General features: G+C 42.8%; 2 protein-coding genes across 5 annotated transcripts; one reads left to right on the top strand and one right to left on the bottom strand.

Annotated features, from left to right (window-relative positions):
* Nucleotides 1–21,243: 21,243 nt before the first annotated feature.
* On the top strand, nucleotides 21,244–33,171 carry nkap (NFKB activating protein). 3 transcript variants are annotated; one of them, XM_067997246.1, is made up of 10 exons: nucleotides 21,244–21,345; nucleotides 23,307–23,717; nucleotides 23,977–24,057; nucleotides 24,486–24,571; nucleotides 26,617–26,736; nucleotides 27,422–27,464; nucleotides 29,598–29,707; nucleotides 29,990–30,068; nucleotides 30,874–31,023; nucleotides 32,578–33,171. In XM_067997246.1, the coding sequence occupies exons 2-10, from the start codon at nucleotides 23,356–23,358 to the stop codon at nucleotides 32,750–32,752; spliced, it is 1,206 nt and encodes a 401-aa protein (XP_067853347.1). In that variant the 5' UTR covers nucleotides 21,244–21,345; nucleotides 23,307–23,355; the 3' UTR covers nucleotides 32,753–33,171. The 3 variants fall into 3 exon arrangements, with proteins under 3 accessions (XP_067853347.1, XP_067853348.1, XP_067853346.1); XM_067997247.1 differs by having other exon boundaries at nucleotides 21,268–21,354; XM_067997245.1 differs by having other exon boundaries at nucleotides 21,281–21,508.
* A 6,767-nt stretch (nucleotides 33,172–39,938) lies between these two features.
* akap14 (A-kinase anchoring protein 14) lies at nucleotides 39,939–55,346 on the bottom strand. Of its 2 annotated transcripts, none has more exons than XM_067996699.1 (6): nucleotides 55,148–55,346; nucleotides 54,934–55,064; nucleotides 46,395–46,489; nucleotides 44,706–44,885; nucleotides 43,655–43,707; nucleotides 39,939–40,745 (listed from the first exon to the last, which is right to left on the bottom strand). In XM_067996699.1, the coding sequence occupies exons 2-6, from the start codon at nucleotides 55,040–55,042 to the stop codon at nucleotides 40,661–40,663; spliced, it is 522 nt and encodes a 173-aa protein (XP_067852800.1). In that variant the 5' UTR covers nucleotides 55,043–55,064; nucleotides 55,148–55,346; the 3' UTR covers nucleotides 39,939–40,660. The 2 variants fall into 2 exon arrangements, with proteins under 2 accessions (XP_067852800.1, XP_067852799.1); XM_067996698.1 differs by having other exon boundaries at nucleotides 54,934–55,047; nucleotides 55,148–55,344.
* Nucleotides 55,347–72,089: the final 16,743 nt, after the last annotated feature.

The following is a 72,089-nucleotide window of genomic DNA, read 5'->3' on the forward strand; positions in this document are numbered from 1 at the left end:
GGATGGAGATACATCTACAGGAGGCTGTTGGAGCAAGAAGGAAAAGTTCCAAGGTGGTTCATTCATGCTGCAAAGTATTGCAGGGTCCTGGAGGTAGTGCTTCTTCTGTTGATAGTGATAGTGCTCATGTTGCGAGAGTTAATTTGACAGCTAGCAGGTGGAAAAGCATAACTTGGCCCTCACAGAGACCTAATCTGCTGATCCACCTCTTATACCAGGTTCTGTAACCAGCTGAGGCGAGTCCTCCTGAGAGTTCCCCAGTGTGCCGTATTCAAGAGAAGGCTGACAGTGTGAGGCTGTCACATTTCAGGATTTTTGTCTATTTGGCCTAGGAGGGATTTTGGATTGATTTATTTAAGATGATGCTATTAGGTTAAATTCAGCTCACAAGGAATTGAATCCATACAACACTCCTTACTTCTGGGAATGCAGCTTAGTTCCAATCAAAGCATCTGCCCAGAATGGTGTTCCTCCACATCATTCCACCACACTAATCTGTGGAATAACAGACTGAAAGTCAAGGATAATTTTGCCACATCCACAATATGGACCACTGCTTCTTGCTATGGCAACTTGCATTTGACCTTGAAAATCCCCCTCAGTTGTTTTAGTGATTGTCTGGAGCTGTGTGGCCCTTTCGTGAACTAGTACCACCCAATGAGTCTGGTTATATGCCACCCTACTTAGACCCATGCTGGTAAATTTGTGGTCCAGTGCATCTCTCTGCTTGAACTCTCATTCAGGATGCTAGGAATTCATCTCTTGCACATTGGATTTCCCATTCCCGGAGAGGGCCTGAAGTACAACTGCCAAGTCTGCCCTTGATATATGGGTTCATCAAGTCTTGCATCTTAGGATTTGTTTTTGACAATCTATCCCACAACATGTGGAAGTGTAGCTCTTATTGATTCCACCAAATCACCGACAGTCTGGTTCAGGGAGTTAGTCATGCAGTGTGCTATAGTGCCTAGTATATTGTTTGGGGAAGACTGCAAAATTTGCCTCCATTTCCTCAAATCTTCCTCCTTATTAAGCCGAGCCGAGCGGAGGGAGCGTCCGATAAAAGGCGGGATTTCAGAGCGCTGAGAGGAGCCGAGCCGAGCGGAGGGAGCGTCCGATAAAAGGCGGGATTTCAGAGCGCTGAGAACAGCTGAGAGGAGCCGAGCCGAGCGGAGGGAGCGTCCGATAAAAGGCGGGATTTCAGAGCGCTGAGAGGAGCCGAGCCGAGCGGAGGGAGCGTCCGATAAAAGGCGGGATTTCAGAGCGCTGAGAGGAGCGGAGCCGAGCGGAGCTGCGACCGAGTTCGAAGTGACGTCAGGAATCAGATCGGGACGCGACACAGGGGAGGCACCTGATTGGTGAGTAGGTTCAGGTGAGTATTTCTCCTTATCTACAGTAACTGAAGTAAAAGGAAAGGGAAGGTCTGCAGGTCTTATAGGAAGTAGCGTTTATTTTTAGTGAATCAAGGTCCCTAGTGTAGTTAACATTCTCTAAATTGAGAACAATTTAAAGGAGTAAACTCCTTAAAGGGAGTGGTAAGTAGTTTTTCTTTCCTTTTTTTTTCTCTTGACATTGTAGTTGTTCTTAAGCTAATTTAAGGGTTAAGTCATGGCAGGAGATCCCAGCGCCGTGTCATGTTCCTCTTGTGGGATGTGGGAATTCAGGGCTCCTTCCTGTATCCCTGATTCCTTCACCTGCGGGAAGTGTGTCCAGCTGCAGCTATTGTTTGACCGCTTGACGGCTCTGGAGCTGCGGATGGACTCACTTTGGAGCATCCGCGATGCTGAGAAAGTCGTGGATAGCACGTTCAGTGAGTTGGTCACACCGCAGATAAAAATTACTGAGGGAGATAGTGAATGGGTGACCAACAGACAGAGGAAGAGTAGGAAGGCAGTGCAGGGGTCCCCTGCGGTCATCTCCCTCCAAAACAGGTATACCGTTTTGGATACTGTTGGCGGAGATGGCTCACCAGGGGAAGGTGGCAGTGGCCAGGTTCATGGCACCGTGGCTGGCTCTGCTGCACAGGAGGGCAGGAAAAAGAGTGGCAGAGCTATAGTGATAGGGGACTCGATTGTAAGGGGAATAGACAGGCGTTTCTGCGGACGCAACCGAGACTCCAGGATGGTATGTTGCCTCCCTGGTGCAAGGGTCAAGGATGTCTCGGAGCGACTGCAGGACATTCTGGAGGGGGAGGGTGAACAGCCAGTTGTCGTGGTGCATATAGGCACCAACGATATAGGTAAAAAACAGGATGAGGTCCTACAAGCTGAATTTAGGGAGTTAGGAGTTAAACTAAAGAGTAGGACCTCAAAGGTAGTAATCTCAGGATTGCTACCAGTGCCACGGGTTAGTCAGAGTAGGAATGACAGGATAGCTAAGAAGAATACGTGGCTTGAGAGATGGTGCAAGCTGGAGGGATTCAAATTCCTGGGCCATTGGAACCGGTTCTGGGGGAGGTGGGACCAGTACAAATTGGACGGTCTGCATCTGGGCAGGACTGGAACCAATGTCCTAGGGGGAGTGTTTGCCAGTGCTGTTGGGGAGGGTTTAAACTAATGTGGCAGGGGGATGGGAACCGATGCAGGAAGTCAGTGGGAAATAAAGTGGTGACAGAAACAAAAGGCAGTAAGGGAGAGTGTACAGAACATGACCGGACAGATGGTCTGAGAAAGCAGGGCAAAGACCAAGGGAAGTCTAGATTAAACTGCATTTATTTCAATGCAAGAAGTCTGATGGGCAAGGCAGATGAACTCAGGGCATGGATGGGTACATGGGACTGGGATGTTATAGCTATTACTGAAACATGGCTAAGGGAGGGGCAGGACTGGCAGCTCAATGTTCCAGGGTACAGATGCTATAGGAAAGATAGAGCAGGAGGTAAGAGAGGAGGGGGAGTTGCGTTCTTGATTAGGGAGAACATCACGGCAGTAGTAAGAGGGGATATATCCGAGGGTTCGCCCACTGAGTCCATATGGGTAGAACTGAAAAATAAGAAGGGAGAGATCACTTTGATAGGATTGTACTACAGACCCCCAAATAGTCAACGGGAAATTGAGGAGCAAATATGTAAGGAGATTACAGACAGCTGCAAGAAAAATAGGGTGGTAATAGTAGGGGACTTTAACTTTCCCAACATTGACTGGGACAGCCATAGCATTAGGGGCTTGGATGGAGAGAAATTTGTTGAGTGTATTCAGGAGGAATTTCTCATTCAGTATGTGGATGGCCCGACTAGAGAGGGGGCAAAACTTGACCTCCTCTTGGGAAATAAGGAAGGGCAGGTGACAGAAGTGTTAGTGAGGGATCACTTTGGGACCAGTGATCATAATTCCATTAGTTTTAAGATAGCTATGGAGAAGGATAGGTCTGGCCCAAAAGTTAAAATTCTAAATTGGGGAAAGGCCAATTTTGATGGTATTAGACAGGAACTTTCAGAAGTTGATTGGGAGAGTCTGTTGGCAGGCAAAGGGACGTCTGGTAAGTGGGAGGCTTTCAAAAGTGTGTTAACCAGGGTTCAGGGTAAGCACATTCCTTATAAAGTGAAGGGCAAGGCTGGTAGAAGTAGGGAACCTTGGATGACTCGGGAGATTGAGGCACTAGTCAAAAATAAGAAGGAGGCATATGACATGCATAGGCAGCTGGGATCAAGTGGATCCCTTGAAGAGTATAGAGATTGCCGGAGTAGAGTTAAGAGAGAAATCAGGAGGGCAAAAAGGGGATATGAGATTGCTTTGGCAGATCAGGCAAAGGTGAATCTAAAGAGCTTCTACAAATACATAAAGGGCAAAAGGGTAACTAGGGAGAGAGTAGGGCCTCTTAAGGATCAACAAGGTCATCTATGTGCGGAACCACAAGAGATGGGTGAGATCCTGAATGAATATTTCACATCGGTATTTACGGTTGAGAAAGGCATGGATGTTAGGGAACTTGGGGAAATAAATAGTGATGTCTTGAGGAGTGTACATATTACAGAGAGGGAGGTGCTGGAAGTCTTAACGCGCATCAAGGTAGATAAATCTCCGGGACCTGATGAAATGTATCCCAGGACGTTATGGGAGGTTAGGGAGGAAATTGCGGGTCCCCTAGCAGAGATATTTGAATCATCCACCGCTACAGGTGAGGTGCCTGAAGATTGGAGGGTAGCAAATGTTGTGCCTTTGTTTAAGAAGGGCGGCAGGGAAAAGCCTGGGAACTACAGACCAGTGAGCCTGACATCTGTAGTGGGTAAGTTGTTAGAGGGTATTCTGAGGGACAGAATCTACAGGCATTTGGAGAGGCAGGGACTAATTAGGAACAGTCAGCATGGTTTTGTGAGAGGAAAATCATGTCTCACGAATTTGATTGCGTTTTTTGAAGGGGTAACCAAGAAGATAGATGAGGGCTGTGCAGTAGACGTGGTCTACATGGACTTCAGCAAAGCATTTGACAAGGTACCGCATGGTAGGTTGTTACATAAGGTTAAATCTCATGGGATCCAAGGTGAGGTAGCCAATTGGATACAAAATTGGCTTGACGACAGAAGACAGAGGGTGGTTGTCGAGGGTTGTTTTTCAAACTGGATGCCTGTGTCCAGCGGTGTGCCTCAGGGATCGGTGCTGGGTCCGCTGTTATTTGTTATTTATATTAATGATTTGGATGAGAATTTAGGAGGCATGGTTAGTAAGTTTGCAGATGACACCAAGATTGGTGGCATTGTGGACAGTGAAGAAGGTTATCTAGGATTGCAACGGGATCTTGATCAATTGGGCCAGTGGGCCGATGAATGGCAGATGGAGTTTAATTTAGATAAATGTGAGGTGATGCATTTTGGTAGATCGAATCGGGCCAGGACCTACTCCGTTAATGGTAGGGCGTTGGGGAGAGTTATAGAACAAAGAGATCTAGGAGTACAGGTTCATAGCTCCTTGAAAGTGGAGTCACAGGTGGATAGGGTGGTGAAGAAGGCATTCAGCATGCTTGGTTTCATTGGTCAGAACATTGAATGCAGGAGTTGGGATGTCTTGTTGAAGTTGTACAGGGCATTGGTGAGGCCACACTTGGAGTACTGTGTACAGTTCTGGTCACCCTATTATAGAAAGGATATTATTAAACTAGAAAGAGTGCAGAAAAGATTTACTAGGATGCTACCGGGACTTGATGGTTTGACTTACAGGGAGAGGTTAGACAGACTGGGACTTTATTCCCTGGAGAGTAGGAGGTTAAGGGGTGATCTTATAGAAGTCTATAAAATAATGAGGGGCATAGATAAGGTCGATAGTCAAAATCTTTTCCCAAAGGTAGGGGAGTCTATAACGAGGGGGCACATATTTAAGGTGAGAGGGGAGAGATACAAAAGGATCCAGAGGGGCAATTTTTTCACTCAAAGGGTGGTGAGTGTCTGGAACGAGCTGCCAGAGGCAGTAGTAGAGGCGGGTACAATTTTGTCTTTTAAAAAGCATTTGGACAGTTACATGGGGAAGATGGGTATCGAGGGATATGGGCCAAGTGCAGGCAATTGGGACTAGCTTAGTGGTATAAACTGGGCGACATGGACATGTTGGGCCGAAGGGCCTGTTTCCATGTTGTAACTTCTATGATTCTATGATTCTATGATTAAGAGTCTGAGGATGTCTCAAGGAAGGAGACAGGTAATAGGGACCATACATGTGCAAGGAGAGAGAACAGGTTGGGATTACAAAGTCAGGCTTTTTTTTTTAAACAGATACTTTCTTGGATTATGGTTTAGGCAGGCCTTCAATATCACTGAGAGGCCTTGTTTTGGCGATCTCTGAAGGAGCATAGTCCAAAACATATCCAGTATCAAATGGCACTTGGATTCTTTTAGCAATACTGTCATGGACGGTGCCAGGACGTGAGTTGTGGGATCCTCATCTGAGGGTGGTCTCATGTTATTTATTGATAGTTATCTCCTTAGAGGGTGAGGAGTAATGTGCCCTTGATTTACATAGAATTTGGCATTAATTGGTGCCGACGATATCTCAGTGTCACTGAACTCTTGCCAATAAGGAGCACAAAATGATCAATGAGATCAACAAAATCTTACCATTGTATGTCCTCAGCCTTAACTAAAATCACTGACTCCTTAGCACTGTGCAGTGTTTTAGTGCGCACAACGACACCCAACTGGGAAAGACTTGATTTCTGAGGGTTTAATGTGCTTGTCTATCTCATTCTAAACAATACAGGAGATACAGTGCATCCATTCTTTACAAGTGTATTTTGTAAACCTGAAACAGACGCTCAAATGACAAGCTTCCTATACAATGATCTTGAGGGTTGTGATCGTGAATGGACTATTGTATTTTGCACTGTATTTAAAGCCTTTAACAAATTTAATGGGGACATCTTGACCAAAATATGCTTTTGTTTTGATGCAATGTATGGCATGGGTCCGTGCCAAGGGACATACTCGATAACCACAGCACAGTCGAAGCTCCTTGTATGCCAGTGCTCTAATTTGTTTTTTCTTACTTTCTGTGCTCTCCTACATGGTCATCCAAGGAGCATAGGATTGATTAGTTGATGGTGTTCCTATACAACCTGATGAGCACTGATTTTCTTTCTTTTGTTTAATTAGTCTTGAAAGGACAATCTAGTGTGATATTTTCTGGAGTTTCATTGCTTGATGCTGACACCCGAAGCTCTTGGACAACATGAGAAAGAATCAAAAACGAAGGAGCAAAGAGCGTTTAGCTGGTGACAAATGAACTGCTGCAATAGCGCAGGTCCTGCAGCTTGATATCATATGAGAGTAAGAATATGGCACCACCTATCTGCAGCGTAATGATGACATTTTCATGTGTATGCTCAGCACCTGATTTCCCCAGAGCCCAGGGTACTCCCAGTATATGGAGAATATAGCATGAAGAAAATTGTTGGTGGCATTACTGACATTACCAGTTTTTCAATGTATGAATTATTTTGATACCACACATCATGGTGTCGATTTTAGGATGGCCGAGCGTGTGCATTAGGGGCGGGGGGCTCGTAAAATCAGGGAATTCCGTAGCGGGTCCGGAGCCTGGCTCCAACCCGCCCACTTCCAGGTTCCCCAGTGATGCTTTCGAGTGCGCGCGCAGCTCCCACATGCGGGACTCCCACCGGCTATTAAATCCGGCAGGATTACAATTTAAATACTTACTTACCTAGTTGAGGTACTTGACAGACCTCATTGACAGGAGATTATGGCAGGGGTGCAATTTTCATGGATCCTCAGCGTGTTTCCCGTGCTGTGGGAAACACTCCCTGTTGGAGCAGATGTGTTTCAGTCAGCAGCCAGTGGGAGATGCAAAGGATTATTTGACAGTTGGGGGGAATACCTCATTTATTGCAGCAGGGCACTCTGTCACTTCAGACAAAGTTTTGGCTGCAACACCTTTATCTTTCCACTCAAAATTATTAATTTATACCCTAAACTCTGCAGTGCAAACACATTTACCTACTTTGCGGACCCCCTCAAACTCACACCGTCAGGATGGGGGACATCATGGCTGCATTCATCACTTCATCAGAGGACGAGCAACATCACCAGCCTCGCCAGGCACGCCGTCCACCTCCGCCACGTGGAGCTCCACAACACAGTGCTGCGCCACAGGCACCTGCACAAAATAGTCGTGCAACTACACATTCACCCACTGTAGGGTGACCCAATGGGTGGCATCAAGTGTGGGTGTTCATGGAGAACCTCATGAAAGGGACTTATTGCACAAGCCAGTCAAGGATGGCCAAGACGTGGCAGTAGTGGTGATAATATAATATTTAATGTGAGTTGAACTAAAATCAAATCTAAATAAAAAACATGACAAACTGTCAAACACCCTTGTGCATCCCCTTTGTGCTCAGGAAACCTTTGCCTTACGCTTCCTACTACTCATACGTGATGCATTCCCTGTGGCTGCAGCAGAGGTGGTGACAGGTTGGGTGAGGGTGACCGTGAAAGAGATGCATCAGAGGCTGAGTATCAGACAGAGCCATGAGATTGTATGAGGATTGGGTTGAGTGGTAGTGGAGGGATGAGTACAGGGGAGGTGAGTAAGTGCAGGTAAGTTGAAGATGAGGTTTGAGTGGGTGTGAGGAGTGATATGATAGAGTAGTGTTGGCAGTACAGAAGGAGTTGTGGGGTGGGGGCGGTGATGTAGAAGACGGAGTGTAGGAGAATGAGTAAGTGTGCTCACTTTGGCTGACCTAGTTAGGTCACTGAAGCGCCTCCTGCACTGTATCCAGGTGTGGGATATGTTGCTGGTGCTGCTGACCTCCTCTGCCACCTCGAGCCAGGCCTTCTTGGTGGCCACCTCCTCCCGTCCGCCGGGTAGAAGATCTCCCTCCTCCTCCTCACCCCATCCAGTAAGACCTGGAGTGAGGTATCATTAAACCTGGGAGCAGCCTTTCCCCTGGGCTGCTCCATGCTGTAATTTTGGCTGTTTGCTGCAGGAGCAGCATTGGAGGACTGCCCCTTTAAATAGGGCTCCTCCAGCTGACAGCCTGTGATGCGGGTGCGCAGTCCGCCCACTGCGCAGGTTTCCAACGGGAAACCCGGAAGCCAAGGTAAGTGGCTTCAATGTATGCGCGATCGTGTGCGGAACCCAACAATTTTACTGGGCGGGTTACCCACGCGCCCAGTCGACCCCCCGCTGCCAACCCGCCTCCCTGGTAATATCGGGGCCCATGTGCAAATGTTAGACAACATGGATTTGCTTTTTCAACTTGCAGATCTCCATTAAACAGATTTGCAATAATCTTCAATGTCTCTTCCTCCTCTTCCAATTCTGTAGATTTTTGAATATTTGTGTTTAAATGATATAATCTGGAAAACTGGTTTGGAAGAATAATAGCCCATGTGTGAGGAAACTACAGTTCACATCGGGAGAGGTACAATCTTTAACACGGGGCTGGGTGGAGGGGGACTTCAGCAATCTTCTCATTTCCACTGTGCATACTAATTTAGCTTTCCCACACCATTGACCTACAACAAGCTACTTCCTTGATTCTGTTTTAGCCCCAATGACCTCAGCCAACTGCTGATGACCTCAAACACAACACAAGAAACAGAAATTGACATGGAATGTTGACCTTAATCTCAATTCTTAACTTTAAAACAGGCACTGACAGTGTACCTTAGATTTTTACTTTTGTGATAAGTCCAGAAATGTTTTTATATTGTTCCAACTGTCTCCTCTCCTGAAGGAAGAGTGTTATTGTGGCAGTAACATGGATGCTGGCAACTCATACCAAAGTGCCCATACTTCACACGAGCCTCGATAGCAAGCAGCAGCAGTTTATTCAAACACTGGGGTCAACCATGCCAAATCCTGTCCTAAACAACGACACACTCACAGCTTCCTACAAGGGTCTCTGGACAGCAAATTCGGAGCAAAAACCTGGTTGTTCCCCCCCCCCCCCCCCCGCCTTTGCAGGCCAGAAGTGATAAGGCCAATTATAGTGGCCTTAAGGTTTACTTACTCAGCACAGAACTGGGATTGAACCAGATATCTTTCTTGTTTCTGTGGTTCAGTATCACACTATGGGAGCAAATCCAGAATTTTCAGCTTTCTTCATTGTGGCCACCGAAAATGCAATTTCCAGAATAAACTTAAATTAGACAACATAGTTAATAGGGACAGTGTGTCTGAATGGCTCTTTAAACCATGCAAAGTGATACATCTGCACCCATTAAAAAATATGTAATTTGTTCTTTTATTTTAGAGGACTGCTATAATTTGCAAATCCACAAAAGCAAAGCAGACTGTGTTCGACAGGCTCCAGATGACTGCAGTGATAGCCAAACTTTAATTAATAACACTACTGTGCACTTGATGTTCCACAGTGGAAAATTATCCAATCGAAGCCCAGATTTTTAAGGAGAGGCTCAAGCCACTAAGTGTAAACATCAATGAAGGCATTAAAAAACATTTCAATGGATGAATGTAATCATGTTATTGTGAATTTTTGTTTAGTTTTGTGTCAACCCTTGTTTACGATATTAGAAATGTCAGTTTAACTCTTCCATTTCCGCTGTAGTGTCATATCAGAGTCAGGGGAATTCTACAGGTGCAAAATATTCATGGATTCTGCAGAATTTCACATTTGTGAGTTTCTGTGGAATTCTTTGAAAACTTAAGAGAGTTGGAAATTCTAATTTAAAAATTGTACCAGGCCAGATTTACCATTTTAGGATTACACATGTCCAATTTTATCAAGTCAGCCTCCCTCCAAACTAACTTGATGAGACAGTTCTAAGGAAGAATTCTTCTCCGAAGAATAACTTGTCTTTTCTTTCCACATGACCCACTGTGTATTCCACGCACTTTGTTTTACTTTTTTGACACTGACATGTGAAAAATAAAATTCAACAACAGCAACAGAAGAATCATGGCAGAGATAAAAGATAGAGCTATTAGCACAATTTTTAAAAATTGAAGCATTCATTTATTAGTCCCACCCTCACCCAAATGAGACCATGATTCTGAACTGAAACAATGGCCCCAATATTACCAGGGAGGCGGGATGGCAGCGGGGGTGCGACTGGGCGAGTGGGTAACCCGTGAATCCGTGCATTCCCCACGCGATCGCGGGCAAATTGAAGCCACTTAACGTGGCTTCCGGGTTTCCCGTCGGAAACCTGAGCACCCGCATCACAGGCTATCAGCTAGAGGAGCTCTACTTAAAGGGGCAGTCCTCCAATGCTGCTCCTGCAGCAAAGAACCAAAATTATAGAATGGAGCAGCCCAGGGGAAAGGCTGCTCCCAGATTTACTGATGCCTCGCTCCAGGTCTTACTGGATGGGGTGAGGAGGAGGAGGGATATTTTCTACCCGGCGGACGGGAGGAAGTGGCCTGTCTCTGCCACCAAGAAGGCCTGGCTCGAGGTGGCAGAGGAGGTCACCAGCAGCAGCAGCAACGTCTCCCGCACCTGGATATAGTGCAGGAAGTGCTTCAATGATCTAACTAGGTCAGCCAAAGTGAGTACACTTACTCATTCTCCTACACTCCGTCTTCCACATCACCGCCCCCACCCCACAACTCATTCTGTACATACCAACACTATTCTATCACATCACTCCTCACACCCACTCAAACATGATCCTCACCTTACCTGCACTTACTCACCTCCCCAGTACTCACCCCACCACTACCACTCAACCCAATCCTCATACAATGTCATGGCTCTGTCTAGGAACATAGGAACATAGGAACAGAAGTAGGCCATTCAGCCCCTCGTGCCTGCTCTGCCATTTGATAAGATCATGGCTGATCTGTGCTCTAACTCCATATACCTGCCTTTGGCCCATATCCCTTAATACCTTTGGTTGCCAAAAAGCTATCTATCTCACATTTAAATTTAGCAATTGAGCTGGTATCAATTGCCGTTGCAGAAGAGAGTTCCAAACTTCTACCACCCTTTGTGTGTAGAGATGTTTTCTAATCTCACTCCTGAAAGGTCTGGCTCTAATTTTTAGACTGTGCCCCCTACTCCGAGAATCCCCAACCAGCGGAAATAGTTTCTCTCTGTCCACCCTATCTGTTCCCCTTAATATCTTATAAACTTCGATCAGATCACCCCTTACCCTTTGAAACTCCAGAGAATACAACCCCAATTTGTGTAATCTCTCCTCGTAACTTAACCCTTGAAGTCCGGGTATCATTCTAGTAAACCTACGCTGCACTCCCTCCAAAGCCAATATGTCCTTCCGAAAGTGCGGTGCCCAGAACTGCTCACAGTACTCCAGGTGTGGACTAACCAGGGTTTTGTATAGCTGCAGCATAACTTCTGCCCCCTTGTACTCCAGTCCTCTAGATATAAAGGCCAGCATTCCATTAGCCTTCTTGATTATTTTCTGCACCTGTTCATGACACTTCAATGATCTATGTACCTGTACCCCAAGGTCCCTTTGGACATCCACTGTTTTTACCATTTAGAAAGTACCCTGTTCTATCCTTTTTTGATCGAAAGTGGATGACCTCACATTTGTCTACATTGAATTCTATTTGCCACAGTTTTGCCCATTCACCTAATCTATCAATATCGCTTTGTAATTCTATGTTTTCATCTACACTGCTTACAATGCCACCAATCTTTGTGTCATCAGCAAACTTAGATATGAGACTTTCTATGCCTTCATCTAAGTTGTTAATAAATATTGTGAATAATTGAGGCCCCAAGACAGATCCCTGCGGGACTCCACTAGTCACATCCTGCCAATGTGAGTACCTACCCATTATCCCCACTCTCTGTCGCCTTTCGCTCAGCCAACTTCCTAACCAAGTCCGTACTTTTCCCTCGATTCCATGGGCTTCTATCTTAGCTAACAGTCTCTTATTTGGGACCTTATCAAATGCCTTCTGGAAGTCCATATAAATAACATCCATTGACATTCCCCTGACCACTACTTTAGTCACCTCTTCAAAAAATTCAATCAGGTTTGTCAGGCACGACCTACCTGTCACAAATCCATGCTGGCTCTCTCTGATTAACTGAAAATTCTCGAGGTGTTCAGTCACCCTATCCTTAATTATAGACTCCAGCATTTTCCCCACAACAGATGTTAGGCTAACTGGTCTATAATTCCCCAGTTTCCCCCTCTCTCCTTTCTTAAAAAGCGGAGTGACATGTGCAATTTTCTAATCTAGAGGGACAGTTCCTGAATCTAGAGAACTTTGAAAGATTATAGTTAGGGCATCTGCAATGTGCTCACCGACTTCCTTTAAAACCTTGGGATGGAAACCATCTGGTCCTGGGGATTTGTCACTCTTCAGTGCTATTATTTTCTTCATTACTGTTGCTTTACTTAAGTTAATTTTATCGAGTCCCTGTCCCCGATTCAATATTAGTTTTCTTGGGATTTTCAGCATGCTATCCTCTTTTTCTACTGTAAATACTGACGCAAAATAATTGTTCAACATGTCCGCCATTTCCCCATTGTCAATGACAATATCCCCACTTTCAGTTTTTAAGGGGCCAACACTGCTCCTGACCACCCTCTTTTTCCTAATATAACTATAAAAGTTCTTTGTATTGGTTTTGATATCCCTTGCGAGTTTCTTTTCATACTCTCTTTTTGTAGCTCTTACTATCTGTTTTGTGACCCTTTGTTGATCTTTGTATCTTTCCCATTCACCAGGATCTGTGCCATTTTTTGTCTTTTTGTATGCCCTTTCCCAGTGTCTTATACTGTCCCTTACCTCTTTAGTTGTCCATGGCTGTTTTTTGTGGCAAGTAGAGTTCTTGCCCCTCAGGGTATAAACCGATTCTGTATCACGTTAAATGTTTCTTTAAACATTTCCCACTGATCATCAGTCGTTTTACCCATTAACAGATTTGCCTAGTTTACTGTGGACAGTCTCTGTCTCATCCCATTGAAGTCAGCCTTACCCAAATCTTGAATCTTAGCAGCTGATTCACTTTTTTCCCTTTCAAACACTACATTGAACTCAATCATGTTATGATCGCTATTGATAGATGTTCGCGTACAGTTAACTAAATCTGGTTAACTCATACTCACCCTCTGATGCATCTCTTTCATGGTCAGCCTCACCCAAACCAATGCATTCAGCGGTTGGCCATATCACCATCCCTCACTCACACCTCTCTACTTTCTCCCCGTGTAGGAGAAGAGAGCCCAGAATGCACAGGAGAGGGCGAAGACCGGAGGGGGGGCTGCAACATCACTCGAGTGCCTGTCCATCGGGGACGCAGAGACTGCCACCCGACAAACGGCTGGCGACAGAACTGTAACATTCAGCACTCACAATAGCAAAAGATGTTAACATGCCTTGCCATCTTCAGCACCTCAACATCTGTCATCATGCTTAATATTGCCTTCTGTTCTCTTACAGGGCCTTCAGCGACCGCTGTGATGGTGGCGGGCGATTCCTCAAAGGACCTTCCGGCCTCTGAGGAGGCACCGTCACATCTGAGCGAGCCATCCACCAGCACAGATACACACACCTCGGTGGGTCCCCATCCTCACTTAGTTGGGGTCGCACATGGTGAGTCACCACACACATGTGAACACGAGCAGACACGACTGGTACGGGCAGCTGTGAAGAGTCCACGTCGGTGGGAGCACTCTTCTCCAGGCTCTGCTCAGCTGGACACAGAAGCTAAACCCTGGGGGCCATCCTTTAAAAGGAGAATGATCGAGGGGCAGCAGCACATTTGCGAGGTGCTGGAACAGGTGCCACGCGCACTCTCCACAATTGCGCAGAGGGTGGAGGAGTCCAACTCCTGCATGAGTGGAATGGTGGCACAGGTACAGGAGGGAATCTCTGAGATACTGACACAGGGACGTGAGGGCATCTCTGAGATAGTGTCGTGGGTAAGTGGGGAATGTTTGCATAGAACATAAAAAATAGGAGCAAGAGTAGGCCGTTCGGCCCTTCACGCCTGCGCTGCCATTGAAAATCATCATGGCTGATTGTCTAACTCAGTACCCTGTTCCCGCTTTTTCCCCATATCACTTGATCCCTTTAGCATTAAGAAAAATATCTATCTCCTTCTTGAATACATCTAATGACTTGGCCTCCACTGCCTTCTGTGGTAGAGAATTCCACAGGTTCACCATCCTCTGAGTGAAGAAATTTCTCCTCATCTCGGTTCTAAATGGCATATCCTGCATTCTGAGACTGTGACCCCTGGTTCTGGACTCCCCAGCCATCGGGAACATCCTCCCTACATCTAGTCTGACTAGTCCTGTTAGAATTTTATATGTTTCGATGAGATCACCTCTCACTCTTCTAAGCTCTAGTGAATATAGGCCTAGTCGACCCAATCTCTCCTCATACGTCAGTCCTGCCATCCCAGGAATATATTCCTGAATTATTTGTTCACAGGATGTGGACGACACTGGCAAGGCTGCATTGATTGCCTGTCTTTAGTTACCTTGAGGGCATTAAGAGTGAACCACATAGTGTGGACTATGGTCACATGTAGACCAAACCAGGTAGCAGGGAAGTTCCCTTCCCTGAAGGACATTAGTGAATCAGTTGGGGTTTTTAATGACAATTTGATAGCTTTCAAGGTAATTTAGGATATACTTCCTTTCACTGTTCTTCCCCCCCCCCCCCCCCCGCCCAACCCAACCTCCCCCTAGAGGTACTATTTCATATTTATCTGCATTGAACTCCATCTGTTGCGTTTGTCCACTTCTCTAACCTGGCTAACCCAAATGATCTTGAAGTCTCCTGCATTCTTCCTCAGTTTAACATTACCCCTATCAGTATTACCATTCTTCCTTTGCCTATGTTCTATTATATTAAAAAAAACTTACAATTATGTGCATTTCCTGCCTATATAACTAGGCTTCCTGTTATATTTTTTAATGCACTTTGTCAACCTTTTCCCCATTATAAATTGCTATATCCACATTTATAATGGGTTTTGCGTAAGTAAACTTGCCACTCTGGTTGTGCAATTTGGCTACCAGGTTCCCATAAATTGCTCAAAATGTTTTGTGAATTATTTTTTCATCTACCATTTTTTTTCCTCAGTAACTGAAATTTCTAATATCGTAAACAAGGGTTGATACAAAACTAAACAAAAATTCACAACAGCGTGATTACATTTATCCATTGAAATGTTTTTAATGCCTTCATTGATGTTTACACTTAGTGGCTTGAGCCTCTCCTAAAAACCTGGGCTTTGATTGGATAATTTTACTTCACAACAGGTGAGAGAGAGCAAAAAAAACAGCTGAGCTTTCAGAATTTTCCAGAATGCAATCTAAGGATCGACAAGGGTTGAAGAGCAGAAGGTGTGTCCCCTGTTCCTGTGAGGATTTTCCAAAAGACTAGAGGTTGAACTCTCAAAGCTTTCATTTCAGGGAGGTGAACAATTTATATTGATACATTACAGTTTTGCTTTTCTATAATGAGCTACTCACAGAAGAAACAGAGGCAGCATGTATGAACAGTAACAAATGTTATGAGAGACAGCAGTAGAATCAGCAACAAATATTACTGTGGACATTGCACTGATGGTTAGAGAAGAAAGCAGAGATTGTTTAGAGAGAAGTTGTTTTTAAGTCAATCATCACTTATGGATGTATATATTCAATTAAAAACTCCCTCCTGAACAATTTTTGATGCATAGTTTCATAGTATCATACTACGTTGCAGCACAGAAGGAGGCCATTCAGCCCATTGTGCCTGTGCCAATTAGTTCCACTCCCCTGCTCTTTCGCCATAGCCCTGTAAATTTTTTTCCTTCAAATATTTATCCAATTCCCTTTTGAAAGTTTTTGAATCTGCTTCCACCGCCTATTCAGGCAGTGCTTTCCAGATCATAACAACTCTCTGTGTAAAAAAATGTTTCCTCATGTCGCCTCTGGTTCTTTTGCCAATCACCTTGAATCTGTGTCCTCTGGTTACCAACCCTACTACCACTGGGAACAGTTTCTTCTTATTTACTCTATCAAAACCATTCATGATTTTGAACACCTCTATCAAATCTCCCCTTAACCTTCTCTGCTCTAAGGAGAACAACCCCAGCTTCTCCAGTCTCTCCACATAACTGAAGTCCCTCATCCCTGGCACCATTCTAGTAAATCTCTTCTGCACCCTCTCTAAGACCTTAACATCCTTCTAAAGTGTAGTGCCCAGAATTGAACACAATACTCCAGCTGAGTCCTAATCAGTGTTTTATAAAGGTTTAGCATAACTTTCTTGCATTTGTACTCTATGCCTCTATTAATGAAGCCCAGGATCCCATATGCTATTTTAACAGCCTTCTCAGCTAGTCCAGCCAACTTCAAAAATTTGTGTATACATCCCAGGTCTCTCTGTTCCTGTACCCACTTTAAAATTGTACCATTTAGTTTATATTGCCTCTCCTCATTCTTCCTACCAAATTGTATCACTTCACACTTCTCTGCGTTAAATTTCACCTGCCATGTGTCTGCCCATTTCACCAGTCTATGTCCTCCTGAAGTCTGTTACTATCCTCCACATTGTTTACCACTTTTCCGAGTTCCGTGTCATCTGCAAACTTTAAAATTATACCCTGTATACCCAAGTCCAGGTCATTAATTTATATCAGAGAGAGCAGTGGTCCTAATACTGACCCCTGGGGAACACCACTCTATACTTCCCTCCAGTCTGAAAAACAACCATTCACAACTACACTCTGCTTTCTGCCTCTTAGCCAATTTTGTATCCATGCTGCTACTGTCCCTTTAATCCCATGGGCTTTAATTTTGCTTACAAATCTATTATGTGGTACTTTATCAAATGCCTTTTGAAAGTCCATATACACAACATCAACCGCACTACTCTCATCAACCCTCTCCGTTACTTCGTCAAAGAACTCAATCAAGTTAGTCAAACACAATTTTCCTTTAACAAATCTGTGTTGACTTTTATTTATTAGCCCATATTTTTCCAAGTGCCAATTAATTATGTCCCAGATTATTGTCTCTTAAAAATTTCCCCACCACCGATGTTAGGCTGACTGGCCTGTAATTGCCGGGTTTATCCCTCTCCCCTTTTTTGAACAGAGGTGTAACATTTGCAAACTTCCACTCCTCTAGCACCGCCCCCATGTCTAAGGAGGATTCGAAGATTGTGGCCAGAGCCTCTGCAATTTCTACCCTTACTTCCCTCGGTAACCTAGGATGCATCCCATCTGGACCGGGTGACTTTCTACTTTGAGTACTGCCAACCTTTTAAGTGCCTCTTCTTTATTTTTATCCTATCCAATATTGCTACTACCTCCTCCTTTACTGCTACATTGGCAGCATCCTCTTCCCTAGTGAAGACCGATGCGAAGTATTCATTTAGTACCTCTGCCTCCACAAGATCTCCTTTTGTCCCTAATCGACTCCATCCTTCCTTTGACTACCCTTTTACTATTTATATGTATCAATTTTTTATGTAAGCATTTGGAAACTGCATAAACTACAAACTTTTAGCATTTTACAGGGTAATTTTTGTTTGTTTATGGAAATTTATGTTTATTGAAAGACTTTATAAGTTAGCAAACTCACTAATACGTGTGCTGCTAGCACAGGCCGGGGTGCAGATCAGGGAATTGCACACATCCATCCCATAATTTTCTGCCTATTAAGGGGAGTGAGCCTCGGCATAGTGGCAGCATTCCCACCTAAGAGTCAGAAGGTTATGTGCTCGAGTCCCACTCCAAACAGCGTCAGCAAGCGGAGATGAGAGTTCCTGTCTTTGAATACTGGGTTGACATCCAGCGGGTTACTCACACTGGGCGGAAGTGGATTGGCCCCACCATTGTAGCCCCCGGCGGGCAGGAGACCAGTGATCTGGCCTCTGGAAAGCTGGGTGTTTGCATCCGGTAAGAGTGGATGAACTGGCCACATAAAAAGAGGTCTTTGTTATGGAAATAACCCAGAGCATGATCTGCTGGATGTAAAAGCACTGGAAGAAATGGGTTGTGTATAAACAGGATTTCCGCCGCACTTCTGGTGAAGGAAGGCCGGCGGAGCGGGAGCGGCTCTGAGGATTTCCCCGCCAATTATCACTCAAAAGCGAAACAACATCTGGTGGGAATGTTAACCACAGAAGGTCATTCTGAATAATTCTGACTTTAACCATATTAACAATGGCGTTTTGACGCTAGTGTAGGACACTGCTCAAATTGACACCGTGGTGAAGGTGCGCAAACTAATCTTTATTACTGGACATAACAATGCAGCCGTTGCCTTTTCAGTTGTATGTAGAAATGAGTGGCTAAGCTGGAAATAAGTTCCTCTCCAGTAATACTGGTGGTACGACCAGATCAGGGATCTCAACTGGACAACTGTGAGTTCAAACCCAGATAGAAATTGTCAGATTTGGCCATTCCGGCTAATCTTATTAATTAATAAGTCCAAGAGTTTAGTGTCAGTAATTTTAATACTTTATTAAAAAAATACAAGACTTAGTCTCTGCCTTATCTTATAATGATATATCAATTATAGTAAACATGCAAGTCCCATGCGTTCACAGTAACTTACATTAGGGCAGCTTGCTGGATGGAACCTCAAATGCCTGAGGGTGGTATCTAGTGTCCGAAGTCCAAGCTGCACCCCTTCACCAGGATTCTGTCACCTGACAGACCCCTGACTTCATGCATGGTTACAGCTTGAAACCAGAGCTGCAACTAGGCCCCTTTCTTATCTGTGCGTCACAAGGTCATATACCTTACTGTACAACTGAGTTCATCCCTTTTCTAACCAGTACTGTTCAAGACTTTGTCTCCTATCTGTACTGTGTCAGCACTTTCTTCATTATACGTCTGTATCCATAGCAGGCTCTCTTAACTATTTTAAAATTAAGTCATGTGATACAATTTTCATCTAAGAGCCTATTGTCTACAAGAATACAGTCAATTACTACACCACCTGTCTTATCTTGCTCAGGCTCTCTGTCTTTGCACAGAAATATCTCTGGCTTTCAAATCCTCTCTTTCTGTCTGTCGCCTGTCAACACATTCACTATAGCCCTTTACACTAATTAACCCATGATGCATTCTGCTCATGTCAAGTTATCATAACTTAGTAATTTTCTTTCTATTACCCCTAAAACCTACATAACTGAGATTCACACTTCCTTCCTCTCATTTTGGACGTTTTGGTAATTCTTGTCAGACCACTAATTGATGCAACACTGCTGCTGTGAAGCATCAGAATGCTCTATTTTACACTCCACACATGCAAATTTCCTGATGTTATTAAAAAAAAGTCCACTAAACTGCAATACAGACACATGCGGTAAGTCGTTATAGCATCTACAACTGTAATGCAAATACATAACACTTGGTGGCGCTGTATTTGCGCTTGTTTTACACTGGCTTTTACGTTCCAGCGTAGGCAAATGAGCTCCGTAGGAAATTTCAGCGTAAGATCCAGTCAGTAACATCAGCGCAGAAACAGGCATAAATTTTGGTGCAATTTCTGTATGTGATCCAGAATCTGTAACTTGTTGGCCAATGGAGCACATCTGCACCAAACTAGTACCTACTGGCATGAAAAATGGGGCAAGGGAGAAGAATTGGAAGCAGGGGCAGGTAATTCACAAAAGTAACACCGGCTAATGAAACAGGAATAGGAGTAGGCCATTCAGCCCCTCGAGCCTGTTCCGCCATTCAATCATAACATGGCTGATCCGTATCTCAACTCCATTTATCTACTTTTGATCCATATCCCTTCATACCCTAACCTAACAAAAATCTAGCAATCTCAATCTTGAAAGCTCCAATTGACCCAGCATCCACAGCCTTTTGGGGGAAGAGAATTCCAGATTTCCACTGCCATCTGTGTGAAAAAGTGTTTCCTGATTTCCCTCCTAGATGGCCTAGCTTTAATTTTAAGATTGCACCCCCTTGTTGTGAATTCCCCCACCAAAGGAAATAGTTTATCTGTATCAACTCTATTGAATCTCTTTATCATTTTAAACACCTCAATTATATCACCCCTTCAATCTTCTAAACTCAAGGGAATACAAACCAAGTTTATGCAACCTGTCCTCATAAGTTAACCCTGGTAGCATTCCATTAACCCTTTAAGTCCCGATATTATTGAGGACATGTAATAATAAATCCCAAATGCATTTTATTGGGTGACCATTGAAAGGATATACAAAAAAGGGCACTATTGAGTGACTATTGAAAGGATGTACAAAAAAATTGGGCAGTATTGGGTGACCATTGAAAGGATGTACAGAGTGGGCAGTATTGGGTGACCATTGAAAGGATGTACAAAAAAATTGGGCAGTATTGGGTGACCATTGAAAGGATGTACAAAAAAGTGGGCAGTATTGGGTGACCATTGAAAGGATGTACAAAAAAAGTGGGCAGTATTGGGTGACCATTGAAAGGATGTACAAAAAAAGTGGGCAATATCAGGTGAGCATTGAAAGGATGTACAAAAAAAGTGGGCAATATCGGGTGAGCATTGAAAGGATGTACAAAAAAAGTGGGCAGTATTGGGTGAGCATTGAAAGGATGTACAAAAAAAGTGGGCAATATCAGGTGAGCATTGAAAGGATGTACAAAAAAAGTGGGCAGTATTGGGTGAGCATTGAAAGGATGTACAAAAAAAAGGACAAAAAACAGTCTGAGCCTGTGAGGAGAGATGGTCAGCTTGCCCCTAGTTGACACTCTGCTTCCTCCACCTCTTCTACAGCACATGAACCACCACTCTCCAAGGAAGCACGTGCCACAGTGGTTAAATAGCTTTCTGCGCATGCGTTTGACTGTTACGCGATTAACTCCGAAAGGAGAGAGAGGAGGGGGGCGGGAACATCCGGGTATGGTGTGGTTGACCTGTGACCTTTCCAACCGCTTCCTGTGCGACTGTAAATAGCTGTTGGGTCGATTGGCGTCGGTGCAATTTTGATCCTAAAGGTTTCTTTTGTGTGTTTTTTTTTTATATAAAATTTTTAAAAAGTTAGTTCCGAATAAAGTCACCGTAAAATCGGACACCGTTTTTGGCAGGAAAAAACTAATTAAGTGGCGCACTGAGGGGATTTGAAGTGGCGGTTTTTTTTCTTGCTCCCGTTTGAAGCCTGTAAGTGAAGGACGCGCAGGTTTAAAGCCCTCCGGCAGGTGGCTGTGGCCGTGCGGCCCTCTGCTGTCTCACTGCCCGCTCTCTCTCTGTTGATTGTCCCTCAGCCCGGTGCTTCTACCCCGTTGTCCCCTCCCCTGTTACTTCGCATTCTTCCCCCTAAATAAGTCAGTTAACTCTGGTCACACACACAAAAAAAACAAACACATGGGGGGGAGGGGTATTTAAAATCTCTATACTTTGAACCTGATTTTTGTTTTTGTAGTTTGTTTGCTGGTTGTTAAGCATTTGGTGCTGGTTGGAAAACTACCTTTTGGAAAAAAGGGGGGGAAGGGGCGGAACGAGAACTGCCCTCATAGGGCTTGAGGTTCACACCAGCAAACTGTGACCATTGTGTCTTTGCCACTTTCTGCTCTCGTCCTGAACTGGAAATTTTCATCAACTTTGCTTCTAACTTCCACCCTTCCCTTCCCTTTGTTGCACCATCATCGCTTTTGTCATTTAATCACTCCTGCCCTATCGCCCTTTTTCACGCTCTGCACGCCTTCCCTCCCCGTTTCCCTGGCTCTGTACTTGTTTAAAAGCTGTTCATCTCCTAACATCTTCCAGTTCTGATGGAAGGTCGTCGACCTGAAACGTTAACTCTGTTTCTTACTTCACAGATGCTGCCTCACCTGCTGAGTGTTTTCCATTTTTATTTGTGTGTTCTAGATTGTTATCGTCCTTCATGGAGAGAGTGCTGTTTAAAGTTGCACACATTTTTGCAGCATCTGCTGCCTTTTTTAAAATGGTTGTAAAAGGCACTATATAAATGCAAGTCCTTTCTTTCCTTTAGATGCTATTGAAAATCTATTCTGATAATTATCCCAACATACTAGTATGGAAACTTGAATCTGGCAACAAGTGAAATTGTGCAGCTGAAGTGTCCTCAGTTAACACTGTTCTAAGTTGACAGACCTGGTTGAGGTCAAGAAGGACTCCACCAGTTTACGTAGCTTTTTTATAATTTAAAAAAAATAGTTTTGGGCAGATGTGTAACCTGGCACAGTCCTTAATTTTGTTGATTTAACTCCTGCGTATTGTGCACTCTTAAGTCTACCAATGTACTTGCCATTTTAACAAATGTACCCAACAGAAATAAATAAAGGTTCCAAATGGTTAGCGACCAACTGAGCCCTACAAGTCAGGAAAGTTCCAGGTTTGACTCTCAATCCGTGCCAAGTTAACTGATCTCGGGTGGGGAGGTGTGCTGCACATTGCCTCAGTACCTGTGGATTAGATAGAAAATTAGCCAGGGATCTTGCTCCTGATGATTATCCATGACTTCAGTTGGAAGTGCCTATGTCTGGACATAGATCCCTTTTCTGTGAAATGTACTTGATGAAAGGGTTCCTTCAACAGATGTCATCCAGGCAAGACATTCCTCATCAACTGCCCAAAAAGGATGTATACAGGAGCCCTGTAAATGAAAATAATTTATCAGTTACCAGAGGCACCATCACTTTGGATTATGCCTGCATTCCTTTAAATGAATCTAAATGTTTGTATTTAATAGTGTATCTATTTATTTAAGGTTTTCCTAAGTTACACAAGTAATACAGTGCAGATAAATTAACAAGTTAATAATGTATTTTTGCATTGACAATGATTGTTACAATATAAAGTAACTTGTATTTGTAAGTAATATTTTATTACCCAAGAACTTAAAGAAAACAATAAAATCCCAAATTATGGTAATTTATGGTAATCGAACATTTTAAGTTATTAACTTACACTATTCTTGGAATGTTTTATTTTCCAGGTAATATTGAAAATAAATGAGCAACACTCGTTCAACCTGATGATAAATAATGCCTCCAGTGCGTCGATCAAGGAGCGGCAGTCCGTCAGTCAGCCCTAAGAGAAGACGACGTAGCAACAGCAGCAGTGATAGCAGATCCCAGAGTCCTCCAGTAAAATGTACCAGATATCATTCAGGACACCGCAAATCTCCGTCAATCGACAAAAAGCTAAGGAGATCCAGATCGAAGTCAAGAGAAAGGTCCAGCGCACACAAGCATCAGAATGGTGTACACCACAGCCGTTCTAGGTCAAAGTCAAGAGATCAAAATTCTTATTCGCACCATGGGCACTACAACAAGCTGCATATGGAACATTATGGAAAAGAGCAAGAAGATCTACTCCGACAGAGACATGATGCCTTTATTGCCAGGTCTGGCCCTAACAAATTAAATATATAGTGCCCCAATGTATAGGTTTGTCTAGAAAACTTATGCGTTCTATTAGTTTAATTCATTTTGCTTAATCAGTATCTGCAGACTAGTGCAAATCTCAAATCTGTTCTACTTCCAATTGTGGCCAGTTCTGGCGATTGTTATTGCTTTATTCCTCTGGTTTGTTTCTAAGAAATGTTGAAATGATAAATTCAGTCATTTAACAAATACTGACTGTTTTGTGCATGTTTCTTGCAGGCGCCTAAAGGAACGAGAGCGAATTGGAGAACTTGGAGCACCTGAAGTTTGGGGGCTGTCCCCAAAGGTCCCAGAACTAGAGTAAGTGGCCTTGCCACTATCACTGGTTGAAATTACATTTACTCTTTACAATTTGTAGGTCGACTGGTTAATTTTTGTTATCTGCAGTTTGTTTTATCAATGTTGAATTTAATTAATTTTGTTTAAATATTTGGGTTTTTGTTAAAACCTGACCTGAAGTCAGGAGCTGTTATTGGTTCAAAAGCACAAAAAATTGAACTTAAAATAGTTCCAAGAAAATTGCTTAAAACAAATACAGCTGGAATGTTGTTCAATAGCTGCATGGCACATGCACATTATTTCTTCATTTAAATTTTTCATGGGCAAATAAACTACTTGAAAAATTCCCATTAATTTATGATCAGGTTTGAGTGCGTTACAGTGTCTATAGATAACAAAAATAAGATTTCTTTTCGAAGAAAGTGTAATTTTGCTTTCTTGTTTCTTAGTTCTGATGAACATACTCCGGTTGAGGGTGAGCAAGCCGAGGGTGAGCATGCCGAGAAGAGCAGCAGTTCTGATTCCAGTGGAGAAGGTAACTTTATAAACAAATGCATTTTAGGGAAACCTACAGTGGGCTCTCATCGAGGATAGTGGAAATTGACAGATAATTGAGAAACTCACATTTTGTATTCGAGACAGACTGGGCTGTTCGCAAACCCCTCAGCTGACAGAGAATCTCTAACAAAAGGGAAAATCTCAAAAAGCTCAAACCAGAATCTCAAAGAGTGGACTTGATTCTTAATGTCACAGCTTCCAAGAACATGTATCAACATGCTTGAATACATCAATTTATTTTTAAGTTGATTGTTGTCCTTTGCATACCAACCCAGTGGCAGCAAGCATTTGATGAGACCATTTCAGCTGTTCAGCTCGGTAAACTCCAGGTGCATTTTTAAATGAGCGGGTAATCTGCCTTAATATCGATGGTTATTCACCAGAGTGCTGGCAGTCCTGATTCCTGGTCTCTCAACTACCACCAGTTACCATCATATGAACTATTCCCAGATCTTAAGAGTGCCATTATGTTACTGTCTGCTGGTAGGTTCATACCTGGAATGAGCTGGTATTTTTTTTTCTTTCTTGTCTAGAAGTACCTCATGCATAGCCTATCGGAAATCCAAACTCGCTGCGTGGGGAATTGGGAACGCACTTTTTGTGACACAGGGTATTAAGTGTCATAACAAAGCGTCTGGGACAATGTTTGAAAATGCCTTCATGTGACTGAATTGATTAAAATGAATCATGCATGAACTTGATAAATTTTACAATATTTAAAGTTGGGGCCTATTTTTAAAATTAAGACCTATCTAAATAAGAGCCTGGAACCCCAAACCTAAATTTATTGAATAGATTAAATTTTTTGTGAAATGCCATGAGTTTTATTTGTGAAGGCTGATAACTTATATTACACCACTATCGTGACACGATTGTAGAGATTTCAAACATTCCCACAGGTTCCACAAACACCTCCACATGCTGGTCCATAAACTCCCACTCTTTCCTCTCCCCCCACCCCCCGGAGGAGAACCATTCATCATTTCTGTTCCATGATTGCTGGCAGTGTCGTCTTTTTGGGTTTCAGTTTGAAGAACAAGATAATTGACGTGATTCCTGCATGTGGACCCAGCACTTAATTGCTCCTGCCTGTGATGATGTAGGCATTGAAGTATTTCTGGAAGCCAGTGAGTTGGTGCTGGCGGCAGCATCGTGATCCACCATTCTCACTAACACAAACTTCAGACTGCCATAGATTTTTTTTTTAATGTTATGATTTGGAATTTATATCCTAGTTGAATCTGCAATGTTGCTTTGTCACTCTTCTCTAAATATCGATACAAATTGTTTCTACCGTAATCTTGTCTCTCTTTCCCTCCCATCTTTTTCCGTGCCATCAGCCAAGCCAAAAAGAGTTGACTCCTTGTTGGGGTCCAGTTCCTTGGGCACCAGGCACCCTTCAGTACCTAGCCCAAGTGATCATTATTCATATGTGAGCCTTGACAGTGAATGTCAGCTGCTTGATCACTGGGGCATCACAATTTACCAAAGCCTGATCTTGTCCTCATTTGATAGCCACATGCGTACGCTTCCACTAGGATAACAATCAGGAGTGAGAAACTTACTGATTTTTCACTCCCTAAATTAGGGGCAGTGAGGTTTCTACTACCTCCATGACTGAAATCAATTAACCGGAGACTAGAGATCAAGCCTCGGACCTTGTCTGTTTGGCTCAGCTGCTCGCTGGATTAGAACATAAGATATAGGAGAAGGAATAGGCCATATGGCCCCTCGAGCCTGCTCCGCCGTTCAGTAAGATCATGGCTGATCTTCGACTTCAACTCCGCTTTCCCGCCCTATGCCCATATCCCTTGATTCCATTAGTGTCCAAAAATCTATCGCTCTCAGTCTATCAAACTCATTGATTCATCAGGAGGGCCAACCTATGATCTTTTTACCAATCAGTGATGCAGAGTTTGTGGGGTTTCGTTGTTTGTTCTACAAAGCAAAGCCATCATTCAGCACAAGTAAATAAAGTATGAATAATGTAATATCCCATGATTTGAAATGTTTTATATGTAGAGGAGAAAAAGAAGAAAAAGAAAAAAAGGAAGAAGAATAAAAAGAAAAAATCAAAGAAGAAAAAACATAAGCATTCAGAAGAAAGTGAATCGGAATCTGACAGTGGAAGTGACTTAAGTGGTAAGATGTTACTACTGAAAGGAATAAGAAATGCATGCTTTCTCATCTAAGGATTCAGAAACAACTTTTCTCATAGTTTCAATATTCTTGGTTTCCTTTGGAAGCTCTTTACAATAGTGTCTACACTTTAAAAGTAAGTTATTGGATATGAAGCACTTTGGGACATCCTGGGAACATAAGGTGCTATATAAATGCAAGTTAATTTGTTCTTTCTACTATAACAATGCATATAAAGATTTAATTGAGTACACAACAGATACTTTTATCTTAAATTGAAATCGGTGACTTAGTCAGGGCAGGATGATCAAGAAAGCAATAGAAAATTACGTTGGTAATAAAATGCTGCAAAAACTTGGCCTCAAAGCTGCCTTTACTAGGTAGATTTTATGTCCCTTTTCACGTGGCAAGGGAATTCAAAGTTGTATGGTCCTGTCTGTTCGAATGGCAGGCAGGCATTAAGCAGCTCAACAATTTCTTCATTGATCTAAGCAATATATTATTTAATATTAAACGGTTAACCTTGTTGGATGAAAATAGAACTGGATTTATTTATTCTGATGTAATAGGCGATGAGTTATCATTTCAAGACTCTCGGCCCCATAGTCTATATTTTGTCATTTGTATACTTTCGAGTGTTTTATATTAATTTTGTACTGGATTTAGTTCTTATTTTTAATGTTTTCAGATCAAGACAAAAAGAAAAAGAAGAAGAAGAAATCCCACAAAAAGTAACACATTTATTTTGTATCTGAATCTTGCTTTTATCTGCTTAATCTAATACAAATTGACCTGTTTGGCATTTACTTTACTGTTGATTTATAATACCCCTTACTGCATTTCTCTTTTGCTATTGCACAGTCTGAAGTAAAATAACTCCTGTTGCAGTTTAAAAATTGAAGAAGCAGGAAGAACTGAAAATGAGTTTACATATTAGTGAGAACTGCATATTAATATAAGACAGAGACAAAGTTTATAAATCTTTAAAAGTCCAAATAATTTTTGTGGTGATCAACAACCTGAGAATTTCTTTGAATTTGCATCCACGAGAGCTATTTGTATGACTGTTTTCATTAAAAGATGGAAAGATGATGAGCAATGCAAGTGACTTGATATAGCAACCTTGTTTCTTTAAAAGTTTGGCATTAACCTCAGTTGCAAATTGGAAATGAATACCTCTCCTAAGTTTAATAAGTAATTAAATGTTACAGAATCACCACGCAACTTCTTAACTTGTATCTGTATCACATCCTTTTCATATTTCTCTTCTCTCCAATCTATGTTTAAAATTTATTTTCTCCCTTTTGTTAGGTTTCCCTGTGACAGGCACTATTTCCCAGCCAGGATCTGACCACCTGCTAGGCCACATTTCCAGATCTATTTGTGAAGAGTGGAAGTGACAGATGTTTTTTCAGCTCTCTCCATGTAGCCTCGCAGAGATTGTAATCTTGCTGTACAGCGATTCATGAGAGTCCTCCCACATCATACTACTCCATTGAATCATAATTTTACTTGCCTATTACATTTCTTCAGTATTTTCTTAGTGATTCATTTTGGATCAATTGCTTGGAAAGTACAGTATCCAAAAAAGTTAAATAACCTCAGGCCTGCGAATGGAAAAGCTAACTAAATGGGTGAGAACTGGAATTGGCAATGTTGGTATTCTAAGTTATTTTACGTTGGTCTTTGACCCCTATCTCCCGTAGTAGCTGGTGGCCGCACTAAAATAAACCTGGATTTTTTTTTAGACCACCAGCCAAGAAGGTTGTTTTTTTTTTAAACTGGGTCTTCCTGGTTTCCAGCAATTTTTCTGGAGCCAGTAAATGCCCTGCTCCAGTGGCGTGCAATAGAAACATAGAAAATAGGAGCAGGATTAGGCCATTTGGCCCTTCGAGTCTGCTCTGCCGTTCAATATGGTCATGGCTGATCCTCTATCTCAATACCATATTCCCGCTCTCTCCCCATACCCCTTGATGCCTTTTTTATTCGTTCATGGGATGTGGACATTGCTGGCAAGGCCAGCATTTATTGCCCATCCCTAATTGCCCTTGAGAAGGTGGTGGTGGTGATCCGCCTTCATGAACCACTGCAGTCCGTGTGGTGAAGGTTCTCCCACAGTGCTGTTAGGTAGGGAGTTCCAGGATTTTGACCCAGTGACGATGAAGGAACGGCGATATATTTCCAAGTCGGGATAGTGTGTAACTTGGAGGGGAACTTGTAAATGTGACATCACTACTCTGTACATGAGAACAAGCTAAATGTCACAGCCAATTTGCACGTACACCGAACAGCAGGCTCACACGGGGTTACAGGCAATAGAGCTGCACATTAGAAAGCTAAAGCAGCACAGTTAGATCACTGTCCCAAGAGTGGCACAGTTAGGGGTATCTCCTGGACTGCATTAGAAGAGCATATGATCAGCTCCTGTCCCAGTTTTGTGTTTGAATTCACCTGCTCCTAACTTTTTTTTAACAATTTTCTGACTGGCTTCTTTTCAGGGAAGGATAAATGGAACTAGGCTCTATTTGTATCAAATCGTGAAATGGCATTCATGATTGGTGAGATGAATCCTATTGCTTGCCTGTTGTGTGCTCCCAGCTGAAGAAAGCGGTCAGGAAGGATAACCAGTGTGTGTGAAAACAATGCTACAAATTCAGTGGTTCAATATTAACTTTTACTGGATTAACCCATTTCTAGTAATGTAAAATGAATTCTGGTAATCAAAACTGTAGATACAGGTTACTTTATGCTTTCCCCCACCCCTCCCAGGCCCAGTCTTTTTAATTTGAGAGAATTTTATCCTGGGGACAGCCTCCAACGAAGTAGTCATTTAAAAAAAAAATTCTCTGGGTTTAATTTAACAGGAAGAAGCCAAAGAAAGTGAAAAAGAACAAGAAGAAGGAATCTGAATCCAGCAGTGAAGAATCTGAGGAAGAAAATGCAAATGATGACGCTATCTGGGTAGAAAAAACACGTAAGTTTTTAGTTGGAAGAGATGGGTACAATCAAAGTCCATCAGTGCCTCTCTGGTTAACTGTCATTTTCAATTTGTTTTGAATGTGTGCTTTTAAAAAAAAAAACTCTCTATATTGTACTGATGGAAATCGCCCAGATATGTGGAACTTTAAAATAGATTTTTATTTTTCTCAGTCTTGGCCTGCTCATGTTAAATGTGCAGTTTAATTAATAGGTCACATAGCTTTAAAGAGCATACATTCCTAGAAAAATTGATTATAATTATATGTTCCATGTGAAGGTGCACATGATGAGGAGCCTGTGGTTGGACCAGAAGCACCAATGCAACATTCTGCTCAAGATGATGACAAACCTTTAAAGTGAGTGACCTTTTCTTCTTTGAGTAAACTCTCAACCCCCCAAATGATGAATGACAGGTAATGAACCCCCTATCACAGTCCAGTTTAAAATCCTGACCCTCTGCCTCTTTGTGTCAAATTTGTCGTCTTCCCCACTTTGGAGGTGGACTGCCAGGGTTGAATCTTAGCCATGCTGCTTTTATCTGTTTGACCTATCCACAGGGATACCACATATGAAAAACACCATTATATGGACTTATACCTGAAGTTTAAAAATAATATTGATGGGGAATCTGTTAGCTCTTTGAATTTAAATAATAGGTTATGTTAGATTTCATTTTAAACAGAGCAGGGATCTCTCCCATCCTCATCCCCTCCCTTGCAGAAACACAGAGCCACTTGTAATGCCTCTGTTTTTGTCCCAGTAGAGATCAGCTGACTCAGCACAGAGCAGAGATCTAACTTGAGACCTTTCAGTTCTGAATGGTTCAACAGCATACCAAGTAGTGCACTTAATGAGCTATTGGCAAGAACTTTCAAGACATAAATTTAACTCCATCATTCAGATGATAGTGAACAGCTTGAGATTCACTTTTGCAGGTTGTTGCCCAAATCCCCTGATTAGACAACTGATAAATTGATTTCACATCTCCATTACTCTGGATATGGACACACACACACACACACACACACACACGTGTATGAAATCTTTCTATGATCTTGCAATTTTAAGATGTATGAAAAGCTGAGGATTGTGTGGCATATTATATGTCTGTTTTACCTCGTGTGCTACATTGCTCCTATACTTACCGTCTATGTCTTCTAGTTACGGTCACGCTCTGCTTCCTGGTGAAGGTGCTGCCATGGCTGAGTATGTGAAAGCTGGGAAGCGTATTCCACGAAGAGGTGAAATCGGTCTGACAAGTGACCAGATTGCTTCCTTTGAACATTCTGGTTATGTAATGAGTGGTAGCAGGTAAGAATAAGTTCACTCTCCCAGTCCAGTTGAAGACAGTGTTTTAAATGTTTTTTTTTAAATTTTATACATATGGTGAAGGAAGGGAGAAAGAATAGTTTCTGATGTAGAGATACCAATCAGGCTTTGCATTTTCAGTATTGTGCAGTGGCAAACAGGAATAAAACTGACCCAGTGGGAGTTTACCTGGTGAGAGCCAGCTGCTCAGTATTAAGATTTTGGTGCCAAATTCGCAGAGCTAAAGGCATGAAATCAGTGTGAAAATGGCAATTTTTTTTATTTTTAGGACTTGATTTGTTCAAATTCTTCTGCAACTGAGGGGTTGGTGTAGAGCTTTGTAAGTGAACTGTAGAGTAACCAAGTTATTAAATGAAAACCAATGATTCAGCTGGTTAAGGCAGTGAGTAGCTAAGCCATACAGGTCAGAAAGATCCCAGGTTGAATCCTCAGTTCCTAGCTGATCTCAGCCAGGACAGCGATGGGCGGGGTGGGGTTGGGGGCTTTAGGTGACCTCCAGTGCTTCTGCTTAGGGATAGCAAATTATTCCAGGGTTTGTGCTCCTGATTGCAATTCAACTGGGAGTGCACATGTACAAATGTTGGGTGAGACCAGGATTGGGTTTGGTTGTAATGCCCCCTTGTGGTCAAATAGCTGCAGGCACTCACTGCCTCGCTCAGTGAGTGGTCACTTGGAGGTAGGGAAGGATACCCTGTGCCCATGAAACTGCACCACAGCAAGCAGGAGAGGGAGAGAATTGGATAAAGGAGGGAAACAAGTTTTTTTTAAAAAATGGGTGTCGTGCAAACCTCCTCATGGGCATCTGAAGGGTCAAACCTCTTGGCAGCAGCTTTCCGCTGGATTCACTTAAATTAGCAAAGCAATAACCAACTGCTACTGCGCTGATTTTTTTTTTCCTCCTGATGTTTATTGAAGGTGCTGTAAACTTTGGTTAAAATAAGCTGTAAATTTAAATGCCTTCAGTTGAATGTCAGTAGGACGACAGATGTGTAGTATATGGATGCCGACTATGCACGGAGTGACCTGCTTTACAAATACCAATCTGTACTCTTACAGCTGATTTAGGTAGAGAAATACTGCTGTATTGTACAATGTTTTAGGACCTTGAATTCGCAAGCCTTTAGCCTGTGCTGTGCCTTCTGTCCAAAGACACTGGATGTTGTTTGGTATGATCTAAAATAGATATAATTAAAACAAAAAAACCTTCTGTTTGTGTGTAGAGGACATGGTGCGCTGAATTGTAAATCATTGGTTAACTTGTAAAAACCTGTAACTAACTCAATTGTTTAAAATATCAGACAAAAGACTGGAGCATAAAAATAAACATCAGCAAGCCAGAAGGTGGAGATTTGAAAATATAAGAAAATTACAACACCTCGAAAACTTGGAGGAATCTTTTTAAATGACTTATTTAAAAATTACACACAGATATGGTTAGATTCTTGTGATGCTATTCATTTTAGTCCATGAATGATCCTGATGATTTGTTGTTTGTGTTTAACTTCTGATTGTGAGTTTGATTTTTTCGTGTCCCAGACATCGACGTATGGAGGCCGTGCGTCTCCGTAAAGAGAACCAAATTTACAGTGCAGATGAGAAGAGAGCTTTAGCTTCATTTAACAAAGAGGAGCGACAAAAGAGGGAGAACAAGATCCTGTCTGGCTTCAGGGAGATGGTACACAGAAAGACTAAGGGCAAGGAGGAAAAATAGAGATTTGATTTTTTTTTAATAGCCTCTATAAAATCTTGTTTAAAAACAGGAAATGGTGGCAATGCACAGGGGGTCGATCAGCATCTGAAAGAGAAGAGTTTGTGTTGCATTGGGAGACCTGTAATGTTGAAATATTTCCCTTTCAGAAGCCAAATGACCTGCTGTGGATTTCTACCATTTTCTGTTTTTATCTCTATTTTCAGCATTTATCATTTTTCTTTTTAAAATCTTGGTGTATAACTCAGCTTTGGATGTTATAAATTTCTTCTGTTTTTGTTACAGTAGTTGGTTCAAATTGAATGTTAATATTGCATACTTGAAACCTTAATTTCCTATCACCTTTCTAAATTTTTATAAAACAATTTCAGTTTAGTGCTAACTTGCTGTAAAATTATGGTATTAAAATTATTAATATATTTTGTGGTGTGACAAATTACTTTTCATTTGTATTACACTCCAATAGGAAGTGTCAAGAGAGCAATAGTGATGGGGGATTCAAATAGTGATGGGGGATTCAATAGTTAGGGGAACAGACTGATATTTCTGCGGCCGCAGGCGTGATTCCAGATGGTATGTTACTTCCCTGGTGCCAGGGTCAAAGATGTCACTGAGCGGCTGCAGAACATTCTGAGGGGGGAGGGTGAACCGTCAACGGTCATGGTCTGTACATAGGTAGAAAGAGGGATGAGGTCCTGTAGGCAGATTTTAGGGAGCTAGGAAAGAGATTAATAAGCAGGACCTCAAAGGTAGTAATCTTTGGATTACTCTTGGTGCCACATGCTAGTGAGTACAGAAATAGGAGGATAGGGCAGATGAATGTGTGGCTGGAGAAATGGTGCAGGAGGGAGGGCTGTAGATTTTTTTTTATTCGTTCATGGGATATGGGCGTCGCTGGCAAGGCCAGCATTTATTGCCCATCAATAGTTGGCCTTGAGAAGATGGTGGTGAGCCGCCGCCTTGAACCGCTGCAGTCCGTGTGAAGGTTCTCCCACAGTGCTGTTAGGAAGATGTTCCAGGATTTTGACCCAGCGACGATGAAGGAACGGCGATATATTTCCAAGTCGGGATGGTGTGTGACTTAGAGGGGAACGTGCAGGTGGTGTTGTTCCCATGTGCTTGCTGCCCTTGTGATAGAGGTCGCGGGTTTGGGAGGTGCTGTCGAAGAAGCCTTGGCGAGTTGCTGCAGTACATCCTGTGGATGGTACACACTGCAGCCACAGTGCGCCGGTGGTGAAGGGAGTGAATGTTTAGGGTGGTGGATGGGGTGCCAATCAAATGGGCTGCTTTGTCCTGGATGGTGTCTGGCTTCTTGAGTGTTGTTGGAGCTCCTGACTTTGCCTTGTAGATGGTGGAAAGGCTTTGGTGAGTCACTCGCCGCAGAATACCCAGCCTCTGACCTGCTGTTGTAGCCACAGTATTTATGTGGCTGGTCCAGTTAAGTTTCTGGTCAATGGTGACCCCCAGGATGTTGATTGTGGGGGATTCGGCGATGGTAATGCCGTCGAATGTCAAGGGGAGGTGGTTAGACTCTCTTGTTGGAGATGGTCATTGCCTGGCACTTGTCTGGCGTGAATGTTGCCACTTATCAGCCCAAGCCTGGATGTTATCCAGGTCTTGCTGCATGCGGGCACGGACAGCTTCATTAAGGGTTTGTGAATGGAACTGAATATCGTGCAATCATCTGCGAACAACCCCATTTCTGACCTTATGATGGAGGGAAGGTCATTGATGAAGCAGCTGAAGATGGTTGGGCCTAGGACACTGCCCTGTGGAACTCCTGCAGCAATGTCCTGGGGCTGAGACGATTGTCTCCAACAACCACTTACCATCTTCCTTTGCGCTAGGTATGACTCCAGCCACTGGAGAGTTTTCCCCCTGATTCCCATTGACTTCAATTTTACTAGGGCTTCTTGGTGCCACACTCTGTCAAATGCTGCCTTGATGTCGAGGGCAGTCACTCTCACCTCACCTCTGGAATTCAGATCTTTTGTCCATGTTTGGACCAAGGCTGTAATGAGGTCTGGAGCCGAGCGGTTCAGGCGGAACCCAAACTGAGCAGTGAACAGGTTATTGGTGAGTAAGTGCCACTTGATAGCACTGTCGACGATACCTTCCATCACTTTGCTGATGATTGAGGGTAGACTGATGGGGCTGTAATTGGCCGCATTGGATTTAAGAACATAAGAAATAGGAGCAGGAGTAGGCCAATCGGCCCCTCGAGCCTGCTCCGCCATTCAATAAGATCATGGCTGATCTGATCCTAACCTCAAATCTAAATTCATGTCCAATTTCCTGCCCGCTCCCCGTAACCCCCTTGTCCTGCTTTTTGTGGACAGGACATACCTGGGCAATTTTCCACATTGTCTGGTAGATGTCAGTGTTGTAGCTGTACTGGAACAGTTTGGTTAGAGGCGCGACTAGTTCTGGAGCACAAGTCTTCAGCACTACAGCCGGGATGTTGTCGGGGTCCATAGCCTTTGCTGTATCCAGTGCACTCAGCTGTTTCTTGATATCATGTGGAGAGAATCGAATTGGCTGAAGACTGGCTTCTGTGATGGTGGGGATATTGGGAGGAGGCCGAGATGGATCATCCACTCGGCACTTCTGGCTGAAGATGGTTGTAAATGCTTCAGCCTTGTCTTTTGCATTCACGTGCTGGACTCCACCATCATTGAGGATGGGGATGTTTACAGAGCCTCCTTCTCCCGTTAGTTGTTTAATTGTCCACCACCATTCACGACTGGATGTGGCAGGACTGCAGAGCTTTGATCTGATCCTTTGATTGTGGAATCGCTTAGCTCTGTCTATAGGATGTTGCTTCCGCTGTTTAGCATGCATGTAGTCCTGAGTTGTAGCTTCATCAGGTTGGCACCACATTTTTAGGTACGCCTGGTGCTGCTCCTGGCATGTTCTTCTACACTGCTCATTAAACCAGGGTTGATCCCCTGGCTTGTTGGTAATGGTAGAGTGAGGAATATGCTGGGCCATGAGGTTACAGATTGTGCTGGAATACAATTCTGCTGCTGCTGATGGCCCACAGCGCCTCACGGATGCCCAGTTTTGAGCTGCTAGATCTGTTCTGAATCTATCCCATTTAGCACGGTGATAGTGCCACACAACACGTTGGATGGTGTCCTCGGTGCGAAGATGGGACTTCATCTCAACAAGGGTTGTGCGGTGGTCACTCCTACCAATACCGTCATGGACAGATACATCTGCGACAGGTAGATTGGTGAGGACGAGGTCAAGTAGGTTTTTTCCCTCGTGTTGGTTTGTTCACCACCTGCCGCAAGCCCAGTCTGGCAGCTATGTCCTTCAGGACTCGGCCAGCTCGGTCAGTTGGAGTGCTACCGAGCCACTCTTGGTGATGGACATTGAAGTCCCCCACCCAGAGTATATTCTGTGCCCTTGCTACCCTCAGTGCTTCCTCCAAGTGGTGCTCAACGTGGAGGAGGACTGATTCATCAGCTGAGGGAGGGCGGTAGGTGGTAATCAGCAGGAGGTTTCCTTGCCCATGTTTGGCAATATTTCTGGGGAAGGACCTGGGGAAGGGGTGGTTTGCTAGTGTTGTTGGGGAGGGTTTAAACCAGCTTGGCGGGGGGATGGGAACCTGACTGTAGATTAATAAGGGATAGAAGCAAAGCTGGAAATGGAAGGCAGGAAATTAGTAAGCGAGTTTGGAAGGTAGAGGAAACAAAGGCTAGAAAGTAGACAACAATGGAGTCTGGCAGTGCTTAATGGAGTATACTGAATAAGGCAGATGAGCTGAGGGCACAGATAGAAACGTGGAAGTATGATGCAGCTATTACTGAAACTGGATCAAAGAAGGGCAGGAATGGCAGCTCAACATTCCTGGTTACAGGGTTTTCAGACGAGATAGAGGAGGGGATTAAAAAAGTGTGTGGGGGGGGGTCATAATATTGGTTAAATAAACAATTACAGCTTTGAGGAGGGATGATATGTTAGAAGGATCATCGAATGAGGCCATATGGGTTGAACTGAAGAACAAACAAGGGGCAGTCACACTGCTGGGAGTGTACTATAGACCCCCCAGTCAGTCAGTCAGAGGGAGATAGAAGAGCAAATATGTAGGCAAATTTCTGAGAAGTGCAAAGACAATAGGGCAGTAATAGTAGGGGATTTCAACTACCCTAATATTAACAGATAAAATTAGTGTAAAAAGTATAGAGGGTGCAGAACTCTTAAAATGCATTCAGGAGAACTTTTCTAGCCAGTATGTAGCAAGCCCAAAAAGAGGGGCAATTCTGGACTTAGTTTTAAAGAATGAAGCTAGACAAGTGGAAGGGGTATCAGTGGGAGAGCATTTTGGTGATAGTGATCATAATTCAGTTAGATTTAGTGTAGTTATGGAAAAGGACAAATATAGAACAGGAGTAAAATTTCTCAACTGGGGGAAGGCCAGTTTTACCAAGCTGAAATGTGATTTAGCAAAAGTAGACTGGAAACAGCTACTTGAAGGTAAATCAGTGTCAGAGGAGTGGGAGGCATTCAAGGAGGAGATAGTGAAGGTTCAGATCAAATATGTTCCCACAAAGAAAAAGGGTGGGACTCCCAAATCTAGAGCCCCCTGGATGTCAAGGAGCATACAGGGTAGGATAAGGCAAAAAAGGGAAGCTTATGTCAGATACCGAGAGCTCAATACTGCAGAAAGCCTAGAGGAGTACAGAAAGTGCAGGGGTGAAATCAAAAGGGAAATTAGGGAAGCAAAGAGAGGGCATGAAAAAGTTTTGGCAAGTAATATCAAGGAAAACCCAAAGATGCTTTATGAATACATAAGCAGAAAGAGGATAACTAAGAGTAGGGCCTATTAGAGGCCAAAATGGTAACCTATGTGTGGAGGTAGAAGATGTTTGTATGGTTCTTAATGAATACTTTGTGTCTGTCTTCACAAAAGAGGGGGACAATGCAAGCATTGTAGTGAAGGAGGAGTGTAAAATATTGGCTGGGATAAACATAGAAAGGAAATATTAAGAGGTTTAGCATCTTTAAAAGTAGATAAATCGCCAGGCCCAGATGAAATGTATCCCAGGCTGTTAAGCAAGGGAGGAAATAGCGGAGGCTCTGACCATAATTTTCCAATCCTCTCTGGCTACAGGCATGGTGCCGGAGGACTGCTAACGTTGTGCCGTTGTTTAAAAAAGGAGAAAGGGATAGACCGAGTAATTACAGGCCAGTCTGCCTAACCTCGGTGGTGGGCAAATTATTGGAAAAAATTCTGGGGGATAGCATTAATCGTCATTTAGAAAGGCACGGATTAATCAAGGACAGTCAGCGTGGATTTGTTAAGGGAAGATCATGTCTGACTAACTTGATTGAATTTTTTGAGGAGGTAACGAGGGTCGATGAGGGTAGCGCTTTTGATGTAGTCTACATGGTTTTTAGCAAGGCTTTTGACAAGGTCCCACATGGCAGACTGGTCAGAAAAGTAAAAGCCCATGGGATCCGAGGGAAAGTGGCAAGTTGGATCCAAAATTGGCTCAGTGGCGGGAAGCAAAGGGTAATAGTCGGGTTTTTGTGACTGGAAGGCTATTGCCAGTGGGATTCCGCAGGGCTCAGTACTAGGTCCCTTGCTTTTTGTGGTATATATCAATGATTTAGTCTTAAATGTAGGGGGTATGATTAAGAAATTTGCAGGTGATACAAAAATTGGCTGTGTGGTTGATAGTGAGGAGGAAAGCTGTAGGCTGCAGGAAGATATCAATGGACTGGTCAGGTGGGCAGAAAAGTGGCAAATTGAATTCATCCAGAGAAGTGTGAGGTAATGCATTTGGGGAGGGAAAACAAGGCAAGGGAATACACAATAAATGGGAGGATATTGAGAAGTGTAGAGGAACAGAGGGGCCTTGGAGTGCATCTCCACAGATCCCTGAAGGTAGCAGGACAGGTAGATAAGGTGGTTAAGAAGGCATACAGGATACTTTCCTTTATTAGCCAAGGCGTGGAATATAAGAGCAGGGAGGTTATGCTAGAACTGTATAAAACACTAGTTAGGTCTCAGCTAGTGTACTGTCTACAGTTCTGGTCACCACATTACAGGAAAGATGTGATTGCACTAGAGAGGGTACAGAGGAGATTTACGAGGATGTTGCCAGAACTGGAGAATTTTAGCTATGAGGAAAGATTGGATAGGTGGGGCTTGTTTTCTTTGGAACAGAGGAGGCTGAGGGGAGATTTAATTGAGGTGTATAAAATTATGAGGGGCCTAGATAGAGTGGATAGGAAGGACCTATTTTCCGTAGCAGAGAGGTTAATAACCAGGGGGCATAGATTTAAAGTAATTGGTAGAAGGATTAGAGGGGAGTTGAGGAGAATTTTTTTCACCCAGAGGGTGATGGGGGGGGGCTCTGGAACTCACTGCCTGAATGGGTGGTAGAGGCAGAAACCCTCATCGCATTTAAAAAGTACTTGAACATGCACTTGAAGCGCCGTAACCTTAAAGGCTACAGACCAAAAGCTGGAAAGTGGGATTAGGCTGGATAGCTCTTCTTCAGCCGGCACAGACATGATGGGCTGACTGGCCTCCTTCTGTGCCATAAATTTCTATGATTCTATGATCAATAGATGGGTCATTGGAAAGGAGAAAGTGTCTCTCATGCCCTGATTCTACCCGATTCAGAGATCAAGCAACTTTGAAATAATCTGCAAAGGGATGTTCAGTATATTCCACCCTGACTGGTGGTGATGTAAACCTTGATCTGAGATCCCACCATTAATTATACAGGGGGCAAAGTTAACCTTTTGATTAGCTGAAAACTAGCACAAAAGCAGACAAGTTCAGGACTGTAAAGGTTGACAAGGCTATACTACAGATGTGACTGGGTAAAGTTTTAATGTAAGGAGATGGCGTTTGATGTTTAGAAAATACAAGAGAATTCCTCAGCGCTCCCATCTAGGTAATGATCAAAATCTTGGTTAACATTCACACATGGCTTCCCTAAATGTTGAGCTAATTAACTCAGCAGGAAGTGTACTGGCGATGCCTAGTTGATAGGAAAGAAATAAAAATATGCAGTTTACTCCTCCCATCATGGTTGAGCACCTTCTATCATCTGAACAAAGAGCAGCATATCTCCCAAATAAATGTTCAATTGGAAATTAATTTGGCTCCCATCAATTTTAGTGTCTTCAATCACACGTTCATGTATTAAAATAGCAACACAGGAGCTTATGTGTATACGAAACTGGTTTATGTAGCCATAGAATGAAACATTCTGAAACGTTTTTCCTTAAATTCTTTTACTTTACATTCATTATTGATTTTTGAAAATCGTGAAATATAAAAAACAATTCTCTGTTCCACGATGGCTCAATCGGATCTGTGCATCAGCGAGAGTGTTACTTGGCCGTGCAATCCAGCAATGCCCCAGGTTTGATTTGTGGCCTGAGTTATGTTGGCCTCAAGTGTCCCTCGGGTGAGGAAAAGCCAACCAGGGCTCCAGCTTTAAATCACTATTAAACCAGTAATCTCTAATGAGAAATGGACATCAGATAATGAGTGGCAGGTGCTGCTATCTCAATGATGAATAGCCTGCTGACACTCCTTGTCGTGACTCAGACATGAAGACTGGCCATTTAAATGTGGCAGGCGAGAGTCGTTGGAGCCATATCCCAGAATAAGTCAGCACCCTTGGGAGGGGAGAGGTTTACCAGTGTTGAATAGCCTGCCACCACTCACCATCGTGCCTCATAAATACTGGGAACTCAGGTGAGGGCACCAAAGAGTAACTGGAGCCCATAGGACCATCCCTTCATGTAATCCAAACCTTTTAAATGGACAGAAAGTTGGTGGAAATTTTTAAAAAACAATAAGAAAAACAACCATAGATAATATTTGAGTTCTATTTAGTTTCTCCCCTTTACCAATATACACACCTAAAATAATAATTACTAAAAGGTCACAGTTTCCATTAGCAGAATTTTGCTTTCGATGATGTCTTTTAGCCATTTTTCTCTGAATCGTGATTGGCCAGGTCTAAAAAAACACAACAACATGGGTCTTAGTTTTCTGCTATTAATATAAAACCGTTTCAGTACAGTTTGAATAAAACACCCAATGCACAAAACATCTGGAAAAAATTATTTTCACTTGCTGTTAATATCACTGGGCAATTAGCTTAAGGGACTGATACTGGTAAACACATATTACTGCAGACATCATGAAGTTCACATTGTAACTGGTACAAACAAATAAGAGTTTTCAAGCTATAAAGTAAACTATTTCTTCTCCCTCTCCACCCCATTCCAGGTTACACAAATGCTCTCAAGTGTTCAATAATGTCACCAGGTTTTTGCTTTAGACATTACGAAACATTTTATGAACATACAAAATTGACAGGCAGGAAAAGACCAGCTAATCCATCAAGCCTGTCCCACACCATGATGGCTGGACCATCATGGCTAAACACTTCTTCCCTCCCTCGACCCCCACCCGCCGTGTAATCTCCTGGGAGAAGTAAAAAAACAGGGCGGAAAGAAAACAATAATTGAGTTCTCATTTATACTATACTGACTTATTTCCTGGTAAATAATTTTAGATTACTCACTCAAATGTGCTGATTGTAACAAAATTGTTAATCCTTCAAAATATATATCAATAAGCACCAATGCCACTGAGGACACTAGCTGCCAGTCTCCAACATGACATCACCTGTCCACAAATCACAGGAACAAAAGTGTAATAAAATCTCTCCACAAACTCAAAGCGTATTTAAAAGGAAGATATCTGGGAGTGATTTCAGGGTTGTAATCTTACTGAGCTGCTAAGTGCTCGAGCTTTGCTTCCTATTCACAATGAACCTTTGTTGGGAATGATACCTTTTACAGAACAGATGACTGGTGATTTGTGCTTGATGGTTTAGATTTCACACAGGGACTTGACTTGTGTCGCATTACCATCACGTTACAATAGCAGGTGTCAAGTGGATCCAAAACTATAACCAACATCAAATACAGTAATACAGTGAAACATGTCACGTGGAGGAAAATTGGAGTCATACAGGTTATTTGCTGTCTCTCGGGTTGGTTAAAGGAGGAGCAGGGCTTGAAATAATGAATTGACTGACAATTTTGTGAATGGCTCGACAGCAGGGAAAAGCTTTTGGTTTTGTTCTGCTGTACAGCCTCACCCTGCATCTCACACCGAAAAATCATGCAGGACAATATCACACGGTCTAACAATATAATCACTCCACAATGATAGTAACGGTGGCTAGAACTGTCAATAAATGAAAAATATTTTTTAAAAACTTAAAATATCCAATATTATATAGAATACACATCATGGTGGATTTATTTTTAAGACCAAACCAACATAACTCACCATTTGTGGTAAAATTTCCATACATCATGGGCTCAATGTTACCAGGGCTGCGGGTTCACGGCGGGGGGGCTATTGGGCGCATGGGTAACGCGCCCGGTGAAATCAGTCTGCCCCGCGCGCGATCGCAGCCTAATTGGATCCACTTACCTGTTCTTCCGGGTTCCCCACTGCTGATCTGCGCGGCGGGCGGACTGCGCATGCACAGTAAGGTCTGTCAGCTGGAGGTGCTCTATTTAAAGGGGCAGTCCTCCACTGACAGATGCTGCAACAAATAGCAAAAATTACAGCATGGAGCAGCCCAGGGGGAAGGCTGCTCCCAGTTTAATGATGCCTCACTCCAGGTATCATTAGATGGGGTGAGGAGGAGGAGGAGGACAGAGTTCTTCCCCCCGGCGGGCGGGAGGAAGTGGCCTGCCTCTGCCACCAGGAAGGCCTGGCTCGAGATGGCAGAGGAGGTCACCTGAACCACCAACATAACGCCCACAGTGCAGGAGGCGCTCCAATGACCTAAGTAGGTCAGCCAAAGTGAGTACACTTATTCCCCTACACTCCATCTGCCACATCACCGCCCCCACCCCACATCTCCTTCTGCACTACTCTGTCACATCACCCCTCACACCCATTCAAAGCTCATCCTCATCTTACCTGCACTTACTCACCTCACCAGTACTCATGCCGCCACTACCACTCAACTCAATCCTCATACAATCTCATGACTCTATCTCATACTCACCCTCTCGTGCATCTCTTTCACAGTCAGCCTCACTCAACCTGCCACTACCTGTGCTGCAGCCACAGGGCATGCATCACATATGTGCAGTAGGCAGCGTAAGGCAAATGTGTCGTGAGCATGAAGGGGATGCACAAGGGTGTTTGAGGGTTTGTCATGGTTTTTACTTATATTTAATTTCTGACCAACTCACATTACATATTATATTGGCACCACTACTGCCACGTCTTTGCGAATCTTGTCTGGTTTGTGCAATAATGCCCTTTCCTGAGGATCACAATGAAGACCCACAACTGATGACACCCATTGTGTCACTGCAGAGTGGTGTAGGTGTATTTGCAGGGCTCTTTTGTGGAGACATCGGCGATGTCCCCGGTGGCACCCTGGAAGGATGCGGAGGAGAAGTTGTTGAGGGCAGTGGTGACTTTGACAGCGACAGGTAAGAAGATGGTGCTCGGGCCAACCAGGAGCAGCTCGGCATGAAGGAGGCTGCAGATGTTCACGACTACATGTCAAGTGACTCTGAGCCTCCGTGTGCACTGCTGCTCAGAGAGGTCCAGGAAGCTGAGCTCTGAATCTGCCAAACCTGTGAAATGGAGCCAGTCATTCACATCTTTTAGTGCAATATCCTCTGCGTCAGGGGCGCCCTCTGAAATGGCCTAGCAAGCCATTCAGTTGTATCAAAACTGTTGTCCAAGAAGAAGGCCCACCACCACCTTCTAAGGGCAACTAGGGATGGGCAATAAATGCCAGCCTTGCCAGCGACGCCCACATCCTGAGAATGAATAAAAATGCCTAAACAATTGCTATAATTGATAAATAAATTATTTACCTGTGCAGAAGTTTGTTTGATTCGAAAAAGAAGTAAACTTCAACTGGAAAAATCTAAAAACATCAAGAGGTTCACACTCAGTAAAATGATTGATACTTTGTCCATTTTCAAAGCTGCAATTAACATTCACTATTTAAGGGGTTAATGATTTTCTGTACTTGTTACTGCTTTGGTTTAATCCTTCAGGACTTCAGTGACACTTGTGCATCAGAAATTCAAATACACAAAGTTGTAGAGTTTCAGGTTATTCTGAGTATTGCCACTGACAAGACATGTCGTGGTGTCAGCTGAGCATTGAGCTGGAGCTTGAGGATCAGGAGAATAATGAAACATATTTTACATTTTTCTGAAAAGCTGGATTCAAAGCCCCAATCCCAGTTATGGTCAACCCATAGCAACCAATGAGTTGCTATGGACACATGATCATCATCTCACAGGCATAAAACAGTGATTCTTGAACTTTTGGTTTTACCTCCAATTAAAGCTGAAAACACCAGGTTAGTAATGAATTCATTATCTATTACTAATGCTTAGAAAAATAAATTGAAAGGATTTAGTCCCCAATCGTTTAGTGGGTAAAGGCGCTGATCCCTACTCTGTGCTGAGTCCCCAATGGTTTAGTGGGTAAAGGCACTGATCCCTACTCTGTGCTGAGTCCCCAATGGTTTAGTGGGTAAAAGCACTGATCCCTACTCTGTGCTGAGTCCCCAATGGTTTAGTGGGTAAAGGCACTGATCCCTACTCTGTGTTGAGTCCCCAATGGTTTAGTGTGTCAACGCATCAATCCCTGGTCTGTGTGGAGTCCACAATGGTCCCACTAGTGCACACAAGCATCTCCAATCCTTTCCCAATGCAGACTCCAACTGCTTAGATTCTTGTACACTATCTAACAGCAAAATTAAACACAGCAATTCACCCTTAAGATCCCAACATCAGCCTTCCTCAGCTGCTGGTCTAAGTTGCCCCTGTGGATACCCTGTAATACTAGCCATATATAGCATGATAAATTCATCTAAATTAAGGTATGTGTTTACTGTATATTTTTACTCACAGGTGGTTTAACTTTAGAGATTTCAATAATAAAGTAAATAGAAGCTGTTGCTCGTGGGATGGGCTTCCTCCGAGTTGGTATACTCCACCGTACACGATAATGATGATGAATTTGGTATTCTCGATCCTCCTTATCCATGTAGTCCAGGCAGTGAAGCCAGCAATTGGAAAACTCCCAAGTCTATTAGAGTACAGCAAAATTCTTGTTAATGAAATTGCTGTTAATTTACTGTCAGGAAATGAAGCACAAGAGGTTTTAATGGTTGTAAAATGCTTCCCCAAGCATGTTGTGCAACTTTATACATCACCCTCCACCACCCCCACCTCCCCAATTTTGTCCATCCCTCTTGCTGGGGTATGGTTCCACAAGCATCCAAAACCGTCCAGTAAATTACCCATGTGGTTATTCTACATGTGCGATCTTAAACAGTAGTAGTCAGCAGGGTCTCCAAACACAGGAAGCATTACAGTCAAGTCTAATTATATTCCAGATCCTCACCCAATGAGCACACGCATGCACTTTCCAATTGGGGTCACTGAAAAGCACCCAGAACTGGGAGCCCTGGCAGGTTTGTTCCTCCCTTAGTCCTGGGATACTAAAGCTGACTGCAGTATCCCCCTCCCCCTCCTCCAATGCTATCACTGTGTATATCTTTATAAGTAGATGCAGATGTCAACGTTATCCTATATAGAAATTAAAAATCCAAAAACTAACAATTCATGTCCTCACCTTGAGTGTGGTCAGAGCAGCATCCTTTATATCTACTCTGAATACTATATTAAGAAATTAGGCTATTCAGTCTCAAATTCAGACTTCATTCTAAGACTTGGATATACTCTTCCAAAGTCGAGAACCACCTTCATTCACACCATAAACGTTGTGCGGCAGCTCTCCCAGCCTTGGTAGCCGCATGTTGTCGTCCCACAGCATGCTTTTGTGCAATTACGTTTACACTTGGTCTAACAGAAGCCTTTGTCTTTCCTTGCCAATCAAATCCATTTATGTTTTGGTTGACAGTTTTGAGTGAAATGGCCTTTAACACCAATCCAACATTTCCAGAGCCCCTTCACAATAGCATTAATTAATTCAAGGGCTTTATACGAAGAGCAGTCTTCTGGTGTAGTATAAATACAATGTTTTCCTGCCAATGTATTCTTTCTAATGCTAACTTTTCAACTGCAGTTAATGTTAGCCATCATTACATTAATTAAATAACATTACTTTTTAAAGGGTTGTCACAAAACAAACCATTATGAAAACTTCACAATTTATAACTGCCCTTGCATTCACATAATACTTACTTTAAAAATAAAACTTTCCTATTGAGTCCTATTATATTAACATGCACATCACAATCACCACAGAACTGGTCAACAGTATGATAGCATTTGGGTTCAAACCCGTGATTCTCCACATGGCAAGTTCCCCATGCTGGCAATGCTGTCCTGAACAGGGAGGGGAAATGGGAAGAGCCATTACCTTGGTTTGCTATTGCACATATTTTAGAAGCTGATCACAAAATAGCAATGTCTGAGGCCTGGGCAGGGGATCCCTATCGTCCATCTGCTGTGGAATGGTTTCTGGTATAAGGGGGACTGAAAAAAGGAGAGGGGAAGAAGGTAGCCAAAATAAAAGAACAAAGAAAATCCCGACACAAAGCAACCCTCATTATCCATACACAAAACTTACAGAAATATATTCTTCTATCTGTCTTGCTCCAATGGCAACTGTGAAATCCTTGCATGTAATCCATTGGATATTATTCATTTCATAGGAACCTTTTCCTTTCAAAAGAAAAATATGCATTAGAATAAGTGATTAAAGAATTGTCTGAAGACATTAGTGGCACAGAACGCTAATTTAATAAAATAAGAACACTTGCATTTATATAGCAGCTTATGACATTAAGACGTTTCCAAATGCTTCACATAATAAACTACTTTTGGAGTGCGTTAATGTGGTGTTGGCAAATATGGCAGCCATTCTGCACCAACAGCATTCGAGAAACAGCAATGACCACTTAATTATTACATTAGTATTTAAAGTACAAACCTACAAAATGACTCATCTATCTAAGCTCTGATGGTCATACTTGTATCATCTATCTGTGTCATTAAAAGTCCTGTGTCTAGTATGCATCTGTAAGATGTCACACCTTGAAAGTTTGTGTTAGGAAGAAAATCACGGTGGACTGGGATGTGTTACCGATTAAAAAAAATCAAAACAAACCACCATCTGTTACATGAATCATGAGATTGGCTCAAATGTCCCATTAATTAAAAAAACCCAATGAAAGCTACAGTGTGAAAAAAGATATTTTTATAAACAGAAGCAATGAAGATAATCAAGAAACAAAACTACCAATCAACAATTGGCAACTCCCATAAAAGCAACCAGATTGCTCAATTTTGTTTCCCCAGTTTCTTTGAAAGTCTATGTCAGGTACGAAAACAATATCTTTTGTAACATGACAACACATAAAAATGTAAATGATTCACAAAAGAATATTTAAACTTACTCATAAAAATGCCCATACCCTGCTGGAAATCTGCCCCGTAATTTTTTTCTCCATAGGCTTACCCTCTCCCAGGGGCCTGCGCTTAAGTTTTGTCCTTTCCTGGAACTTTCTTTGCTTAGCTGGGCCTTCTCATGCATCATTTTTCAGGTCCCAGTATATGTGCACGTTCAGTCAGGGCAATGTGTCCAACAACAGCAACAAAAACACAAGCCAATTTAGTCACAAAAGTCAGTACACCCAACCAGTGATTTAGAAGATCTCATGAGACCTATTCCCTGTCTATTTTGAAAAGGTGGATTTTTCTCTCAACTGTGACTGTCCAGATTAACATCACGCTCTGGTCCAAAATAAAGTCATATTAGTGGCATATGAAGACACCCTGGGTAATCAGACACGCAGATTTATCAAAACAGAGCTTTTTCCTATTTATCACCTACAGCTACCCCTTGGTGTCACAGGGTCAGCTTTCACATGTCTGCTGTTGACTCCCAACTCTACCTCTCCACTCCACAGGTACCACTGTAATAAGTGACTAACTCTCCAACATCAACACCTGGATGAGTCATACCATCCTCCAGCTCAACCTTAGCAAAAGCAAAGCAGGATCTTGCCAGCACCTACTCTGCCCTGGCACTGCTTCAATCTGCCTTCCTAGCTGCCTGTTCAGACTGAATCAGGTGGTCCGCAACATCAGAATCCACTTTTTAAATCTGAGCTAATCTTTATACCCCACGTCCAGTTACTTTTTCACTTCAGGACCATGGTCCATTTATGTTCCTACCTCTCTTCCTCTGCTGCTGAAATTCTAATCCATTCCTCCATCACATCGAGCATTGATCTTGAATATCTTCCCCACTGCGCTCCCCTCTTTTACCAGTCACAAACTTCAATGAATCCAAAACTCTACAGCTTGAGTCCTTCTCTACACTCCCATTACCCCATTTTTGCCAAGCTCCGTGTTCTCCAATCCTTGTTTACAAATTCTTCTATGGGCTTGCCCCTTCTTGCCTACATGATGTCCTCCAACCACGGACCTGAACACACATTCCCCACTCCCTCGACTCTGGATTACGGTTTGTTCCTCTCATCCTCTGCTATGCCATCAGTGGCCGATCTTTCAGTCACTGCACCCCTGCCCTGTGAAACACTCTCTGTAAACCACTCTGCTTCAGCACTTCATCACTTCCTTCAAAAGCCTTTAAAAAACCTTTCTATTGATCATGCTTTTGTCCCCTTCTTCCCCAGTCACTCTTGTCCCTGTTCAGTGCCGTCTTTCTTCTCACTGACATGTTCCGCTATGCAAGAGGCACTATACAAAATGTAAATTGTTGTCGGAGAGTTTTTTTAAAACTATTTTTAATTTTCTAATCTCTTATTTGCTTAACTAATGATTTATTTTAACATTAAGGTATTTTATGCAGGCTTAATCCTATTAGATCACTTTTGATCTGCTGGTTTAAACACAAGGTTGAGAATTTTAAATTGTAGGCATTGGTGGAATGGTGTCAATGTGGGTGAGCAAGGACAGGGCTTTAGGTGAGCAGATAAGATAAAGGCGGCATATTTTTGATGAGCTGAAGTTAACAGAGGGAGGTGGATGGGAGGCTGACCAGGAGAGCATTGGAATAGTTAAGTCTGGAAGCGACAAAGATACGGATGGAGTTTCAGTGGCAGAAGCGATGACTGGGGTGGTGGTGGTCGATATTACTGAGGTAGATGTAGATGGTCTTTGTGATGGAGAGTATAATTAGTCGGAAGCTCAGCTTTGGGTTGAATAGGAAGCCAATACAGTGAACAGTGTGGTTCAATCTCAGACAATGACCACGGAGGGGGGTGGAATCAGCAGCAAGGGTACGGAGTTTGTGATGATGGCTTGGGTCTTCCAACGATTAACTGGAGAAAATTGCGCCTCATCCAAGACTGGGATGTCGGACAAGCAGTCTGACAACAAAGAGACAGTAGAGGAGTCGAGACAGGTGGTGATGAGGTAGAGCTGGCTGTCGTGGCATACATGTGGAAGCTTACCCTACGTCTGTGAATGATGTCACCCAAGGGGCTTCATGTAGATGAGGAAGAGGAGAGGGTCAAGGATAGGTCCTTGGGTGATCCAGAGGCAATGGTGCATGGTGAGGTGGGGGGAGGCGAGAAGAGTAACTTCTGCAGTTACTCTGGCTATGATTGGATAGGGAGGAGTGGAACCAAGCGAGGGCAGTCTTGCTGTTCTGGGCAACAAAGAGGAGATGTTGGAGGAGGATTATAGAATCACAGAATGATACAGCACAGAAGGAGGCCATTCGGCCCATCGTGCCTGTGCTGACTCTTTGAAAGAACAAAACAATTAGTCCCACTCCCCTGTTCTTTCACCATAGCCCTGTAAATCTTTTCCCCCAAGTCATTATCCAATTCCCTTTTGAAAGTTACTATTGAATCTGCTTCCACCACCCTTTCAAGCAGTGCATTCCAGATCATAACAACTCGCTGGTTAATTTTTTTTCCCTCATGTCGCCTCTGGTTCTTTTGCGAATTACCTTAAATCTGTGTCCTGATTACCAACCCTTCTGCCACTGGAAACAGTTTCTCCTTATTTACTGCGTCAAAACCCTCCATGATCTTGAACACCGCTATCAAATCTCCCCTTAACCTTCCCTGTTCTAAGGAGAACAATCCCAGCTTCTCCAGTCTCTCCAAATAACTGAAGTCCCACATCCCTAGTGCCATTCTAGTAAATCTCTTCTGCACCCTCTACAAGACCTTGACATCCTTCCTAAAGTGTGGTGCCCAGAATTGGCCACAATACTCCAGCTGGGGCCTAACCAGTGTTTTATAAAGTTTAGCGTAACTTCCTTGCTTTTGTACTCTATGCCTCTATTAACAAAGCAGAGGATCCCATATGCCTTTTTATCAGCCTTCTAAACTTGTCCTGTCACCTTCAAAGATTTGTGTATGTTTTTTTTTAAATTCGTTCATGGGATGTGGGCGTCGCTGGCGAGGCCAGCATTTATTGCCCATCCCTAATTGCCCTTGAGAAGGTGGTGGTGAGCCACCTTCTTGAACCCGCTGCAGTCTGTGTGATGAAGGTTCTCCCACAGTGTTGTAAGGAAGGGAGTTCCAGGATTTTGACCCAGCGACGATGAAGGAACGGCGATATATTTCCAAGTCGGGATGGTGTGTGACTTGGAGGGGAAAGTGCAGGTGGTGTTGTTCACCCCCTGTATGTACATGTATGTACACCCCCAGTTCGCTCTGTTCCTGCATCCCCTTTAAAATTGTACCTTTTAGTTTATATTGCCTTTGGTGTGTTAAAGGCTGCAGAGAGGCTGAGGAGGGATAATAACAGAGAACGTCATTTGTGACTTTTGTTCAGTCCGTTTCAGTTCTGTGGCAGGGGTGGAAATCTGATCGGAGAGATTCAAACAGGGAGTTGTGGGAAAGATCGGCACAGATTTGGAAGGCAACAACATGTTTATGAACTTTGGAGAGGCAAGCAAGACTGGAGATGGGGCAGTAATTTGCAAGGACAGAGGGGTCATAGGTGGGTGGTGAGGAAGCAGTTTTGAAAGGGATGGGAACAGTACCTGAGGAGAGGGAACCATTTACCATAGCTAGCATAGGGACCGAGATGGGAAGTTGGGTGGTCAGCACTTTAGTGGGTCAAGGGAGCCGGAGGTGGGTCTCATGGACAAAATGAGTTTCAAATAGGCACGAGGGGAGATAGGAGAAAATTAGAGAAAAGTGCAGATTCAGGATAGAGCATTGGGAGCCTAGGGAGAGGTTTGGCTTGGTGAGCAAGGGGAAGGGGTTTATGATTCCCCTGTTTGCCTGCATAACAACAGTCAGTTAAAGAAAGAAAGATTTGATTTTATATAGCGCCTTTCACGACCTCAGGACGTCCCAAAGCACTTTACGGCCAATGAAGTACTTTTGAAGTGTAGTCACTGTTGTAATGTGGGAAACACGGCAGCCAATTTGTGCACAGCAAGATCCCACAAACAGCAATGAGATAACGACCAGACAAATCTGTTTTCAGTGATGTTGGTTGAGGGATAAATGTTGGCCAGAAATACATAGAATTACATAGAATGTACAGCACAGAAACTGGCCATTCGGCCCATGCCGGTGTTTATGCTCCACATGAGCCTCCTCCCTCCCTACTTCATCTAATCTTATCAGCATATCCTTCTATTACTTTCTCCCTCATGTGTTTATCTAGCTTCCCCTTCAATGCATCTATGCTAGTCGCCTCAACTACTCCTTGTGGTAGCAAGTTCCACACTCTAGCCACTCTCTGGGTAAAGAAGTTTCTCCTGAATTCCCTATTGGATTTATTAGTGACTGCCTTATATTGATGGCCCCTAGTTTTGGACTCCCCCACAAGTCGAAATATCTTCTCTACGTCGACCCTATCAAATTTTTTCATAATCTTAAAGACCTCTATCAGGTCACCCCGCAGTCTTCTCTTTTCTAGAGAAAAGCCCCAGCCTGCTCAATCTTTCCTGATAGGTATAACCTCTCAGTTCTGGTATCATCCTAGTAAATCTTTTTTGCACCTTCTCCAGTGCCTCTATATCAATTTTTACAATATGGAGATCAGAACTGTTCACAGTAATCCAAGTGTGGTCTAACCAAGATTCTAAACAAGTTTAACATTACTGCTCTGCTTTTCAATTATATCCCTTTAGAAATGAACCCCAGTGCTTGGTTTGCTTTTTTTAAAATTAACCTGCGTCACTACTTTTAGTGATTTGTGTATCTGTACTCCCAGATCCCTTTGCTCCTCTATCCCATTTACACTCATTATCCAAGCAGGATGTGGCCTCCTTATTCATCCTACCAAAATGTAATACCTCACATTTATCTCTATTGAAATTCATTTGCCAATTACACACCCATTCTGCAAGTTTATTAATGTCTTCCTTATTTTGTCACAGTCCTCCACGGTATTAACTACACCCCCCAATTTGGTGTCGTCTGCCAATTATGAAATTGTACTTTCAATTCCCGAGTCCAAATCGTTCATGTAAATTGTCAGCAACAGTGGTCCCAGCACCGTTCCTTGTGGAACACCACTCCCACCTTTTGCCAGTCTGTGTAACTACCTTTAAACCCTATTCTCTGTTTTCTGTTTTGTAGCCAGCTTGCTATCCATTCTGCTAACTGTCCTCTGACTCCACATGCTCTGACCTCAGTCATGAGTCTACAATGCGGTACCTTATCGAAGGCCTTTTGAAAATCCAAATATATAACATCTACTACATTACCCTTGTCTACCCTTTCTGTTACTTCTTCAAAGAATTCAATAAGTTTGCTCAAGCGTGACTTTCCCTTTTGAAATCTGTGCTGACTATTCTTTATTATATTTTCATTTTCTAGATTTTTTCTATTACATCTTTAGGTAAGGATTCCATTATCTTGCCTATCACCAACGTTAAGATAATTGGTCTATAGTTCCCTGAACTGGTTCTATCTCCCTTTTTAAATAATGGAATCACACTAACCGTCCATCAGTCCTCTGGAATATTCCCTTTTCTAATGAATTTTTATATATATGTAATAGTGCCTCTGCTATCTCTTCCCTAACTTTTAAAATGCGAGGATGCGTTCTATCCCCCTGGACCAGGGGTTTTATCCTCTCTAAGTTTGATTAGTTTATTAATTATCTCCCCCTTTCTACCTTAAATGTCTCTATATCTTTCTTTTTTGATCTCTTCTTCTAATGTCATGCCCACCATGTTAGTCTCCCTGGTAAATACTGAAGCAAAATAATTATTTAATATTTCTGACATTTCGCTGTCATTACCTGTGAGTTTATTGTGTGTATCCCTCAGTGGCCCTGTCCCTATCCTGATTTTTCTTTTGTTATTTATGTGTCTGTAGAATACTTTACTATTTCTTTTTATATTCCTTCACAATTTAATTTCGTAGTTCCTCTTTGCTTTCCTAATTTTTTTTTTACTTCTTTCCTAACCTTTTCATATTCCCTTTTGATATCCTCTCTTTTATTGTCTATGTACTTAATGTATGCCTTTTTCTTTAGTTTCAATTTTGCCCTTATTTCTTTATTGGTGACACCATGGTGTATCATTACTAGTTAGTTTGTTCTTGCCTTTTAGTGGGATATATTTCTCCTAGACTCTATTGATCACCATTTTAAATGTTTCCCACTGCTGTTCTCTTTCTTTATCAATAAATTTTTCCACTTTATTTTCCCTAGTTCCAGTCTCATCCCCTGAAAATCAGCTTTTTCCTATTTATTACTTTGGTCTTTGTTTTACTTATGTCCTTCTGAATCTTTATCTTAAACTTTATTATGTTGTGATTGCTATTGCCTAGATGTTCCCCTAGACTTACTGCTCTTATCTGTTCTGGCTCATTTCCTGTTATTAGATCCAGCAGTGCTTCCTCTCTTGTTGGGCTTTTTACATACTGGGTAAGAAAGGAGTCCTGCGCACATTGTAAATATTCCATTCCCTGTACCTACCTCTTCTTGCCAGTTCATTTGGGGATAGTTAAAATCTCCCATGATTATTATTCCTTTACTCATTTCACATAATTACTTATATATTTCTTCCTCCACCTCCTTTCCACTATTAGGTGATCTGTAGTTTACCTCTATTAGCGTGATTGATCCCTTCTTGTCTTTTATTTCAATCCATATGGATCCTGTTTCTAATCTTGTTAGTTATGTTCCTTTTTTCTACTGCCATTATGTTATCTCTAATTAGTGCAGCTACTCCACCCCCCTCTCTGCTCCTGATTGTCATAGCCTGCAATATTTCATTGCCAGTCCTGTTCTTTATGTAGCCATGTTTCAGTTAATCCTACGACATCTGGTTCCTCACTATAGATTATTGCCTCCATTTTATTTTGGACTCTGTGTACATTGCTGTACAGGCAGTTTAATTCATCTTTAATAGTTGTTCCTTTTACTTTACTTTTAACAGTCCTTTTATACTTCTGTTTTATAACTGTATTAGTTCCTTGACCGTTTATGTTATCTTTATTCCTTTCCCTGGCCTGGCCTTTACACTCATCTCCTGTCTCTTTTATCTTTAAGCTTTTGTTATTGCTACCAGGAGAACTCGCCTGCTCTTCTTCAATACAGTGCTATGGGATCGTTTATGTCCACTGAGACGGCAGACAGGGCCTTGGTTTAAAATATCATATCATATGAAAGACAGCACCTCCGACAGTTCAGCGCTCTCTGAGTACTGCGCTGGAGTGTCAGCTTAGATTACATGCTCAAGTCTCTGGAGTGGGACTTGAACCCACAACCTTCTGACTTCAGAGGCGAGAGTGATATGATACCACTGAGCCACAGCTACCACTTCTAAAAGTAATTAATTGTATGTGTAGCACTTTGGGATGTTTCTGAGAGATGCGATCAGGTGCTATATAAATGCAATTTCTGAATTATTTGAAGATGTGAGAATAAGAGTCATAGAAACATAGAAAATAGGAGCAAGAGTAGGCCATGTAGCCGCTCAGGCCTGCTCTGCCTTTCAAAATGATCATGGCTGATCGTCTAACTCAGTACCCTGTTCCCGCTTTTTCCCCATATCCCTTGATCCCTTTAGCATTACGAAATATATCTATCTCCTTCTTGAATACATCTAATGACTTGGCCTCCACTGCCTTCTGTGGTAGAGAATTCCACAGGTTCACCACCCTCTGAGTGAAGAAATTTCTCTTCACGGCTATGCTTTCCCTTACCTTCTTTTATCAGCAACTCCTGAAGGTAACTCCTGGCATTGTCCAGAACTAACTTTATTATGATATCAGCCTGATTCTTCAGCAGCTCGGTGAAAAAGTCGTTATCCATGTTATCTGTGTAAAATAAAAACCTTTTTCATAGTGTTATCATAAATTTATGATTCCTATCGGTAACGCTGATTTTAGAGCATTTGGATTAATGGATTATAATTACCGTTTTCCGAAGTGATAGTTGTTCAGCTGAGAGTGTGTGTGAATTACCCTCTACAGAGAGTGTGATCCATTCACCAACAGCAATTCCGTTGAGAGCAACATGTCCTGGTTACACACCGTGTATATTGGCAACAGCAACCAGGGCAACGCCGGTCTCCACCAATAGGGAGCTTTCGGCGTGTAACAATGTTGAATCAGAACCAATGAAATTAACCAGAGGTCGCGACTTCTCACTGTCCAATCCAGGTTCGGATAAGGAACAAGTCAGAGTAGGAAATGAAAAGATTACATTAAAACATCCCAAGGTGGAATTCTGATTCTTAAAAATTGTAATACGAACTATCGTATTGACCTCAATTGAACCCAATTTTCTAATCCCCATTGATTTGCAAGTCGTTAATCCTCATGCATTCACATTTTGCACATTCGATTGCAGATCAGATACTTGGGGATTAACCAAATCATCAGAACGTTCATGTTCACTTGACACCATCCAAATTAAAGATGGTATCAGTACAACAGGCATTGGGTCAAATACAATTACAATAGGTAAAAACCAGGAAAGAAAATAAGAGAACAAACGGCAAGGGTATATTCTGTAGCAGCTGCTAAACTGAAGAGTGATTTTTCACAGTCTCAAAATCCTGGAGCATTAAAACGTTATTTTTATGACTGCAGCTCCTGGGGTGAGTGTCACCTGGTTTCTAGGATTTGATTGGTTGTTGTTTGTAGAGCGTGGTTGGTCATTTTGTATACGGAACATGATTGATCAGAAAACTCAAGACAGGAGAAAATAACCAAATGCAAAGCAAAAAGCAGACAGTCAATTGGAAAGACGAAAATTTCAGAGACAAAAGCATTTTCAGCCCCATTTTTACATTTCTGTCTTTTTCCCTAAGGTTATTGGAGAACCTTATTGAGGGGTTTTGACAGAGTAAATGAGGAGAAACTGTTTCCACTGGCAGGAGGGTTGGTAACAAAAGGACAGAGATTTAAGATAATTGACAAAAAAAAACAGAGGGGACATGAGGGGGAAAAAAATTACATAGCGAGTTGTTATGATCTGGAATGCCCTGTCTGACAGGGGGTTGGAAGCAGATTCAATAGTAACTTTCAAAAGGGAATTGGATAAATACTTGAAGAGGAAAAATTGCAGAGCTATGGGAAAAGAGCAGGGGAGTGGGATTAATTGGATAGCACTTTCAAAGAGCCGGCACAGGCATGTTGGGCCAAATGGCCTCCTTCTCTGCTATATGATTCTATTCAGCTCAATTCACAACTCCTTTGATAATGAAGCAGCCCGTGACAACATAAACAGAACTTGGATAACAGCCAGACCTGGACAGACAAGTGGCAGGTAACATTTGTGCCACATAAGTGCCAGGTAATAACCATGTTGAACAACAGAAAGCCTAGCCACCTCACCACCATAGCCTAATCCCTCATCATTAACATCTTGGGATCACCATTGAACAGAAACTGAGCTGGACCAGGCACATCAACACTGTGGCTACAAGAGCAAGGAAGAGGCAGGGTACTGTGAGATGACTGGCTCACCCCTCAAAGTCTCTCCACCATCCAGAAGGCTCTAGTTGGGAGTGTAATGGAATGCTTACCACTCATCTGGATGGGCAAGCCGCAACAACACTCAAGAAGCTGGACATCATTCAGGACAGAGATGGACGCTTGATCAGTGTCCCTGCTACTGGACTCAATATCCATCCCCTGCGCACTATGGCTGCAGTATGTATTGCAGCAACTCACCAAGGTTAGTTACCTCAGCAGCAACTCCTAGTTTCTCTCCACGTCACGCACCATCCTAGCTTGGACATAAATCACCGTCCCTGCATCATCACTGGATAAGTATGATGGAATTCTCCACCTAATAACATTGCAGGAGCACCATCATCACACGGACTACAGCAGTTCAAGGAGAAGGCCCAAAACCAACTTCTCAGAGTAACTAGGGATGGGCAATAAAATGCAGCCTTGCCAGCATCACCCACATGCCAAGAACAAATTTTTAAAAATGCATGCAGCACAGTTCCCTCTGCCCCAAATATGGAACCCTTTTCAATCTCATTTCTTCTACCAAAACATTCACTGCCTCCTCATTTACAGGGAGCTCCAATGTGATTTGACAGGTTGGGTGAGTGGGCAAGAACATGGCAGATGCAGTATAACGTGGATAAATGTGAGATTATCCACTTTGGTTGTAAAAACAGAAAGGCAGATTATTATTTGAATGTTGATAGATTGGGAAAAAGGGAGGTGCAACGAGACCTGGGTGTCCTTGTACACCAGTCGCTGAAAGCGAGCATTCAGGTGCAGCAAGCAGTTAGGAAGGTGAATGGTATGTTGGCCTTCATTGCAAGAGGATTTGAGTACTGGAGCAGGGATGTCTTACTGCAATTATACCAGGGCCTTGGTGAGACCACATCTGGAGTATTGTGTGCAGTTTTGGTCTCCTTATCTGAGGAAGGATGTCCTTGCCATGGAGAGAGTGCAACAAAGGTTTACCAGACTGATTCCTGGGATGGCAGGACTGACGTATGAGGAGAGATTGGGTCGACTAGGCCTATATTCACTAGAGCTTAGAAGAGTGAGAGGTGATCTCAACGAAACATATAAAATTCTAACAGGACTAGATAGACTAGATGCAGGGAGGATGTTCCCGATGGCTGGGGAGTCCAGAACCAGGGGTCACTGTCTCAGGATATGGGATATGCCATTTAGAACCAAGACAAGGAGAAATTTCTTTACTCAGAGGGTGGTGAACCTGTGGAATTCTCTACCACAGAAGGCAGTGGAGGCCAAGTCATTAGATGTATTCAAGAAGGAGATAGATATATTTCTTAATGCTAAAGGGATCAAGGGATATGGGGAAAAAGCAGGAACAGCGGGAACAGTTAGACGATCAGCCATGATCATTTTGAATGGCGGAGCAGGCCCAAAGAGCCGAATGGCCTACTCTTGCTCCTATTTTCTATGTTTCTATGTTTCTATGAGCTGTGGCAAGATTCCATGATCCCAGCAACAGTCAAAGAAAACAAGTAGCGCACTTGGAAAAAAAAGTAGCAGTCCTTTAAGAGCTGCTGCTTCCCTTCTTCCACACCCACATGCTCCCAAAGCTTGTGAAAAATGAGCAGGGTGCATATGTAGATTATTTTAATTAGCCACCCTGCAGAATTGACCTTCATACGTTGCTGAATTCCTTGAAGGCTGCTCCTGCTTTTCCAATCCAACCTCACCACGTATGTCTCCGTCTAATCTATTGAATTCCCAGGTATGTAAAACTATCCACATCTTCTAATTGTAGGTTTGACCAAAAAACAAGAACAGGAACAAAAAAGTAACAAACCGAATTGATGGGAATAAAAATAAGTTTCATAAACTTTCAATTTCAATGTTTAAAAAAACAAATCAAACAACTAACGGGAGGTGGAGGCTCCGTGAACATCCCATCCTCAATGATGGCAGAGTCCAGCACCTGAGTACAAAAGACAAGGCTGAAGCGTTAGCAACCATCTTCAGCCAGAAGTGCCGAGTGGATGAGCCATCTCGGCCTCCTCCCAATAACCCCACTATCACAGAAGCCAGTCTTCAGCCAATTCGATTCACTCCATGTGCTACCAAGAAATGGCTGTGGGCCCTGACAACAGCCCAGCTGTAGTGCAGAAGATTTGTGCTCCAGAACTAGCCGCACCTCTAGCCAAGCTGTTCCAGTACAGCTACAACACTGACATCTACCCGACAATGTGGAAAATTGCCCAGGTATGTCCTGTCCACAAAAAGCAGGACAAATCCAATCCGGCCAATTACCGCCCCATCAGTCTACTCTCAATCATCAGCAGTGGTGTAAGGTGTCGTCGACAGTGCTATCAAGTGGCACTTACTCACCAATAACCTGCTCACCGATGCTCAGTTTGGGTTCCGCCAGGACCACTCGGCTCCAGATGTCATTACAGCCTTGGTCCAAACATGGACAAAAGAGCTGAATTCCAGAGATGAGGTGAGAGAGACTGCCCTTGACATCAAGGCAGCATTTGACCGAGTGTGGCACCAAGGAGCCCTAGTAAAATTGAAGTGAATGGAAATCAGGGGGAAAACTCTCCAGTGGCTGGAGTCATAGGAAGATGGTAGTGGTTTTGGAGGCCAATCATCTAAGCCCCAGGACATTGCTGCAGGAGTTCCTCAGGGCAGTGTCCTAGGCCCAACCATCTTCATCTGCTTCATCAATGATCTTCCCTCCATAATAAGGTCAGAAATGGGGATGTTCGCTGATGATTGCATGGTGTTCAGTTCCATTCGCAACCCATCAGATAATGAAGCAGTCTATGTCCGCATGCAGCAAGACCTGGACAACATCCAGGCTTGGGCTGATAAGTGGCAAGTAACATTCGTGCCAGACAAGTGCCAGACAATGACCATCTCCAACAAGAGAGAGTCTAACCACCTCCCCTTGACATTCAACGGCATTACCATCGCAGAATCCTCCACCATCAACATCCTGGAAGTCACCATTGACCAGAAACTTAATTGGACCAGCCACATAAATAACGTGGCTACAAGAGCAGGTCAGAGGCTGGGTATTCTGCGGCGAGTGACTCACCTCCTGACTCCCCAAAGCCTTTCCACCATCTATAAGGCATAAGTCAGGAGTGTGATGGAATACTCAACACTTGCTTGGATGAGTGCAGCTCCAACAACACTCAAGAAGCTCGACACCATCCAGGACAAAGCAGCCCGCTTGATTGGGACCCCATCCACCACCCTAAACATTCACTCCCTTCACCACTGGCGCACTGTGGCTGCAGTGTGTATCATCCACAGGATGCACTGCAGCAACTCGCCAAGGCTTCTTCGACAGCACCTCCCAAACCCGCGACCTCTACCACCTAGAAGGACAAGAGCAGCAGGTACATGGGAACAACACCACCTGCACGTTCCCCTCCAAGTCACACACCATCCCGATTTGGAAATATATTGCCGTTCCTTCATCATCGCTGGGTCAAAATCCTGGAGCTCTCTACCCAACAGCACTGTGGGAAAACCTTCACCACATGGATTGCAGCGGTTCAGGAAGGCGGCTCACCACCACCTTCTCAAGGGCAATTAGGGATGGGCAATAAATGCTGGCCTTGCCAGCGACACCTACATCCCATGAACAAATAAAAAAAAAAGATTTAATATCATAATTTTCATAGAACCTGCTTATTTTATCCAATACTGTCAATTTGAACTTTCATAATTTATAGGGAATGATTTGAGCTTTTGCCTTTAAACAGTTTTACATTTACAAAAATGATGTGTCATACGCTACAAATTCCAAATGCGACTATAAAAATTATATCAAAACTGGATTACTTTAACGTAGATGTGAGTATATTTATCAATGCTGATGGGTTCAAAGGATTGGAAACTATAGAATGGGAAATCAAAACAAAAGGAAAATGCATATTGAAACTCTGCTCTTGGTTAAAATGCTTTCCAGCTCTCAGTGAGTAAATACAAAGCCTGATGTTCTCATTTGCATAAATTACAGGATCTGAAGCTTGCATCTTTTGGAGAGCATCTTGTGCTGTGCGCATTTGGCCAATTATGTTGTTGATGCATATTCATTTGATAATTTAGGTTATATTGGGCTTTTAAAGTCGAGAGGGAGAAAATAAGAACAATGGCATAAAGCATATTATGGTGGAAAAAACATTGTAACTGGTGTTCAGATGCGATAAACCTTTGGATAGAGAGACCTTGTTTAAAAGCATTGTAACGTCATAAAGTAGCTAATCTGGTTTCCTGTAAGAACTACCTAGAAGAAATTTACACATGACCCAAATCATCTTCTTGGTAAAAGTTTAGTTTTTTTTCCATCAACACTCAAATCTCACTGTAATACATTATCAGAAGTGGTTAAAAACCTCTACTAGCTCTGTTACAGTTCTGATAGTATTCTTATGTTGGCTGCATATTGTATTTGTATATAATTTATATCTTTGAATCCATATTTCTTCACATTGCTTCCCAAATAGTTTTTTTTTTCTCCCCGTGTTGAGTTAATTTTTCTTCCGTCCCTGAGGCCAGTGACCTCATTTCATTCACATGCTGTAATTATGATGTCACCCCAAATCCAGCTTACTGGGCTGCAGTGATAATGTCACATGGTGTCTCTTCTCGTAATGAGGACTGTGCTGGGGATGATTCCAAATGGTGTGTTTGGTTCCCAACTGTCTAGCCTTTGGCCCTCCATTCACCATGACATTTCTGCAGCTACCGATCTGCTCAATCACATCCTCACCTCCATCTTTGATGCCCTTAGTCCCCATTAAAATCATTACTCTCTCTCACCCTGGTCATTCCCCCTGGTATGGTCCTCATCTCTGCTCTCTTATGTCCAAGGGACGCAGACTTGAACGTTTATGGCGGACAACTGGTTTAGCCATTTATCGCCAGATCTGGCTGGACCACATAAAGCACTATCGGGTCCTGCTCTCCTCTGCCAAAACTGCTCATTATTCCAGGATCATCCTGGCTTCTCTTCGCCACTACAAACCATCTTCTTAAATCCCTCTCCCCTGCCCCCTCCACCCTCACCTCCAACAAAAAGTGCGAGGAGCTCATGGAATTCTTTGTCACTAAGATTGAGACCATCCGTTCAGCTGCCTCTGCTGCTTCCCTCCCTTCCCCATGCCCACCAAGCCAACCTTGCCCTATGGCTCCCCCCTGCCCTAGCTCTGAACTCACATCTTTCTCTAGTTTCTCTCCTATCTTCCCTCATGCCCTCTCCGAGCTCATCTTGACCATGAGACCCACCTCCTGCTCCCTTGGCCCTATTCCCACTAAATTCCTGGCCCCCATGTTAGCTGATATTGTTAACGGTTCCCTCTCCTCAGGTACTGTCCCCTTCCACTTCAAATCTGCCATCATCACACCCTTCCTCAAAAAACCCACCCTTGACCTCTCTGTTCTTGCAAACTACCGCCCCATCTCCAACCTCCCTTTCCTCTTCAAAGTCCTTGAACATGTTGTTTCCTCCCAAATCCGTGTCCATTTTTCCCGCAACTCCATGTTTGAATCCCTCCAATCAAGTTTCCGTCCCTGCCACGTACTGAAACGGCCCTTATCAAACTCACAAATGACATCCTATGTGACTGTGACTGTGGTAAACTATCCCTCCTCATCCTTCTCGACCTGTCTGCAGCCTTTGACACGGTTGACCACATCGTCCTCCTTCAACGCCTCTCCTCCATTATCCAGTTGGGTGGGACCACGCTCGCCTGGTTCCATTCTTATCTATCCAGTTGTAGCCAGAGAATCACCTGCAATGGCTTCTCTTCCCGATCCCGCACTATTACCTCTGGAGTCCCCCAAGGATCTATCCTTGGCCCCCTCCTATTTCTCATCTACTTGCCGACCCCGGCAACATCATCCGAAAACACAATGTCAGATTCCACGTGTACGCTGACAACACCCAGATCTACCACACAACCTTGACCCCTGCACTGTCTCTCATTTGTCACATTGCTTGTCCGACATCCAGTACTGGATGAGCAATAATTTCCTCCAAGTAAATATTGGGAAAATCGAAGCCATTGTCAATAACCAGGAGGGCATAGATTAAAAGTGATTGGTAGAAGGATTAGAGGAGAGCTGAGGAAATTTTTTTTCACCCAGAGGGCGGTGGGGGTCTGGAACTCATTACCTGAACGGGTGGTAGAGGCAGAAACCCTCAACTCACTTAAAAAGTACCTGGATATGCACCTGAAGTGCCGTAACCCACAAGGCTACGGACCAAGTACTGGAAAGTGGGATTAGGCTGGATGGCTCATTTTCGGCTGGCGCAGACACAATGGGCTGAATGGCCTCCTTCTGTGTCATGAATTTTCTATGATTCTATGATCAAAGCTGGCACCTTCTTGGTTTCTACAGCTCAGTTTAACATTAAATAGTTAATTTACTCACTGAATCATCAGGGGAATCTGCCATTCTTTAATTGTCTTTTTTCCCGGTTTTCTTTCCCTAACAGATTTAATTTTGTTAGCCTTTTTGTTATGCCTTGTGAGAAAGGAATTTGTACCTTTATCCAGCATGCTTTGGGAAAATAGGCTAAGCTAGGCCAGCAAGGGATCATGGAGTTGTTTAAGACCGTAAACTGCCAAGCACAGCAGTTTAAAAACTACTGAACTACAGCAGCTGGCCGTCTGGCCTGTTATCAGCTCAAGGTCTGATTTGTGGGGTCCCATCTTGTAACAGTTAGCCTTGTGGTTGCAAGAATCCATTGTACTGGCGGTGAGAACTTCACAACTCCAGACCCAGTAAATGGAATGTCCAAGATAAGATAAAAATTAGGACAAACATCTCTGTACTAAGAATGATAAGTATCGCACAGGTGCACTGAAGTGGGGGGGGGGTTGAGGAATTGTGCAAGATATGCAGGCAAATCTAAGGCCAGACAGAGACCCCAGTCAGGTAGAATTCACGGGCAATCTGTGAATAGGAGGAAGACTGATCACCTTTGTGTCCTGGGCACAGCTATTAAGGTTTTACTGTTTAAACTTATGTATGTTTCGATTACAGCTTGTAATTGATAGTAGCATTTTATGTTGAGCATTTCTCATAATTGGTAGTAACATGTATATTTGAGTAGGTAACTAAAACTACCTCTATCGAGTACAGTGGCCAAACTATTTTATTTAATCGCTACCAAGTGGACAAGTAAGATTACACCACTCGAGGGGTCGTGTGGCCTACTCCTGCTGCTGTTTCTTATGTTCTTATGTTCACTCCCACATACCTCAATGGCCGAAGCTTCAGATCTATATTTGCTGCCCTACTGTGAAATCTTTCTATTCCTTTTCAACACAGAGGCAGTAGCAAGTGTCATGATCAGATCAGCAATGATAAAAAGGCAGGTGTCAGCTCCTGGGTGCATGAAGTCAAGTGGCAGAAAATGGGCAAATGCCCAGTTTAAAAAAAATAAGAGGATAGTAAAGGCGCAGCATCATACGCCTGTGCATCAGGCAGTTCCCAGTGTCTGTGTTATAGGAAAGTCTGTTGTGGATCAGTCCAAGGTGGAGGTGTAAATTAAGTCTAGAAAACATAATGGGCCATAACTTTCTGTCAAAATAACGGCGAAGCTAATGGCGCTCACTGTCATTTATGCATAAATGGTACAGCAACTTCAGGCGAGGGCAGGTGCGCAGTTAAAAGCGGAAATCCAAAAGTTGCTGCCCGAGATGCACCTCTCCACCGTTAGCTTTGCGAAAACGACATCTCACTGTCTGCCTCACCATTGAAATGCACTGAACAGCGTAAAATTCCTGTATTTGTGCGGTAGATATGAACTAAACTCGCCACAGAAAGATAAGTCTCATCCATTTCAGTCTAAGTAACCTTTTAACAACGTGGTGAGTGTTAATTACTTCCAGTCAACCCCTCTGGCACTGAAAATGAACGATTACAAGTGTGGAGTCTCATTCCTTCAGGTTTTAATTGTTGGAGATTTTAAAATGTCAAATTTTAAATTAAAATTTTTTTTTTACTCTCTCTCTTAAACCAATCTTTCTTTCCCTCGCTTTATTTCTCTTTCTGCACCTGATTTGACAGTGAATTCACCCTCTCGAATTTACACTTCCTTCTCAATCCTTGCAATGTTTATTTCTCAATCCTTCAATCTCACTGGTTAATGAGATACCCTGTTGGTTGCCATGTTCTCTCGGGTCCCAGATGCCCTGTTTCCCTCGCTGCGACATTATCATCTCGCACTCTCAGCAACTTGCCACGCAAAAAATTTAAAAACCTAAACGTGCAAGGGCAAGTCTAACTAATGGCAGACACCGTAGATGCCCTGCTACAGCAAATTATGGCCCAATTCATCAAATGACTTGCCTTTACAGCATTATTAGTTTAACCTGCATGTTTTTTAATGATGGAATTCAAGATTTTATAGTTATGGGATAAAATCTACCTTCAAATTGACTAATATGCATATGAAAATTAAGTCAAGTGGCCACATGAATTAAATTTTTTAATTAAGTTCTTTGAAATGCTGCTGGACGACAGGACTTTAGGGATCAGTAAGGCTCATTTTGTTCTTTTTATTTATGAAGCTGTAGATTCTTAGTTTACTGTATTTTTAAAAATTAGGTGTTTCTAGATAGTTAAATGAGCAGTCATATAATAATCATTCTGTAATATAGAACTGGCAATATTTTGGATGAGTTTTTTTTGTCATTTCCCACCCCCCCTCTTCTCCTCAAGGGTCTGACTGCTTGATGGGATGTAGTTCCACAGGCAACAGACATCCTCCATTCCCTTAAATAGGTGTGATGTGGAGATGCCGGTGATGGACTGGGGTTGACAATTGTAAACAATTTTACAACACCAAGTTATAGTCCAACAAATTTATTTTAAGTTCCACAAGCTTTCGGAGGCTTCCTCCTTCGTCAGGTGAACGGTGTGGAAATGACATTTTCGAATCCTTCGCATTTTAAAATCACAGAACAATGCCTGGTGATTACTGCCCGTTGCCAAGGCAATCACAGTGAGCAGACAGAAAGGTGTCACCTAAAAAGGCCACCAAATATACAAACCCCCCAAAAAAAAGGAGAGAGAGAGAGAGGAGGTCTACGCGAAAAATCGAGTAGACCTCCTCAGAAGACTAACACGGGACGCAACCAACAGAGTACCCTTCGTCGTCCAGTACTTCCCCGGAGCGGAGAAACTACGCCATGTTCTCCGCAGCCTTCAACATGTCATCAATGATGACGAACACCTCGCTATGGCCATCCCCACACCTCCACTACTCGCCTTTAAACAGCCACCCAACCTCAAACAAACCATCGTTCGCAGCAAATTACCCAGCCTTCAGGAGAACAGCATCCACGACACCACACAACCCTGCCACGGTAACCTCTGCAAGACATGCCAGATCATCGACACAGATACCACCATCACACGAGAGGACACCACCCACCAGGTGCACGGTTCATACTCCTGTGACTCGGCCAACGTTGTCTACCTCATATGTTGCAGGAAAGGATGCCCCAGAGCATGGTACATTGGCGAGACCATGCAGACGCTGCGACAACGGATGAACGGACACCGCGCAACAATCGCCAAACAGGAGGGTTCTCTCCCTGTCGGGGAACACTTCAGCAGTCATGGACATTCAGCCACCGACCTTCGGGTAAGCATACTCCAAGGCGGCCTTCGGGACACACGACAACGCAAAATCGTTGAGCAGAAATTGATAGCCAAGTTCCGCACCCATGAGGACGGCCTCAACCGGGATCTTGGGTTCATGTCACACTACACGTAACCCCACCAGCGAACAAATGTTATCTGTTTTTAATATAACGGGTCATTGACTGTCTTCCTTCTCTCTCTCTCTCTCCTTTTTTTTGGGGGGTTTGTATATTCGGTGGCCTTTTTAGGTGACACCTTTCTGTCTGCTCACTGTGATTGCCTTGGCAACGGGCAGTAATCACCAGGCATTGTTCTGTGATTTTAAAATGCGAAGGATTCGAAAATGTCATTTCCACACCGTTCACCTGACGAAGGAGGAAGCCTCCGAAAGCTTGTGGAATTTAAAATAAATTTGTTGGACTATAACTTGGTGTTGTAAAATTGTTTAAATAGGTGACCATTCTTCATGTGTGAGCCTAGACAATGAGTGTCACGGGCTATCCTACTGTTGGAGGCATCACAGCCAAGCCTGATCATGCCCTCACCCATGCAGTGCAATTTCCAGCGGCCTCACTGGATAGTGATCAGGAGCAGGAACCTTAGCTAATTTCCATCCCCCACTCCTTTTACTGATCCCATGGCTAAACCAGCATAGAATAGACCACAAACTAATTGTCCTTTTATAGCCAAAAATCCAAGCTGCAAGGAGCCATTCACTTTAATATTTTAGTAAACTCTAAACGGCAGAGCTTCAAGTGATTTGCTACCTGTCCTTCTCACCGAGGCTAAAGAAAGAATGACACAGGAATCATATTCTACCATTGCCATGGAGATTTAAACACGTTATCCCAGTATCTAGGTTTCGGTTTGCAGTTTCTAAGCGACCAGTGTGCAAAAAGCCTTTGCTGCATTTCTCATAGCCACAAACACAGTGGCACATAGAGTAAAACTCAGGAATAAAACCTAATAACATGTTTAAAAACAGTATTGTTCTTTCAGTCTTTGATGTTATCTAATTAAATGCAGGTTAATTGCCAATGGATTTAGTCCTCAATTACATTAAACCAATTGAAGCAATCAGTGTTGCAATTATGCAACCATCAGAAACATTTTCTGTTTTTTTGTGGTATTTTAAAGTATTTATTCTATTTGTCTCCTTGGACAGAAGTGTAACGTTGAAATTTAACACAGATGCGTGACATGCTTTTGTTCTTTTGTGTGATATACATGAAGGAATTAATCTAGAAACTTAAGAAGACAACAAACAGAGGTTGAATTATATATTTTTTTTATTCTATTGGTTAAAATTTTTCTGATTGAACGAAGCATTCCTACCAGAATCCAACAAGCTTGCAAGCAGATCAGCATGTTCCCTTGTGTTCAAAAATCGTCCCAGTATTTAAAGAACAAGTTGAACAGAGGTTACCTTAGATTTTTACACAATAAGGCCCCAGATTTTAATTTTTACCAGTCTTGTGAACAATAAACATCTCAAATATTCATGGAGATTTTAATTTAAATCAGTTCAGCTGTGCTTGCTATCCTAGTTATTTAAAACCTAGTGAAAATGGCAAAGGTTAAACAATTAAAGTGACATCACATTAGATTTGAGTATTTTACAGTAAATCACACCTAAGGATACAGTCTCATCAAACACAATTACTTAATGAAATCTATAGCATCATCCAAACATGAGCAACCATTCATATTCAAGTTCCATCTAATGCAAATATATTAAATAGCAACTGTACCACCTCTATTGACTTCATGAAATATACTTGAACTGGACACAGGATCATTGTAAAAAGCTTATTCCTGACTCATTTCTTTGCAAACTGATCATATAATTAAGGCTGAGACCTACTTTATTATTTTGCCTTACTGTTTTCTGGAAAATATCAACACTGGCAAACCTAGTTCACAATAATTTTATATATGCGTAGTATAGATATATAGGGTACTGAACACCCTGAATAAAATAGTATCACATATAAAGTGGTAAAATATCATAGGTTATGTTATGTTGAGCAAAAACATAACAACATTACACAATACAACCCTGAGCTATAATGAATATTTTTATATCAGGTTACATAAAAGAGTTTAAAACACACCAACATTATCAGAAAATGCATTTTTACTGGTAGGCAGGAAAAGTCAGGCATGTCAAAACACAGCTGAAGCATTGATGTCCTTAAAGATTTTCAAGTGTATTTACAACGTGGACTGCGGAAAGCCTCCACGATGTGGTGTACCCAGACTTCCAAAAAACACCTGACGAAGTTCTGCCTGAAAGGCTACTAGTGAGGCTCAGTGAGATGGCGATTCAAGGTAAACATGGGAATGGATAAGAAATTTGGTTGAAGGGTAGAAAACAGCATGTACTAGTTAGAGGAGCTATCTCAGGATGGAGGGTGAAGGGGAAAGTGCTGAGAGGGGTGATCAAATGTTGGAACATTACTGTTTCTAATTTTCATCAATGACTTGGATTCAAGAACTCATTGAAAATTAGTTAAATTTGCACATGATCCCAAATTAGGGAGGTGGGGGTGTGTAGGTGCAATTGATTTTATGCAGGGAGCTCAGGAAATACAAAATATGTAAGTGGGCGGATGAAATCAAATACAGACAAGTGTAAAGCAGTGCACACAGGAACAAAAATAGTCAACACATACACTCCATGAATGGTATTGAAATTGAGAGAGATCTAGGAATCCTAGTAGGCTCAATGGTCAACATGTCCCAATTACTGCACAGCAGCAATCAACAAAGCCAGTGGAATAGCTGAATTATATAGGCAAAACAGTAGAGTACAAATCAGACAGAGCCATGCTCAAACTGTAAGAGTGTTCTGATCATACAAGGCCATCAGTACTGTGTCCATTGAGATACAAGGAAGATGTTCAGGCAATGGAGGCATTTCAGAGAAAAGCAACAAGGTTGAAGCCTAGCATCAGAGGACTGAGATGAGAGAGAAAGTTCATCTTTTCATCCTTGAAAGGTGACTGAGAGGGGATCTTCTAGAGGTATATAAGAAATAAATGGACTTCAAGGGTTAACTTACGAGGAGAGATTACACAAATTGTATTCTCTAGAGTTTAGAAGGTTAAGGGGTGATCTGATCGAAGTTTATAAGATATTAAGGGGAACAGATAGGGTGGATAGAGAGAAACTATTTCCGCTGGTTGGGGATTCTAGTAGTAGGGGGCACAGTCTAAAAATTAGAGCCAGACCTTTCAGGAGCGAGATTAGAAAACATTTCTACACACAAAGGGTGGTAGAAGTTTGGAACTCTCTTCCGCAAACGGCAATTGATACTAGCTCAATTGCTAAATTTAAATGTGAGATAGATAGCTTTTTGGCAACCAAAGGTATTAAGGGATATGGGCCAAAGGCAGGTATATGGAGCTAGATCACAGATCAGCCATGAACTTATCAAATGGCGGAGCAGGCACGAGGGGCTGAATGGCCTACTCCTGTTCCTATGTTCCTAAAAGGTAAATATGAAAAAACTACTTCAAACTAAATTGCAACGGTCAGATAAGAAGATACAGATTCAAAGTAGTAAAAGACAAAATTAGGACTGATGTCAGGAAGTTCTTCTTCACACAAAGAGCAATTAACACATAGGATGGACTTCTGGGTAGAGCTGTGGATACAAAAACCCCAGAATTACTTAAGAATTAGTTGGATGCTGCAGTGATGGACTACATAGTCTTTCTGGATGGGTGAACTGAAGTAGACCAAACAGTCTTCCTCATCTATATTTATCTTGTGATCTTGTAAAAAAAATTATCAACCTAGATTCTCTCACTATGAACTTGAATCCAGATTTGAATAATCGAAAAAGTCCACAGGTCTCTGTCAAAGACTGAAAGATCGCAAGTGGTCATCCCATACCTTTTTTGTGAGTATGTCCACAATACAGAAACACTCCCATTCTAATTCTGAGGACAATTTAGCTTACAGAATGGAGAATTATGTGGCAGTTCTGAAGTTGCTATCATGAGGTTGAAGGCCTAGCAATCTTTAAGATATACCATGTTTGGCCTTCATAATCCAATCCAGTTTCCAGAATGAAATCTCAATCTACAAAAATAAGACAAAAAATTGCCAATCACCAAGACATTTCTGACTAGTGTCCGATTATTTTTTATGGTCATGCATTTCAGCATCTCTTGCGTTAGCGTGTTTGGAGCTGTCAGTCTTATGAGTGCAAAACTTGGATTCATATATTACTCATCAACCCAATGACACTCCTTGAAACTTGCACAACAAAGAAAGGTTCTGTAGACAGGAAGTGCACACAGATGTAAGATTTTTAATATATTAATAGTCTGTGTTAAAGCATGAATAAATTCGCTGATCCCACACTCCCAGTGGGGAGCTGCACTCAAATAACGTGTGGATCGGAGAATCGGCACGACAATTGCCTCATCTCCAGTCCCCACTCCCCTTGAGTGCAGCTCACTGCTCTGAGTGCAGAATGGATGAATTAACCCTGTAGTGGCAGTAATTTATTTTTTGTATATTATGTTCTAGACTTCCTCATCAAGAGTGCTCTTCTGCAGACAAGTGCGGGATGACTTGTTCTCAAGCTTGTCTTGCTCATAATAGGCAAGTGGATGTGCAGTGTTTCTCAATTCCTCTTGGTGATACTGGTGAAATGGAGAACTGACTGTCTAATCGCTGGTTCTCTGTGGCATGGTGCTTTGGAGTTCTAAAACAACGTGGCATTGTATCATCCTCATTAAAACAATAATATTGCAGGTGCACAGCAAAATGTAAATAGACCTCTGCCCACACAACTATATGCCCAGTTCCTATTCTAGCTGCAGGTGATTGAATATTGTTATTTGCGAAACACTTTGATCAATCTCTTAATTTAAACCCACCCACACCCTTGTAGCAAAAATACGGACACTTGAACAATTCTTTTGGATACGTTTCCTAATTTGAGTGAATCTTTGGCCATCATAACACTAGAGCCATTGTTTGTGAACAAGGCATGACATTTGATAATGTATGAAGTGGCATCTTAGATTAAATAGCACTCTTATACTAATGTAGGAACTGATATTCATTGTCTATTATCTCACACAGCCACAGGTCACTGCACAACATAGGCCTCAGTTCAGCATCAAAGTTTATGGTGCAGATTTAAACAAACCTTAATTCTCCTGCACAAATGCTGCTTTTATTCAGCTCTTAATTTAACCTTCCCTCACACACACACGCTTCTAGCCTAAATGTAGAGACTGGAATTATTTTTCTGTATAGATTTCCTAATTTAGTTGAAGCTCTGGTAATCATAGTACAAAACCACTACAACCTTAACAGCCAAGAACGGCAAAAGCCAGCAACCACTTCTACAGTACTTCTCGTGTATAGAACAACTTCTCAAAGTGTTTTACAGGGAGCTGGAACTAATGGATGCCAAGCAGCAGGCTATCTCAGCAGGGCTGAAGGCCACTCTCCATCCCAATAAGCTTCTTCAATGACAGCTGGTAATGCACATGGATTGTGTGCTATTGAAAAAAATGTGCTAAGGAATTCTGATGAGCAAGGCACTGTGAAGGAGAGGCCAGAGACTAATGGCTCAGAGGATCATATTTTAGTTGTCCATTTGTTTTAAGCTGATCAGCAAAAGAGCCAGAGGCGACATGAGGAAACATTTTCTTACGCAGCAAGTTGTAATGATCTGGATTGCACTGCCTGAAAGAGTGGTGGAAGCACATTCTTTCAAAGGGGAATTG

Source organism: Heptranchias perlo, chromosome 15, assembly GCF_035084215.1.
Source record: "Heptranchias perlo isolate sHepPer1 chromosome 15, sHepPer1.hap1, whole genome shotgun sequence".
Classification (NCBI taxonomy): Eukaryota; Metazoa; Chordata; class Chondrichthyes; order Hexanchiformes; family Hexanchidae; genus Heptranchias; species Heptranchias perlo.

Coding starts and splice junctions, on each gene's coding strand:
- nkap (XM_067997246.1), top strand. CDS start 23,356: ATGCCTCCAGTGCGTCGATCAAGGAGCGGCAGTCCGTCAGTCAGCCCT. Junction 24,058..24,485: donor CCAAAGGTCCCAGAACTAGA/GTAAGTGGCCTT, acceptor CTTGTTTCTTAG/TTCTGATGAACATACTCCGG. Junction 30,069..30,873: donor GATGATGACAAACCTTTAAA/GTGAGTGACCTT, acceptor TATGTCTTCTAG/TTACGGTCACGCTCTGCTTC.
- akap14 (XM_067996699.1), bottom strand. CDS start 55,042: ATGGATAACGACTTTTTCACCGAGCTGCTGAAGAATCAGGCTGATATC. Junction 44,886..46,394: donor AGATAGAAGAATATATTTCT/GTAAGTTTTGTG, acceptor GTACTCTAATAG/ACTTGGGAGTTTTCCAATTG. Junction 40,746..43,654: donor TCAAACAAACTTCTGCACAG/GTAAATAATTTA, acceptor GTGTTTTTTTAG/ACCTGGCCAATCACGATTCA.